At 45.9% G+C, this 51670-nt stretch overlaps 1 protein-coding gene across 1 annotated transcript; it reads left to right on the forward strand.

Annotated features, from left to right (window-relative positions):
* The first annotated feature begins 7210 nt into the window (after positions 1-7210).
* Positions 7211-38306, forward strand: Kpna7 (karyopherin subunit alpha 7). The gene is made up of 10 exons (XM_006982665.4): positions 7211-7294; positions 7933-8061; positions 9732-9814; positions 10693-10961; positions 15350-15432; positions 17848-18111; positions 21017-21250; positions 31225-31407; positions 34372-34518; positions 38104-38306. Exons 1-10 carry the CDS (start codon positions 7229-7231, stop codon positions 38146-38148), a joined length of 1503 nt encoding a protein of 500 aa, XP_006982727.1. The 5' UTR covers positions 7211-7228; the 3' UTR covers positions 38149-38306.
* Positions 38307-51670: the final 13364 nt, after the last annotated feature.

A 51670-nucleotide genomic window follows, 5' to 3' on the forward strand; every position in this document is an offset into this window, starting at 1 on the left:
AGCCAGGGGAGGCGGCTGCTGGAACCCTCCGTGCTGGCTTTGAAGTGAGGCCCAGGACATGTTGTTCTGAGCAGAGGGCTCCTAAATTATGGCAGAAACAAGCCTGGGATCCAGACAAGGACTTCCTCGCTGCCAGACAGTTTGAAAAGTCTCTGTTCCAAGCCCGCTAGAAGTTTCCCAGGGAGTGTGTGTTCTAGACGCCCCAAACATAGTTACCAAAGCTGCTGAAGACCAGTTTACCTAGGTGTACAGACCTTCCTACTCCACTCCTCTGCTCCTTCCTCCCTACCCCCTCTCTGCTTTTATTGACTCTGTTCCGTTTGGGACATAGCCTCAGGGACCCGAGGTTGGCCTCAGATTCAATATATAGCTGAAGATGACCTGCCTGCCCCACGGGAGGACTTATGAAAAAGAACTTGGGTAGAACTGAACGGAAGGATGTGACAAACTCCTATGCCCTAGACAGATGTGACCAGGAAAACAAGGACTCAATATAGTACAGGGCTTAGGACCAACACCCATCCTCAAGCCCTGGTCCTAGTGATGTTCTGAGGATCATTATTAAACCTCTGTGAGTTCAGTTATGTTGTGTGTGACACAAGCATAAGAGTTACTGTGTTGTGGAATTTTTGGTGGAGTGGATAGAACCTAGGATATTGTGCATGCTAGAAAAATGCTCTATTACTGAGCCACACCCCAGCCCCTCACTGGGGGATTCTAGGCAGGGGCTCTACCACTGAGCCGCACCCCAGCCCCTCACTGGGGGATTCTAGGCAGGGGCTCTACCACTGAGCCGCACCCCAGCCCCTCACTGGGGGATTCTAGGCAGGGGCTCTACCACTGAGCCACATCCCAGCCCCTCACTGGGGGATCCTAGGCAGGTGTTCTACCACTGAGCCACACCCCAGGCCCTCACTGGGGGATTCTAGGCAGGTGCTCTACCACTGAGCCACACCCCAGCCCCTCACTGGGGGATTCTAGCTCCTTTTTATTTTTTCTCATTATGTTGCCCAGGCTAGCCTTGAGCTCGCTCTTTAACCCAGAACTTGCCATTCTCCTGATTTCCTTGTGTCTGAGATGACAGGCACATGCCGCCAGGCCCCGCCCACCTACAACTCTTGACCTAGCCCAGAGCTGGAGCACTCTCTCTGCGTCTTTCTCAACTTTCCACCTCTCATCTCTTTTAAGGAATTTGCAGCAGCAGCCTGTGCAGATCTGGGCCCATCCAAGTTTCAGTTCAGTTTTAAAGACACCAGTGTATGTGTGCAGCTGCATGCATACAGGCATAAGCATGTGTGTGCTGTGTGAGCATATATGTTTGTGTGCACATGTGCAAATGCATATGGAAGCCAGAGGACAACTGTTCCTCAGGAGTTGTCCACCTTGTTTTTTGACACCAAATAGGCTAAGCTGCCTAGACAGTGAGCCCCAGGGATCCACCTGTCTCTGCATCCCCAGTGCTGGGGTTACACGTACATGCCACCGTGCCCAGCTTTGTTTGCAAGAGTTCTGAGAATCAAAGTCAGTCGCTCATGCTTGACTGAGTCATTTCCCCTGGCCATGTTCACTCATTGTCTGTCTGTCTGTCTGTCTGTCTCTCCATATCCTCTTCCTCCTCTCTCTTTTGTTCTGTTTTTTCTTTCTTTTTTAAAAGTTTATTTATTAGCTGGGCGATGGTGGCACACACCTTTAATCCCAGCACTCAGGAAGCAGAGGCAGACAGATCTTTGTGAGTTTGAGGCCAACCTGGTCTACAGAGCGAGATCCAGGAAAGGCACAAAGCTACACAGAGAAACCCTGTCTCGAAAAAAAAAAAATTATTATGTATACAGGGTTCTGTCTGCATGTATGCCTGCAGGCCAGAAGAGGGCGCCAGATCTCATTACAGATGAGCCATCATGTGGTTGCTGGGAATTGAACTCAGGAACTCTGGAAGAGCAGCCAGATGCTCTTAACCGCTGAGCCATCTCTGCAGTCCCCTTGCTCTGTTTTTTTCATCCTTAATAGTTTATCCAAGGGCCTTCAACTCTGAATGTCCACGTCACCTCCACAGCGCTCACCTGGACAAGAGAATCACGGAGACCCAGGCTTCCTGCCTTCATGCAACTCAAGCATTCTCTGGACCTGGATCACTCGGAGCCGAAAGCTCCCCATGTGTTCTCAATGTGTACCCAGAGGCCCAGAGACCATCACTTTGGTTGCAAACAGGTCTGTGGGGAAGGATGAGCAGCTTCAAAACACCTGCTCACTCCTGAGGGCATTTAAGGCTGACCCTGGGACTAACGGCAGCAGCTCTCTGTAGGTGAGTACGGAAGATGGGGGGCTTATACTTGTGCTTGTAGGTGTCGGGGAGCCCTCTGGCCTCTTCTGCCTGGGCACTGACTCTTCTTCCTATAGTAGGCCATGCAACTGTCTGGGCTCTTAGGACCCTCTTGCCAAGGCTCCACCGAAGGGTCTACCCTGAGAAGGTCTAAGTTGCTGCGTCTCCTGGTTGAAGTTAGCTGTGGCTTATGACATAGTGACTCTGACATTGTCTTTATGACAGTTAAGGAGGAAGCAGCAACATGGATAAATGTCTACTCTGCTAAGCCTAGATATAAGCTGTTGTGTACAGACAGGGTTATTTCTCTATTATAAAATAGGCTTTTGTGTGTGTGTTAGGCAAGTTTGCCCAGCTATGGGCTAATATGTTTAGGACATGCTGAAGGTGGGCAGGGCTTATGCTCAACAAGTTAGCTATGCTCTATGCATTTCCCCCTCCCCTTTTGAGGTAATGTCTCCTTAGGTAGCTCAGGCTAGCTTCATACTCCCAATCCTCCTGCCTCAGCTTCCCAAATGCTGAGATTTGAGGCCTGGGCTACCAGGCCTGACTTCCAGTGCATTTTTAGCTTTCGTTCTGATGTTTTAAATTTTCTGGTGGCTTTGAGTAGAATCTTCCAAATAGCAGCCTAGAGGTCTGGTAACCTGTGTCTTGGCTGTCCTCCTGGCTCTCAGCGAGATCACCTGTGGGTTTGTTGGCCTGACCAGTCCCTTCCAGAACAGTCTTCCACAGCCCCAGGAGGCTTAATCACCCAAGTGGAGGTCCTGCCTGTCTGCCCACTGTGAGTTCCCAGGCAGCCTGGACAGCTGTGCATGTTTCCCTGGTGTTGAACTTGGTGCCTGGAACTCTCGTGCCATTGTGTCTGGTTGGAAGAAACCTCACCAGGGAGCTAAGGGATGGTGGTGGAGCCCCATGGCAATTTCCCAGCGCCTACTGTCCTAAACTGCCTCTGTTCCAGTGTCCTCAGGAAGTGGGTGGAGATACCCCAGGGCAAAAGTCACTGGCACCCCTCACAGGGAATAAGCCTTTCTCACTCCGTCCAATCATGGTTTCAGTGTAAATCCTACTTGGAGGGAAGTGGATGTTAGTGATGTAGAGGTAACAGTTTCAGCATCACTGTTCCAGGTGCAGATGAAGTGGGAACCTGTGACAGATCAGTGTGTCTGCCCAAGATTTACGTGTGTGTGTGTGTGTGTGTGTGTGTGTGTGTGTGTGTGTGTGTGTGTGATAGACATGCAAAGGTAGATGACCTACAGGAGTTGGTTCTCATCTTCCACTACCTGGGTGCTGGGGATCAAACTCAGGTGGTCAGGTTTGACTTGGTAGCAACTGTTTACCCCCATCTTTTTCGTTTTCTACTTCCTTCCTTTGTTCCTTTCTTCCTTTCTTTTTCTTCTGAGACAGTTTCTCTGTGTAGCCCTGGCTGTCTGGGAGCTCACTTTGCAGACCAGGCTGGCCTCAAACTCAGAGATCTGCCTGCCTCTGCCCCTCCTGAGTGCTGGGATTAAAGGCATGCGCCACCGCTTCCCTGCCCAAGCTCTTCTTTTTAAAACATTGGTTCTCAACTAGTGGTTTGAAACCCCTTTGAGGTTACATCAGATATCCTGCATATCAGATGTTTACATTATGATTCATAACAATAGCAAAATTACAGTTATGAAGTAGCAACAAAAATAATTTTATGGTTGGGGGTCACCACAACATGAGGAACTGCATTAAAGGATCACAACATTAGGAAGGCTGGGAACCACTGCTTTAAAGTGATTTTCATTACATTTATTTATGTGTGTGCACAAGTGTTTGGAGGTCTGAGGACAACTTGTAGGCATCGGTTTCTGTCCTTCCATCACGCAGGTTCTGGAGAATCAAGCTTAGCCTTTACCCACTGAGCCACTAACGGGCCCAGGATCTGCCTGTGAACAGGGCTGGGAACCTGTAGAGCGAAGGTGAGCTTGGAGGGGGTGTGGGGATGGTGGAAGTCAATGTGCGTCCTTTTCTCTTGAATCTCGTGTGGATGGGTGTCTTGCCTGCATGAATGTCTGTGCCTGGTGCCTGTGGAGGCCAGAAGAAGGGGTCAGATTCCTTGGAAGTGATGTTACAGAGGATTCTGAGTGGCCATGTGGGTGCTGGGACTCAAACCTAGCTCGGCCAGTGCTCTTAACTGCTGAGCCACGTCCAGCATGTCTCAAAGTCTGCACTGGCAATTTCATGCCTTTTTTCTCCCCCAGTGGTGCAGGAGCATCACACATTCAGGAGAAACTGCTCTTCTAGTTTTGATGTTTAATTAGACTACCAGTATTTGATGCAATGTTCTTTTTATTTGTTTTTAATTTGGCTTTTCTAGACAGGGTTTCTCTGTGTAATAGCCATGGCTGTCCTGGAACTTGCTCTGTAGACCAGGCTGGCCTCAAACTCATAGACATCCTCCTGCTTCTGCCTCCCCAGTGCTGGGATTAAAGGCGTGCGCCACCACTGCTGGCTACAATGCTCTTTTTAAAAACTTAATTTTAGGGGGCTAGAGAGATGGCTCAGAGGTTAAGAGCAGTGGCTGTTCTTCCAGGGGTCCTGAGTTCAATTCCCAGCAACCACATGGTGGCTCACAACCATCTATAATGGGATCTAATGCCCTCTTCCGGTATGTGTATACATAATGAATCTTTTTTAAAAATTAATTTTAGTGCCTGTGTGTGCACGTGTGTGCTTGTGCTAGAGCACACACATGATGTGTGGAGTATGCAGAAAGTATGCATGCCACAATGTGTGGGCAGAGGACAATTTTATGGAGTTGGTTTTCTCCATTTGCCTTATGTAGGTTCTGGGATGGAAGTCAGGTCAGCATTTGGTTTACATGGTAAGCGCCCTTAACCTGCTGAGGTGTCTCACTGCTTGCTCCCAATATTTAATTCTTTATGTAAAAATAAGGGAGCACATCTATCTATCTAGTGGGCAAACTTGCTTCTATCGGTAATAAATAGTAAAATTTTATGTATACTCTTTTGGCGGGGGTGGGGGGGTGGGGGGTGGTGTTGGTTGAAACAAGGTCTCACTGCATGGCCGGCCTGGAGCTCTCTCTGTATATAGAGCAAGCTGAGCTCACATTTCACAGAAGCCTTCTGTTTCTGCTTTCCAAATGCTGGGATTCCTTTTGTTTTTGGTTTTTCGAGACAGGGTTTCTCTGTGTAGCTTTGCGCCTTTCCTGGGACTCACTATGTAGTCCAGGCTGGCCTCGAACTCACAGAGATCCTCCTGGCTCTGCCTCCCAAGCACTGGGATTAAAGGCGTGTGCCACCACCGCCCGACAAAATGCTGGGATTCCAAGTGTGCACCACTATGCCCGGCCTAGAGAATTAAAGTGAATTTCTTAGCCAGGTGTAGTCATGCCTACCTATAACCTGGGGCTCTGAAGGCTGAGGCAGGAGGATTGCTACTGGTTGGAGGCCAGCCTAGACTATAGAGTCTCAAAGGCCTTTAAATACATTGATTTGTTATCAATAAATATTTGTATGATTCCCTTTTAGATGGGAGAGGGAGGGAGAGATTGAGAATGGGCATCTGTTCCCACATGTGGAGGTCAGAGGACAACTTTCAGGTGTGAGCTCTCTGCTTCCACTGTGTGCTCTGGTGATGGTCCTCGGGGTATGAGGCTTGACCTTGCCCAACAAACACGTTACCTGCTGAGCAGCCTCGCTGGCCCTGACTTGGATACCTATTTCATAGAGGGTCACAGAAACCTGTCTTGGGTGAGCCGTGTGTGGTGGGAGTGAGTGGTTCACACCTGCAATCCCAGCACTTGGGAGGTGAATGATCAGCAGCTCAAGCCTACCTTAAGCTGTATCGTAAGTTTGAGACAAGCCTGAACAGCACAAGAGTCTATCTCAAAGCCAAACCAAACAAAACAAAAATCTTGGGTGAAAGGGGTCAAGGTGGAAAAAGTTTACGATGCTCTGTTCTCAACCAGGTAAAGAAAACTGACTAAGGCTTATTAGTTAGCGGTGGGCGGGGCTGAAGGTGGTTCTGACCCAGTGAGTGGTGGATTGGGTGCTGGAGGAAAGGCAGCTTCCTATTGGGTCTGGCTGGCCCCCTTCCTATCCCATATATCGCATACAAGTGTCCCAGCACATTGCCTATAAAGGACATCTGTGTTTTCTGTCCAGCTTACCTTTACCACCAGTGACTCAGTTCAAACCAAGATGTGTGTTGTATTTTATTTGAGACAGTCTCATGTAGCCCAGGCTGGCCTTAACTTCCCTATATAGGCAGATAGTCTAGAAAATTTTTTGAAAAATTTTTGGATTTATTTCCTTTTACGTGTATGAATGTTTTGCTTGTGTGTGTGTATATGTGTACCAGGCACGTGACTGGTGCCGAAGAACCCAGAAGGCAGCCCTGAATCCCCTGGAACTGGAGTTAATGGATGGTTGTGAACCACTATCTGGATGCTGGGAATCAAACTTACATCCTCTATAAGAACAACAGATGCTCTTAACCACTGAGCCATTTCTCCAGCCCCAAGGCCTGCATTCTTGATCCTCCTGCCTCTGCCCCTGAATACTGTGATTACAGGTGTGCACCACCACATTCAGTTTGTGCATCACTAGGGATGGAGCAGGGCTATGTGTGCTAGGCCAGCACTTCCCCAACTGAGCTACATCCCAGCCTATGAGGCATTGTAAAGATTTTCTGTACTAAGCTCAGGACTAGTTCCTGCCGAGTTCCATAGTAACCACAGCCTGTTGATAGAGTACATGCCCCACAATGATGGTGTGGTGATGTGGTGGCCAGCTCCTTGAGTCTGCTCTCTGGTCCCACAGTACCTGATGACTTTGCCATAGTGACATGCACACTGGGCAATGATGATCTCTTTGCTAATTTTCCTACCTTATAGGTGCTTTCTTTCCTTCAATCAACATGCCTGCCTTAGAAGCTCCTGAAGAGAGGCTGAAAAAATTTAAGTACCGCGGCAAAGATGTGTCTGTGAGTATAAACTGAGGACCGACAACTAGGACCACAGTTGAAATACCTCATAGATGAGGCCTAAGCTGGGTGTAATGGCACACACTTGTCTCAATATTGGTGAAGCTGAGGCAGGAGGATTTTAAAGTTTGAGACCAGCCTGGGCTACAGAGTAGAAGAGGAAGCCCCTCTGAAAGCAAGAACAAAACAAAATAACCATGGCCAGTGAGATGACTCTGCCTGTGTGCCATCCAGGACGGAGTGGAGGGAGAGAGCTCCTGTGAGACATCCTCTGACCTCCACACACATGCTGTATACACACAGAGAACAATGAATGAAATTAAACTGACAAAAGAGGAGGCTTGGAGAGATGGCAGAATGGTTAAGAGCACCGTTGCTCTTCAAGTGGACCCAGGTTCAATTCCCAGCATCCACATGGTGGCTCACAATGGTCTGGAACTCCAGTTTGAGGAGATCTGGCGCCATCTTCTGGCTGCTGTGGGAATCACACACAAGTATGGTACATGGACATGCATGCAAGCAAAACACCTGTAAATATTTAAAAAAATCATAATAATTAAAAGACCCCAAATGGGATAACATCCTGGTTCTCCAACAACCTGGCTATAACAAGCCCAATTATTTGTTTTCTTTATTAGGCGAGGCGACAAGAGAGGATTGCTACCAACCTGCAACTCCGAAAGGCCAAGAAAGATGAGCAGGCCTTAAAGAGAAGAAATATCAGCCAGTCCTCCAATGACTTGGTTTCTCTAGTATCAGCCAAAGAGGTGTGCTAGATCTCAGTGTTGAGGGCCATCCTGTGCAGGATATAGCCTTGGCTAGTATCTCTAGCATGAGAAAGCTTAATAGAATCAGAACTTGCTATTTAACTCAAAGAAAGGAGTAAGACTGGGGATGTGACTCAGTGGTAGAGCACCTGCCTAGAATCCCCCAGTGAGGGGCTGGGGTGTGGCTCAGTGGTAGAGCACCTGCCTAGAATCCCCCAGTGAGGGGCTGGGGTGTGACTCAGTGGTAGAGCACCTGCCTAGAATCCCCCAGTGAGGGGCTGGGGTGTGGCTCAGTGGTAGAGCACCTGCCTAGAATCCCCCAGTGAGGGGCTGGGGTGTGACTCAGTGGTAGAGCACCTGCCTAGAGTCCCCCAGTGAGGGGCTGGGGTGTGGCTCAGTGGTAGAGCACCTGCCTAGAATCCCCCAGTGAGGGACTGGGGTGTGATTCAGTGGTAGATCACCTGCCTAGAATCCCCCAGTGAGGGGCTGGGGTGTGGCTCAGTGGTGGAGCATCTGCCTAGAATCCCCAGTGAGGGGCTGGGGTGTGACTCAGGGGTAGAGCACCTGCCTAGAATCCCCAAGTGAGGGGCTGGGGTGTGGCTCAGTGGTAGAGCACCTGCCTAGAATCCCCCAGTGAGGGGCTGGACTGTGTGGCTCAGTGGTTAAGAGCACTGGCTGTTTACTCAGAGGACCCAGGCTTAATCCCATCACCCACGTGGAGGTTCATAAGCATCTGTAACTCCAGACCCTGGAGGATTCAACGCTCCCTTTGGCCTCTACAGCACTGTGCATGGTACACAGGGTACACAGACATACGTGCTGTCAGCCATCTCCTCCCCACAACATAACATCAAAATAACCTCTTCTGCACACATACAAATATGATTTTTAGAAAAAGTGCTCGGTGGGTGAAGAAATGCACAAAAGTTAAGAGTACTTGCTGACTTTACAGAAGACCCAAGTTTGGTTCCCAGTACCCATGTCAGGCAGCTTACAGGCATCAGTAATTTCACCTTTGGGGGCTCAGACACATCTAGCCTCTGTGGGCATCTGCTATTATGTGGGCACATGCATGCATGCCTGTACACACACACACACACACACACACACACACACACACACACACACACACACACACTTTTTTAGAAAGATATTGAGTGTACCAGGATCACTCTGTCCTAAGCATGGAGAGTGTCCTACTTTGACCTGTTACCTATAGACCAGCAAATATTCTTCCCTGCCTTAGTATAGATGCGGATGCACCATGAATGTCTGTTCAAGTCAGGTGAATGACTAAGCTAGGTGATGCTTATGCTTTCCTTTTTATTTTTATTATGATTGCAATTTGTTTGTTGCATTTATTTACTTTCTCCCCCTCCCTCCCTCCCTCCCTCCCTCTCTCTCTCTCTCTCTCTCTCTCTCTCTCTCTCTCTCTCTCTCTCTTTGTGTGTGTGTGTGTGTGTGTGTGTGTGTGTGTATAGCCATGTGCACACACAGATGTCAGGACAATCGGTGAGAGTCTGTTTTCTCCACCTAGTACATCCTGGGTACCGAACTCAGGTCATCATCAGACTTGGCAGCGAGTGCCTTACCCTCTGAGCTTTCTCACTGACCCTGTGCTTTCCTTTGATGGAGGCTGAATGACTGACCTGACTGTTTTTTCCTTGCAGGCCAGCTACACGCTGGAAGACATAATCAAAGGCGTGAATAGCTCGGATCCAGTCCTGTGTTTCTTGGCCACCCAGGCTGCCAGGTATCACCATGCAGACCTCTGGTAGTTGTGGTTTTATAGCCATAAATGAGCTCCAGTAGCCTGTTGGGTTTCCTGGCATTGGCAAAGTGCCCATATGATGCAGGAAAGGGCTACTTCATCCAAAAGCAGGAGGCGATTACTATGCTCCATTGTCCTTGAGGGCAATTTAAGAAATGCAGTGTGTTGTCAGAGATGAATTGCTTGATTTACATTGGTCTCTGCAGGGATTTTAGCTCATAGAGAATACCTGAAGGGCAAAATGTTGCCTTAAGGCTGCTACAAAGGGTTGCAGAATCCACAATAGCCCCAGTTAACTCTCTTATTTGGTAGTTAAGGACTGGGGCTTTATTTTAGAGGTAGAGCCCCTGCCTAGAGTCCCCCAGTGGGGGGCTGGGGTGTGGCTCAGTGGTAGAGTACCTGCCTAGGATCCCCCAGTGAGGGGCTGGGGTGTGGCTCAGTGGTGGAGCACCTGCCTAGAATCCCCCACTGAGGGGCTGGGGTGTGGCTCAGTGGTAGAGCACCTGCCTAGAATCCCCCAGTGAGGGGCTGGGGTGTGGCTCAGTGGTAGAGCACCTGCCTAGAATCCCCGAGTGAGGGGATAGGGGTGTAGCTTATGGAAGAGCACCTGCCTATCATGTATGTGGTCATGGGTTCAACTTGCAGTATTGAAAAAAAAAAAAAACAGTTAAGAACGCTAAGAGCCGAGGCCAGCCTGGGCTACCAAGTGAGTTCTGGGAAAGGCGCAAAGCTACACAGAGAAACCCTGTCTCGAAAAACCAAAAAAAAAAAAAAAAAAAGAATGCTATGAGCACCTCGAAAAGGAGTTTTTCCACACATCCCCCATGACTCTCCCCGCTCTCTCTTGTCTCACTGCACAGGAAATTACTATCTCAGGAGAGGAACCCTCCTCTAAAATCGATTATTGAGGCAGGGCTCATTCCCAAGCTGGTAGAGTTCCTGAAGATGTCACCTCTCCCCAACTTGCAGTTCGAGGCGGCGTGGGCGCTCACCAACATTGCCTCAGGAACCTCCGAGCAGACCCGAGCTGTTGTGATGGCGGGTGCCATCGAGCCCCTGATTGAACTCTTGTCTTCCCCGCACCTGACGGTGTGTGAGCAGGCAGTGTGGGCCCTTGGTAACATAGCCGGTAAGACACTTTCCTGAGTGGGCTAAGGCGCGAGGGGGGCGTGGACACGCTGGGGAGTGGACTTCTCTGTTACGCTTGACGTCTCGGCATCCATCCTCACCCCATTATGAATACCTTGTGCTGGGAAAGGAGCTGGTTCAAAAACCAGAACCAAGGTCAGAGGCTGAGAATGGAAGCGGATTAGACGACGCAGCACATATAACGTGGGAAGCTGCTCTGAAATGTCTTCTGAGTCCAGGTCCTACAGCCTCGGGCCTCAATGGCTTCGGGAACAAAGAGAAGTCTCAGAGCCACGTGCAGTGGTGCATGGCTGTAATCCTAACACTTGGGAGGTAGAGGCAGAAGGATCAGCAGTTCAAGGTTATCATCTGAGGTCAGCCTGGGGTCCGTGAGACCCTGTCTCACATAATAAAGGCTGGAGGACAAGTATGAGGACCAGGTTTGGTCCCTAGCTTGCTTTAATCCCAGCTCTAGAGCAGTAGAGGCAGATTGATCCCTGGGGTTTGCTTGCCAGCTATTCCAGATAAATCAGTGAGTAAAAGACCCCATTTCAGAAAAATAGGTGATGAAGGAAGATACTAAGATACTCACCATCGACCTCTGGCTTCCACCAGTGCATGCTCACACAGACGCACATACACACGCTCACACAGATGCACATACACATGTTCACACAGACGCAGCTAAACACAAATGTAACAAAGACAAAGCCAGACACGGTGATGCAAGCTTGTGATCTCAGCACTTAGGAGACAAGTGACCCTAGAAGCCTGTATCTCCTGTAAAAATCACTAAGGGTGTGTGTGTAGATATAGATGGTATACATGCAGAGAGATGGAGAGACAGGGTTTCCTTAGCTTGGAATGAGATATTTTCCCTGAAAAGCCCAGGGTGGTCTGGGAGGTGAATGCTTTATGCCCTATATGGTATGGGAAAACCTAAGGAAGGGAGATACTGTTGACAAGTTGGAGCCCCTGGATTCCTGGCTGAAATGAATAGAAATGTCACTGGGGTGGGAGGGGTGGGGGAGGACCAATTGGGTCCCTTGGGATTTTGACAAGTTAAAACCAACCAAGCATTAGTAGTTTTCTAGTTCAGAGAAGCTGCAACCCACTGCGTCAGCACATAGGTCTCCAGGGACTTCAGAGCCTGAATTAGCTAAGGTAGCTAAGAGAATACAAAACAATCACTCTGATTTTTTTTTTTTCAGTCCTGGCTGTCCTGGAACTTGCTCTGTAGACCAGGCTGGCCTTGAACTCAGAGATCCTCCTGCCTCTGCCTCCCAAGTGCTGGGATTAAAGGTGTGCGCCACCACCCAGTACAACAACCACTTTGAAATGCTTCAGGAAGGCATGTGTCTATGACAGTGGTTGGGTTTGTTTCAGTTGCGTCAACAGGAAACCAACAAGACCGAGCACTGGGTGTGACTTAGGCTTTGCCTGTTAATGGTACAAACCAAGACTTCTGAGGGGCATCAGAGCCACACACTAGGGCTGGGGATATGTAACTTGGTTGGTGTTCGCTTAGGATGCAGGAGGCTCTGGATTTCATTCCCAAGACTATATAAAACTGGGCATGGTGGTGCACATCTCTGATCCCAGCACTTGGAAGGTAGAGGCAGGAGAATCAGGAATTCAAGGACACCCTTGGCTACACACTGAATCTGAGGCCCGCCTGAGATATATAGCAAGTTCTAGGACAGCCAGAGCTACGTAGACCCTGTCTTGAAAAACACACAGGCTGGAGAATGTTCTGTAGTTTGAGAGCACTGGCTGCTCTTGCAGAGGACCCAGGCTCAGTTCCCAGCACCCATGTGGTAGCTCAGGGTCACCTGTAACTGTAGTTCCAGGGATCTGATGCCTTCTTCTAGCCTCCTCAGGTACCAGCAAAGACATGGTACATACACATACTTTCGGGTAAAACACACCCATACAATAAAAATTTGAGGCCGGGCGTGGTGGCGCACGCCTTTAATCCCAGCACTCGGGAGGCAGAGCCAGGCGGATCTTTGTGAGTTCGAGGCCAGCCTGGGCTACCAAGTGAGCTCCAGGAAAGGCGCAAAGCTACACAGAGAAACCCTGTCTCGAAAAAACCAAAAAAAAAAAAAAAAAAAAAAAAATTTGAAAATGAGAAGGGTGGTTTATTAAGGACCAGTGAGATGATTCAGTGGACAAAAGGCACTTGTCACCAAGCCTGATGACCTAAGTTCTAGCCTAGAACCTACATTATGAAAAGACAGAACTGACTCCTAAAAATTGTCCTTTCCCCCTCCACATGTACACTGGTATGTGCGTGCGTGTGTGCGTGCGTGTGTGTGTGTGTGTGTGTGTGTACACACACTCATACATATACACAATGCACACTCACACACATACATACACACTCAAACACACACAATGCACACTCACACACATACACACTCACACACATACACATATACTCATTTACACACGTATACCCATTTACACATACTCACACATGCATGCTCACACACTCACACATACACACATATACATGTGTTAAAAAAAATAGTTGGGGCCGGGCGTGGTGGCGCACGCCTTTAATCCCAGCACTCGGGAGGCAGAGCCAGGCAGATCTCTGTGAGTTCGAGGCCAGCCTGGGCTACCAAGTGAGCTCCAGGAAAGGTGCAAAGCTACACAGAGGAACCCTGTCTCGAAAAAACCAAAAAAAAAAAAAAAAAAAAAATAGTCGGTATATTAAAGACTAGGCAAGGTGATGCAGGACAGTAAGGGGACAAAGACCAATCTAGACTACATCGTGAGTTTGAGGCCAGTGCCAGATACATAACAAGACACTAGCTCATAAAAACAAAACAAAACAAAACAAACAAACAAAAAACACCACACACAACAAAAATCCCCCCAAACAAACAAGCAAAAAAAAAAAAAAACCACCCAAAACTGGCCAGACATGAAGGTGCAGATCTTTAATCCCAGCACTTGGGAGACAGGGACAAGTGAATCTCTGTGAGTTCGAGGCCAGCCAGCACTACATAGTGAGACCCTGTCTAAAAGTAAATAAGTGGGTAGACAAGGTAGCACTTGCCTTGCAGCCCAGCACTCAGGAGGCAGAGGCAGGTAAGTTTCTGCATTCAGGCCAGCCAGGACAACATATGAGACCCCATGTCAAAAAAAAAAAAAAAAATTAGCAGACAGGCCAAAACTGGTGATGGCTGATCTGCATCCTCTATGGACTCCAGAGTTTGTTCCGGATTGCATTTGGAAGTGAATGCCCCTTGCCAACCTTCTTTGGGAAAATAGTTTCCTCTACCAGTGTCGGTCTTTCTGAGAGCCGTGGTATGAAGCGCAGCTAGTGTTTACAATTAACCGACTTCCTAGGCAAAGCTCGCTGTCTTCATTTTGGTCCACGACCTCTGCTTAGACCAGCTGCAGCTGTGCGGTGCCTGCTTGTGGCATTGGGCACATACACCACCCCCACCCCTCCCCCGCCGCTGCCGCCCCGGCCACCTAGGAAGCTCAGGATCCAGTATACAGCCATTCCAACTACTTGCCAAATATCCCACACTGAGTTTAGTCTCCCATTCTTTGTATAGACTTTAAAAAAATTACTCATTTATTTGAGGTGGGGGTGGGGATTTTACACATGCCACAGCTCACACGTGGTGGTCTTAGAGGATCACTTTCAAGATCTGGTTCTCCCTTCCACCATACGGGTCCCAGGAATTGAACTCGGGTCATCAGGCTTAGCTGCAAGTGCCTTTTTCCGCAGAGCTGTCGAACTGGATTAGGCATACATTTTTTTTTTTTTTTTTTTTTTTTTTTTTGGTTTTTGGAGACAAGGTTTCTCTGTGTAGCTTTGCGCCTTTCCTGGAACTCACTTGGTAGCCCAGGCTGGCCTCGAACTCACAGAGATCCGCCTGCCTCTGCCTCCCGAGTGCTGGGATTAAAGGCGTGCGCCACCACCGCCCGGCTTAGGCATACATTTTTAAAAAGGTTTTCTTATATGTATATATGTGTCTGTGTATTGGTGTGTGCATGTGAATACAGGTGCCCACTGAGGCCCGAAGAGAGATCTCACTGGATATAGGCAGTTGTGAGCTGCTTGCCAGAGGTGTTGGGAACCGAACTCAGATACATGATGAGAACAATATGTGCCGTTCACCACTGAGCCATCTCTGCAGCCCCATTAAGTATAAACTTTAAAAGTTAGATACCCAATTTGGGTTTCTCCTTGTCCACTCTTTGGGGAGAGTAGATTGAAATGTAGCCCAGGCTGGCTTGTACTCAGCTTGTATGTAGACTGGGCTGGCCTTGAACTTACAGAGATCAACCTGTCTCAGCTTCTTGAGTGCTGGGCTCGAAGGTGTATGCCCAGATCTTTCATCTCATGCTCTCTTCCATTTGTAGGTGATGGCCCAGAATTCAGAGACGATATAATTTCCAACAATGCCGTCCCGAGACTGATCAATCTTACTTCGACAAACATACCAGTGAGTGTATTTATTTATTTATTCATTCATTCATTTACTTGCTTGCATTTCATTTATTTATTTGTTTGTTTATTTATTTGTGTGTGTGTGTGTGTGTGTGTGTGTGTGTGTGTGTGTGTGTGTGTGTGTGTGTGTACATACATGTGTGCACTTGTAGGGTACAATTTTTCTCCTTCCACTGTGGGGACCAAGGGATTGAACTCAGACTGCCCCACCTGGTAACAAGTGTCTTTACCTGCTGAGCTGTCTTGCAGCATCTTGATTTTTGTTTCTTTTGAGACAGAGTCTCACATATTCATGTCAGGCCTCAAACTCACTATGTAGTCAAGGACGACCTTGAACTTCTGATCTCCCTGTCCCTATCTCATCTTACTAGTGGTAGGGTTACAGGTGTACACCACCATACCTGGTTTATGTGGTACTGAGGATGGGATCCAGGGCTTCATGCGCGCTAGGTAAGCACTCTACCAACTAAGTCACATGTCCAGCCCAAGAGGACACATTTGAATACTCTCAAAAGAACCATGTGAGACAAGAGGCTAAAAACTGTCATTGTATGACTCTTCATGGAAAACATTGCCAACCCCTGGCCTGGAGTGGGAAGAAGGCCTGGGATCGGGCCCTTGGGCCTCAAATGTTGGACATCAGGTAGGAAGCTGACCATGCTACACAGGTGATCTCAGGCCCTCAAGAAGCTGCGGCAGAAGGATTGCAAGTTCAAGGTCAGCCTGGGCTGCAGAGGGAGGCCCTGCCTCATCCGCTCTGACAAAGGGGAGTGGGGGAGTGGCTGGAGTGGTCAAGGGAAGATTGGATGCTGAGGGATTGATGGTCTTGGGTTCTGTTTCCACACTGGTCATGGGGGTCTCGGGGTTAGAATATTCGGGAGAGAAAGTGATGAGACCCAGAGGCAGAGCTGAAGAATATTCTTAACAAGATCAAAAATGTGGCTGAGCATGGGGGCTCACTCAGGAGGCTAAGGACGGAGGGGCTGTCAGGAGTTTGAGGCCGGGGCTGACAAAATGCTGGGTGGGTGAAGGTGCTTGCCACCAAGGCCGAGGACCTGAATTCAACCCTCAGAACCCGCGTGGTGGAAGGGGAGAACGGACTCCCACAGGACAGCACGGCGCAAGCACGCTCACTCACAAACACAAATGTAATTTAAAGATGTTCGGAAGCTGCCTGAGCTCTGTGGTGAAACCTTGTCTCAAAAGAAACAAAGAAAAAAAAAAAAAAGGGAAGGGAGATGGGTGTGGCTGGAGGTAACAGAGCAGGTCTGTCATCCCTGTTGTTTGGGAGGCTGAGGCAGGAAAATCTCAAGATCAAGGGCTGCTTGGGCAATTTAGCAGCACCATGTCTGAAAATAAAAAGTTAAAAGGACTAGAAACGGAGCTGGAGAGATGGCTCGGCAGTGCAAGTGTAAGGACCTGAGTTCAAATCCTGAGCCCCCACATAACACCAGGTTCACTTGCACATGCCTGTAATCCCAGTACTCAGACAGTGAAGTGGGAGGTGGAAACGGGAGAAGCCCTGGAAGTTGGTGGGCTAGCAAGCCTGGTGTACACAAACCCAAAGAGTGAACCACAGAGACCCTGTCTCAAACAAGGGGAAATGGAAGGTGAGGTTTTCCTCCTCCTCCTCCTCCTCCTCCTCCTCCTCCTCCTCCTCCTCCTTCTCCTCCTCCTCCTCCTCTTCTTCTTCTTTTGTTTTGTTTTTTGAGACAGGGTTTCTCTGTGTAGTTTTGCGCCTTTCCTGGATCTTGCTCTATAGACCAGGCTGGCCTCGAACTAACAGAGATCCGCCTGCCTCTGCCTCCCCAGTGCTGGGATTAAAGGCGTGCGCCACCACCGGCCCAGCAGAGAGGTTCCCTTCTTGACCACCACGGGTGTGTCGTGACGTAGGCTTACATGCACTTAAATCCATTGTAACACTGTCAAACCATTAGGCTAGGGGACCAGTGAGATGGCTCAGCAGTCAAGGGCACCTGCTGCTCTTACATAGGACCTGAGTTCAGTTCCCAGCACCCCTGTGAGGTAGATGGCAACTGCCTGTAACTCCAGCTCAAGGGGACAGGGGACCCATTCCATTTTCTGGCCTCCATGAGCATGTGTACACACATGCACACACCCAAACGCAGACCCTCAGCTATACACATAAATACAAATAAAATCTTAAAATAATTGAGTCATCCATTGAGTAGAGTAGGAAAGGCATTGTGAGGAATACAAAGGAACCTTCATGTGACATTTAAATATTTAAATATAAAACTCATTGTATTTGCTCCTGACACAGATCACTGCCTGAAATGAGTTCATTTTGATGCTCAAAAACTTTGGTCCGTGCTAATCAATAGTATCGATCAGGGATGGGAAGGGCACGCCACCATTTACATTTTGTCTCCTTTGTACCCCGTCACAGATCTCGTTTCTTCGGAACATCACATGGACTTTGTCTAATCTGTGCCGAAACAAGGACCCGTACCCCTGTGAGCAGGCTGTGATGCAGATGCTGCCCACTCTCTCTCAGCTCCTGCAGCATCATGATAACGAGATCCTCTCAGACACCTGCTGGGCCCTGTCCTACCTCACCGAGGGCCACAATGAGCGCATCCATCGTGTGGTGACCATGGGGGTCCTGCCCAGGCTCGTAGAGCTCATGACCAGCTCGGAACTCATTATCTTGGTAAATGTCACTGCGGGTCTCGCCCGTCTTTGCAAGAGGCTTCAGATTAGAGTGTGTGGGTGTCACAGCTTCAGAGTGCCTGCTCAGCCTGCACAAACCCCTGGTTCCATCCCCAGAACCATAGGCTTGGTAGAACATACCTATGATCTTGGCACTGGGGAGATGGAGGCAGGAAGATGAGAAATTCAAGGTCATGCTTGGCTGCATAGTGAGTTCAAGGCTAGCCTGAACTATGTGACACCATGTCTCAAAAAACAAAAAACAGAGTAGATCCTATGAGTCTGATTCACCGTGTTAGGTGCTCATCTCCATCTCCCACCCCAGGTCTTCTGTATCAGGTTCTCATCTCCCACCCCAGGTCTTCTGTATCAGGTTCTCATCTCCCACCCCAGGTCTTCTGTATCAGGTTCTCATCTCCCACCCCAGGTCTTCTGTATTAGGTGCCCCCTCTCTCTATCTCCTCCCTCCCCCTCTCTATCTCCCCTCTGCCCCCCTCAGATAGAGAGACAGAGATATAGAGACAGACGAGACGAAGACACACAGACACACACGCAGAGGGAGAGACACACACACAGACACACATATACAGGGAGAGAGACATACAGAGAGAGGCACAGAGAGAGACAAACAGAGAGAGACACAGACAGACAGAGAAATCCACAGAGATAGATAGATGAGTGAGAGATAGATGATGACAGAGAGACACAGACACACATATACACACACAGCAATAGAGACAGAGAGAGACCAGAGAGAGGGAGACCAGAGACAGACACACAGACAGACATACACATGCAAAGACAGAAAGACACAGACACAGAGAGAGAGAGAAACAGATAAACACACATGCAGCGAAGCAGACAAACATACATGCAGAGAGACGGACAGACACAATGGACAGAGACACACAAACACAGAAACAGACAAATAGACACACAGAGATGGACAGACAGTGTCTCACTGGGTAGCCCCGGTTGGCCTGGACTTTATTATGTAGACCTGACATCAAACTTACAGATCTCCCTGCCTGTGTTTGTGTTTTGTTTTGTTTTTTTTTTTCATTTTTTTTTTACATCATACAGAGTCCTATGTATCCCAAGCTGGCCTGGGCCTCAGTCTCTAGCTGAGAACCCCAGACTCTGGATCCTCTCCACCTCTACCTGCCCAGTGCTGGGACTCCAGACTCTGGATCCTCTCTGCCTCTACCTCCCCAGTGCTGGGACTCCAGCTCATGCCACTGTGTCTGGCTCCATTCTACCTTGACCTCTCTCAGTCACTATATTTTAATTGTATCACATACATCTTTAGTAGCCATCTTTGCTGAGATTACCATAGTATTTTCTAGATGATGCAAAGTGGGTTTGGTGATAATACTTGGGGGCAGGGAGGCTGCAGAACATCAGGGCAGAAGTGGCCAGGTCCAGTGTTGAATGCATGTAACTGCACTTGGGAGAAAGATCGCAGCTATAAGGCTAGCCTGGGATCCATAAGAGACCCAGTCTCAAAAAAAAAAAAAAAAAAAAAAAAAAAAAAACTTTAAGCACTTATGTATTTATTATGTGTGGAGTGATATAGCATATACCATGATGCATGTGGGGGGCAGTGGGCAGAGGACAATTGCCATTCTCTCCTTCATGTGGGCCTGGGGAAGCCAGCTTGGATCATCAGACCTGAGACTACAGACACCTCTACCCATGAGCCATCTCACCTTCCCAAGAAATGAACTTTTAATAGAAGTGCTGAGGCCCAGCTGGTCGTACCTGGACAATGCTGCAGTAACTAGTCCACCCCTCATGGGATGGCGGGTTAGCCTGACAGCGTAGGAAAACCTAGCCCTCTTGGTAGCCTTCAGTGGGGGCTGCCACCACAGCACAAAGAAAGCCAAATACATCTGCATTCCGCTCTCCTGAGATGCTCTATCACAGACCCATGCTGGGGACCCTCCGAGCTACTTAAAGGGGCTGGTGAACACGTCACCATGCGATACTGGGTGCTCATTGGCTCCAGTTAAATGTACAGCAGAAGCCTGGAGCCAGCATGAATACGAAGGCACCATAGACTCGACAATCGGAGCGGAATTTTCCCCAGTTGAGAGTTTAGGAAGGTAGACATGCAGTGCACACCTGCAATCCTAGCAGAGGCTGAGAAAGGATTGTGAGTTCAAGGCCAGGGCTAGGGACGATGCTCAGTTGATAAGTGAGCACCCAGCACTCAGGAAGCCCTGGGTTCCATCCCCAGTACTGTGGATGTGGTGGAGCACACCTATAATCCCAGCACTCGGGGTAGAGGCAGGAGGATCAGGGAGTTCAAGGTCATCCTCAGCTCCATACTGAGTTCGAGACCAGTGTGGGGTGAGACCTTGTCTCCAAAAAAAAAAAAAAAAAAAAAAAAGACAGGATCACAAGCTCAGTGTCCTTGGCTACAGAATGAATTCGAGACAACTTGAACTTACATGAGAGACCCTGTCACAAAACCCCTAAACAAAAACAGGACAGCAGAGTGTTTTCTTTTTCCTTTTAAACAGAGTCTCCTGCAGTCCAGGCTAGCCTTATTAAATTCATTATACAGCCAAGAAAGACCTTGAGCTCTGGGACCTCCTGACTCCAGCCCCCATGTGCAGGGATTACAGGTGTGTGGCGCCATACTACACAGAGCTACACAGCACATGCCAGCATGTACTCTGCCCTAGTATGGCATCGTCATCTGATGTGTCCGTCCCTTACCTACCCACCTTGCCTCAGAGCTTTGGGGGAGCTAGCAAGTACTTGAAACTATGTAAAGGCAGCTGTGGCTATGCTGACCGACAAAAACACCACAAACTTCCAGCCATTTCTGGGCCCAGCACTCAGCATGTGACTCACCCGTAAAGTGACCAAGTCTCAGACACCTTTCCTGGTCCTTCCAGACCCCTTCTCTCCGCACTGTGGGCAACATTGTCACGGGGACAGAAGAGCAGACCCAGATGGCCATTGACGCTGGCATGCTGAAGGTACTGGGCCAGCTTCTGAGACATCCCAAGTCCTCTATCCAGAAGGAAGCTGCCTGGGCCATGAGCAACGTGGCCGCTGGACCAAAACACCACATCCAGCAGCTGATCGTGTATAACCTGCTGCCTCCGTTGGTAACTCTACTAAAGAACGTAAGTGGCGGCGCTGGGGAGGGTCTGTCAAGTGTCGGCTTTGCAGCATGAGGACTTGAGTTCAATCCCCAGCATCCACACGAGAGAGATAATCAGAAGTTCAGGGTCACTGGTGGCTACACTGTGCTTGTAAAGCCAGTCTGAGCCATGGGAGTCAGTCTGCTTACTTGGTGGCTCTGTTCAGGTGCTGTATTCTGATGAATTGAAGGCAGGATGTCAGGGCAGGGGATGCAGATTTCATTTGTAAGTTCAGCTCCTACCGTCTGACCTAGGGAGTGAGCCAGGTCAAGACCAGGTCTGGTGGCACACACCTGTAATCCCAACGTTCAGGAGACTGCAGCAGGAGGCTTGCAAATTAAAGGCCAGCCTAAGCTACATAGTGAATTCCAGGGTAGCCTGAGCTATATAGTGAAACCTATTTTTTTGTTGTTGTTTTTTTTCGAGACGGGGTTTCTTTGTGTAGTGAAACCTCTTGTATAATATTAAAGGAACCAGCCTTAATATTATACATCCCAGGGGCTCAGGAGAGAGAACTACTAACGGCGAGAACTATTATCAGGAAATATAATCTCAGCACACCGAGTTCCATAGTCCACTTGCTTTAATTCCTCTGGCATAACATCCTTTATACACAGCTTCAGTTCTGTTCTCATGTCTAGCTCCTTTCTTGCCTGATTTCTCTCTATATTTATCTACTGTCCCCTCTATGTTCTATCTTAATTCCTTTGTCTAGTTCTGCCCCTTCTAGGTTCTCATCCATCTTGTTCCTTCCCATATCATCTCCTCTCCCGTCTCCTTCTCTCTCATCTGGCTCTTCCTCATCTTCCATCTCGTTCCTCTAGTACTCTCCTGTAGCCCTTCAATCTACTTCTTCCCCATCTCAGTTTGTTCCTCTCAAGTTCTTACCCATCTCGTTCTTCCATTCTCTTCTCTCCTCCCCCTGTCCTCTGCTATACAGTTATATATCTCCCAAAAATCACAATCCTCCCCTCCACCCAGGACACTCAGCCTGAACTTCCTCAGGCAGTGATTGTCTGCTATCAGGATCAAATGGAGGGTTGATAAGAATTACAAAGAGGGGCACTAGTTGTTAATTACCATTTGTGACCCAAAGGGGAAGTGACTAATGAATTAACTAAACGCTAAATATGGGTAATATCTAAGAAGAGGGATCTTATGTGCACAACTATAATCTTAAATGTGTTTGGTAAAGGATGTTAAAAATCTATAAGTTGCTAGGTCAATGGGAGAAAATAAAACTGTCTTCTTTTTTCCTGTGGCTCCTATCTGTTCAAGCTGTCTGCCGTTTTTCTGCAGGGTGGGGCAAAGTGTGCTCAGTCTCTAGGCAACCTGTGCACAGCTAGATGCCTCTGGTGATAGTTAAAGGGAGATCTGGAACTGGAGGTAAGGTTTGGGAAAGGAGGAAGTTAAGCTTAATTAGCACATCCACCAGGCCTTTTCAAACAGGTGGCCTGGATGCTTAAGTCTGTTCTTAGAAAGTACAGAGGTATCTCTGATAAGGTACTTTCCTCCATCCGGTGATGGACCTGGCTGGATGCTATCAATAATGATAATTACAGGGAAGCTTGAACTGGGAGTTCTGGCTGAGCATAGCTGTTAGCACAGAAGGTTATCTAAATATTCCTAGAAGTGGTTAGGTAAGTAGTTAGAGATCTAAAAAGTTAGTAAGGCTGTAAGAAAGGAGGGGTCTGAGCTAAATTGTGTAAAGCTATTACTTAATGTCTACCTGACTTGGGCGGTGTCTCCTTGTGGAATTTACCTTAAGTCAGGAGACTCGCCTGTGGGCTGTTATCACTGTTAATCCTCGGAAATTGGGTGACCACCTGGGTGATGTCTCCTTTAGTCCTTGAAAGTGGCTAGGGGAGATATCTGATTCCAGAGAAGGCCTTTCCTGAGGCTGTTCTCAAAATGCCTGGAATGTGTATGTCCAGAGAGTGATCAGTCCACACTGTTAGCTCTTCTTAGGGAAAAGTCAATTGGGAAAACTATGAAGGCACACATGATTTTCATAACAGAATACAGCTGATATATAACAAGCCAAGTAACACCAAAAACTCCTTGGGATTTGGCTTCCTCTGGAGGAATTCCCTGATCCCTCCAGGTAGTGACTTTGCCATAACCAGCTGAGTTCTTATGATATATTTCTGCGGCCCGCAAGAGTTCCCCTTTTTTCATTTAGTTAAAAAAAAATTTTTGTAGGACATTGAATATGTAGATAAACTTAAGTTTGGAGATTTCTGAAAAATTATAAGTAATGATTAACATTGATATTTAATCAATATTGTACCTATGATATATATATTTATAATCAATACTCTATATAGATGGCAGGCTGAGGATTAGTTTAACCATCTAATTGGCATAGCTGTATATAGTTAGAATATCTCTGTCTCAAAAAGGGAGCAGAGGAATAACATAAAAATCTATCCTTAGCAAGTATTGCATGATATGGTCAAAAGTGTCTGAATACTATGATTGTGACTTATCAAAAAGAAATGGTTAGTTTGGAACATTAACTCTATCTATTATTCTTTGGTTAGTGGTATTAATTTGGCTAACCTGTATTTTAAGGAGGCATAGTTAACAAGTTACCTGAGTCATGGGCACCTGTGGGACTAAGGCTGCAGCTGAAGCTTACCTAGTTTAAATTTGTAATCAATGCAATGTTAAACCACTAGCTATGAGAAAACAGTAATAACCTGTGTCAGGGTATACATAGCAAGACTTACATACATATGATAAGTACATGAGGAGAATTATCTGATAGTACATACATTTCAGGATCATGGGCAGGACTTATACAATTGATAATAGAGCATTTCTAAGGGCAGTCCAGCCCCTGGGCTAGAGAGTTCAGTTCACAAAGAGGGGTACGTGATAAAGGGGGCTGTAGAAATCTCTCATGGTTGCTTCCTGCGGATATGGGGGCGAAGTTGGGGGTCTTGAGTCCTGGAATGCAGTGGAAACCCAGGAAGTGCAGGCTGTTTCAGGCTCTGTGAGACAGGCAGTGTAGCAGAATTTTCTGTCTTGTGGGCTGGAGGGCGTGACGCAGGGTTGGGCTGGACAGCACATCGGTGTGGCCTGGAGGGTGGGATGCAGACCTGCAGCTAGACAGCATGTCCATGGGCCAGAGGATGACAACCTGTAACTCTTTAAATGGTTAGAATTTCTGCTGGAAACAAATATGTGTATTAATGGTAGAACATGCAGCCGAAGAGTTTTAAAGATGAGGAGTTTTAAAGAGGAAACTTTTTCTCTTAGGCATACCTATGGGACATTAAATGCATGGTTAGCAGATAAGAGAAGGGGATACCAGGCCAGGGAGAGGCAAGGCTCCTCCCCACCCTGAGAAGAAAAAGAAATTTTGTAAGTGGGAGATAAGAACTGTAGTTAGGTTGTATTCCTCCCAGTCCTTTTTGGCTTGTGAGTGTTGGCAAATTTTGATCTCCTGAAGCTTGTGAGAGCCTTCTTCATGGATAAAATCTTAAGACATGTTAGCAATATAACAGTGGTAAATTTTGTAGAAGAGAATTATTATTTCTAATCATATTTCTATGAGTTTTATATCATTGATGAACAATTCATCAAAAGGATCTGGAATTGTATCAATTTATTTATATTTAACACTCAATATTTAAGAATCTAGAGGTAAATAGCAGTCTGTATTCAGTCTGGCAGCTTTAGAGTGCCTTTGTCCTGCAGTGGCCTAGTATATGGTGTGACCAGGCGGTCCAGGATTCATAAAGGCAGGTCAATGTCCTGTGAAGACATGTAGGCATATCCTCCTCCTGACAGTATGAAAACATCAGGACTTTTTTAAATACCAGTGAGAAGATCACAGAGGCTTAGGTGTGACTTTGTGGCTTGGCCTGGGAGTAGTAAGGAACGCCTGTAGTGGGACATATGAAAAATCTAAGCGCCAATTCTTAAGAGTTCTTGAAGTATAAGTAAGTCTATTGTCTATATATGAGTTCTAGGCATTCCTAAAATTGAAAAGCAGTAAAATAAATGGTGTATTACTTCTTATATCATAACCATAAATCATAAGTAAGCCTCATGGTGAGCTTCCATAGGAAAAGAATTTGTAATTGTTGGACAGACATAAGAAAAGGTGCCAGTATATCCTGTAGAGTTATTTGCCAATCTATAGACTCTTAAGTTTCATAGTTTGGCATCATCTGTGCAATAAAATTATTGTAAGATACACACACACACACATACACACACACACACACACACACACACACACATATACATATAATTATTAGGTTGGGGGACCGTGAGGAAGCTATAACTGACCGTTAGTTCTGAAAGTTAATCTGTATGGATAAAATGAGGAACTCTGTTCAAAGAATGAGTCCTGGATAAACAGAACTCGCATTTCCTGTTCTATATGTCGGCTTTGGCCTCCATCATGGCAGGGTGAGTAGCAAGCTAAAAGTATTTGAAATGCTCACAATCTTTAGGGTGAGGAGGCATGGTAAAGAAGCAATCTTGTACATCTATGACAATTATTTTTTGGTTTCTGGGGATGGCTGTGTTAGATGGGAAGCCAGGCTGTGAGGTTCCCCTTGGCTTTAATAAATTATATTTAATTTCTTAAGGTCTTGTAACAGTCTATAAGCCTGATATTTCTAAATAAAAAGATATTGGGGTGATTTAAAGGCTGGTGGGGGGCTTTATATGCCCAATATTTAAGTTTTTCCTCCACCAGACAGGTAGCAATTACAATTCTCTCAGCATTTAAAGGTCATTGCTTAACCCAGATAGGAGCATCAGATTTAGAAGTATTGGGATCAACAGTGGACAGTGGCCCCTTGGATAAATTTTGATACCTTAGGCCATGTCTGTCATTTATAATTTCTGGAATAAAGGGCCCAATTATGCCTTGAGCTTGTTTACTCAAGTTCCTTTAAGTTTAAAACCCATATAATGCATTTGAGATGATATTAGTTCATAGCAGAAATTAATGGTACTTCCATTTGTTACAGTATGTCTCTTTCCCATAGTGTGTTAGGTATGGTGGATGACATATGGTCAGAATATGTCATAATTTTATCTATCTGACCATCTTAATATTTTTGAGTTGCTAACAATAATATTAGGTTGACCTAGGCCTATAAGAGACCAAAGAGTAGTAGTCATCTTAAGTACTTGGCAAATCTTTTCCTGAAATATAAGAAACAACCATGCTTATGTCTAGCAAGCCGATTATTTTTCCCCGTATTTTAAGTGTTTAGTTGGTTTGGAATATTTAATTTCCTGAATCCAGAAGGCCATATCACTGGAATTCACACCAGTAGCTCCCTTAGGCTCTGCCCTGCATGAATCTGAATTGTTTTTGTAGAGGGTTGTACAATAATCTTAATTTCTTTAGTAAAGTCAGGATCAACCTTTACTGGGACAATTTTTATACCTTGTACAGCAGAGGAGCTACAGCCTATATTTAGCCCCAGTGTCCCTTCTGGGGAGGTCCAGACTCTTATATTAAAACATAAAAGTCCATTCCTAAAGCTTATATATCTCAGACCTCAATAAAAACTTTACCCATAGATCCAATTTAGGCATACATCCTCAGTATCTCTAGGTTATTACTGAGATTCATGTATCATTAATAACATCTAGGTGTTTATGTGTTACATTGATCTATCCTAATAACTGGCAATTCATATATCATAAATTATTTTTTAACTTTCCTAAACATTCTCTAAATCTAAACCTTTATATCCCTTTATAAAAACTTTACATCCAAAAGCATCTATGTCATTTTGAAATCTGTTAGGTGAGCTATCTTTCACTTGAAATTGGATAGTAAGGCAAATGATCTTTAAACCTGATAAATGGAAATATAATCTAAATTATCTCAAGGCATAGTTTGGAAAAAACCCTGGCAATAAAGGGTATGACAGTTTTGTCCAAAGCTTAAACATTTTAAATGCTAGGGGGCTAAGTAATGAATTGATTATATGAAATTTAGCATACATAGCATGTACATAAATATGATTTTGTATACGTTAGGGAATTTGATCATTTATGATGATCAAGTTTTAATTTGTATCCTGAAAATTATTTCTAATAGCTTATAGCTTAAATACAACTTATCCTTAACAGTTTACAGTTTAGGTCGGCCAAACAATCAACAAGTTTTATTTCTTAATTATCTTTAATTAAAGTAAACATATTCTTAACAATTTATAAGTTAGTTGTCCTTATAAGCTTAGAACTTTGGTTTTATACCTGTCAGTTTAGCCTTAAAAATATTAAGTTTGTACTGAAGTTATTGTAATGTAGAAACAGGAACTCTTATTCAAAAATATAGTGTATGAGGAGAGTAGCAATTTAATAAATCCTTTAAGGTGTATTATGAAATGAGATAAGCACAATAAAACAGTAAAACAAAGGAGGATTTTTTCCTTTTCTTTTTTCCTTTCTTTCTTTCTTTCTTTCTTTTTTTTTTTTTTTTTTTTTTTTTTTTTTTTGTGGCAGCTGCAGCCTGTTTGTCCAGTCTGTATCAAGCCAGATAGCCACCGGGAATGGCAGGGTGAGGAGAAGGGTGGAGATGACTCAAAAGCCCAAGTGAGCTGAGATGCAGATAGCAGATAGTTAAGTTCAGAGGGAAGACAGATGTTCAGGATTCCGACCCCCAAACGTCTTCAGGGGTCTGATGAATCCATACAGGTCATAGTAGGGCGTCCCCTAACCAGGACCTGTTTTTTTGAAATGGGTTAACTGAAGTTCTTGTACTTGGCCAAGATTTTTGTAAATTACCAAGAACTTAATAGTCAACCCAGAAAAAGGAAAGAGAGAGAAAGAGACACTTTTTTAGGAGAGCTGGGAGTTGCCATTAGTTTTTAAATCGGCATTGGCTGTGAGGCTTGCATTGATTTAAATGAAGGCTGCTGGAGTGGAGCTCCTAGTTAGCTGCAGGGCAAGTTTAGGGCTCAAGTTAACCCTTAGATTCCAGTAGTTTTAGCAAAAAAGGCTGTTTGTAGCAGGACACTGCTGCTACTATGGAGAACGTAGTGAACTTCATTAGCTCTGGTTTACGCTCTCAGGAGGTCTGGTAGTGTGGTAATACTGTGTTACCTCCTTGTAAGACCCTGAATGAAGTAACGGCAGGTTTCTCCCTAAAAGGGAGGGGTTAGAATCTCTGCCGCTTATCATATTCTGATGGTAAATCAATTTCATAAGGTTGGTGGCTTTTAGGGGTCTCCTAAATCTTTCCTTACATTTTTTAGGGGGGGCTTTATGGAATTAAGATAGTCTTTGCTTCCTTATCTAAGCCTGTAAACAGATTAGAGCTGACTGAAATGCCTTTCGTCGTAAGCCTGTGTCCTGTAATTTCTATCAAAAACTGATTCTCTTTTGACTCGTTCTGACTCACGGTGTAAGAAGGATTTTTTTTTTTTTTTTTTTTTTTTTTTTTTTTTTGAGACAGGGTTTCTTTGTGTAGCTTTGTGCCTTTCCTGGATCACACTCTGTAGACCAGGCTAGCCTCGAACTCACAGAGATCCTCACAGATCCTGTGGCTCTGCCTCCAGAGTGCTGGGATTAAAGGCATGCGCCACCACCGCCCGTCTGCAAGAAGGATTCTTAATAGGGAAGGGAGATATTCAACTACTCACCACAAAGAGGCCTGGGGTTCCTCCCGGTCTGCAGCACCTTTGGTGAGGTCCGTCGGTAGCCGGCACTTCAGGGGTCACCTTTACGACTCCCCGGAGAGACTGCCTCGTCTCTGGACAGCCTCCGCCAAGCACACCACTGCTTTTTGAGTGTGCTTGGTAGATTACTCTTCCTGAGACTGGGTACCCAAGGGCGCCAGGTCTTGTATAATATTAAAGGAACCAGCCTTAATATTATACATCCCAGGGGCTCAGGAGAGAGAACTACTAACGGCGAGAACTATTATCAGGAAATATAATCTCAGCACACCGAGTTCCATAGTCCACTTGCTTTAATTCCTCTGGCATAACATCCTTTATACACAGCTTCAGTTCTGTTCTCATGTCTAGCTCCTTTCTTGCCTGATTTCTCTCTATATTTATCTACTGTCCCCTCTATGTTCTATCTTAATTCCTTTGTCTAGTTCTGCCCCTTCTAGGTTCTCATCCATCTTGTTCCTTCCCATATCATCTCCTCTCCCGTCTCCTTCTCTCTCATCTGGCTCTTCCTCATCTTCCATCTCGTTCCTCTAGTACTCTCCTGTAGCCCTTCAATCTACTTCTTCCCCATCTCAGTTTGTTCCTCTCAAGTTCTTACCCATCTCGTTCTTCCATTCTCTTCTCTCCTCCCCCTGTCCTCTGCTATACAGTTATATATCTCCCAAAAATCACAATCCTCCCCTCCACCCAGGACACTCAGCCTGAACTTCCTCAGGCAGTGATTGTCTGCTATCAGGATCAAATGGAGGGTTGATAAGAATTACAAAGAGGGGCACTAGTTGTTAATTACCATTTGTGACCCAAAGGGGAAGTGACTAATGAATTAACTAAACGCTAAATATGGGTAATATCTAAGAAGAGGGATCTTATGTGCACAACTATAATCTTAAATGTGTTTGGTAAAGGATGTTAAAAATCTATAAGTTGCTAGGTCAATGGGAGAAAATAAAACTGTCTTCTTTTTTCCTGTGGCTCCTATCTGTTCAAGCTGTCTGCCGTTTTTCTGCAGGGTGGGGCAAAGTGTGCTCAGTCTCTAGGCAACCTGTGCACAGCTAGATGCCTCTGGTGATAGTTAAAGGGAGATCTGGAACTGGAGGTAAGGTTTGGGAAAGGAGGAAGTTAAGCTTAATTAGCACATCCACCAGGCCTTTTCAAACAGGTGGCCTGGATGCTTAAGTCTGTTCTTAGAAAGTACAGAGGTATCTCTGATAAGGTACTTTCCTCCATCCGGTGATGGACCTGGCTGGATGCTATCAATAATGATAATTACAGGGAAGCTTGAACTGGGAGTTCTGGCTGAGCATAGCTGTTAGCACAGAAGGTTATCTAAATATTCCTAGAAGTGGTTAGGTAAGTAGTTAGAGATCTAAAAAGTTAGTAAGGCTGTAAGAAAGGAGGGGTCTGAGCTAAATTGTGTAAAGCTATTACTTAATGTCTACCTGACTTGGGCGGTGTCTCCTTGTGGAATTTACCTTAAGTCAGGAGACTCGCCTGTGGGCTGTTATCACTGTTAATCCTCGGAAATTGGGTGACCACCTGGGTGATGTCTCCTTTAGTCCTTGAAAGTGGCTAGGGGAGATATCTGATTCCAGAGAAGGCCTTTCCTGAGGCTGTTCTCAAAATGCCTGGAATGTGTATGTCCAGAGAGTGATCAGTCCACACTGTTAGCTCTTCTTAGGGAAAAGTCAATTGGGAAAACTATGAAGGCACACATGATTTTCATAACAGAATACAGCTGATATATAACAAGCCAAGTAACACCAAAAACTCCTTGGGATTTGGCTTCCTCTGGAGGAATTCCCTGATCCCTCCAGGTAGTGACTTTGCCATAACCAGCTGAGTTCTTATGATATATTTCTGCGGCCCGCAAGAGAAACCCTATTTTTAAAAGCTTAAATAAAGGGGTTGGGGGTTTAGCTCAGTGGTAGAGCGCTTGCCTAGCAAGTGCAAAGCCCTGGGTTCGGTCCTCAGCTCTGAAAAAAAAAAAGCTTAAATAAAATAAGACTGAAGGTGTGGCTCATTTGGCAGAGTGCTTGCCTACCACACACAAAGCCTTGGGACTGATTGCCAGGCATGGTGATGCTCATCATAAGGATAGCATTCGGTAAGTAAAGGTAGGGTCAGATGTCCAAGGTCCTCCTCATCTCTATAGTAAGTTGGGGGCCAGTCTGGGCTACACAAGAACCTGTCCCCAAAATGTGTAAAACACAACAACAACAAAGTGAATCAAGTCAGCATCACTTTATGATGGCCTTTGGGTGCCGTAGAGAATGTTAGCCTCTGTCTTCGCAGGCAGAATTCAGAGTGCAGAAAGAAGCCGTGTGGACCGTGGCTAACTTCGCAACAGGGGCCTCCCAGAGCCAGTTGACCATGCTTTTCCACTCAGGAGTCTTGGGGCCGCTGCTGAACCTGCTCACCGCTCCAGACATGAAGATCGTCGCCATCATCCTGGACATTATTTCTTTCTTTTTCCAGGTGAGCTGTTCTGAACAGGCAGCCTCCAACTGAAGGCCGTGAGCATGCTTCTTAGAAATAAGGTGGTGGGGTTGCTTGGGGTGGGGGTAAGGGGGGGGGTAAGTGTGCTGACCACCTGAATTCAATCCCCAGGACCCATGTGCCAGTGGGAGAGAACTGACTTCTCCAAGTTGTGGTCTGACCTCCACTCACGTGCAGTGGTGCATGTGTTGACGCATGCACAAGGGGTGGGGGGTGGGGTGAGAGAGAGAGTGTGAATGTAAAAAAAGTTTAAGAAAAGTAGCGTCAGGGGGTGGGGCTGGAATGTAACTTGTTTGGTAGCATGCCTCCCTAGCATGTGTGAAGGCCTGGGTCCCATCACCAGCACCACATAGCCCCAGGCATGCTGCTACAGGCCTATAATCCTAGCACTCAGGAGGCAGAGATAGGAGGGTCAGGAGTTCAAGGTCATCCTCAGCTATACAGTTAGTGCCAGCCTGGGTTACATGAGACCCTGACTATGAATGAATGAATGAGTGAATGAATGAATGAATGAATCCATCCCGAGTAGGATTCTCTTCTCATTCTTCCCACTTTTCCTACATTCTGTGGATAACACAAAGAAAACACACACACACACACACACACACACACACACACACACACACACACACAGAAGAAAAGGACTCCAAGCCAAGCTTCACAGTGTACACCTGTTCTCCTAGCACTCTGGAGACAGAGGAAGGAGGTCATGAGTTTGAGGGCAGCCTAGGCTAAGTAGAATGTTTGAGGCTAGCCTGCTGGGCTACCCAGTCTGTGAAGAAAGTGTTTATGTGGGTGCCTCCAATGAGCACTTTGTGATAAGTGTTCAGAACAGAGCTGTTGGAATCCTTGTTCTGTGGAGCTTGTGTATGAGTGACAGAGAGGACCCTGCAGAGGTTTCCCGTAAAGGAGTCAGCTGGGGAGTCACTGCTCATTCGGGGTGGGGGTGGCTGCTGTCACACGCGAAATGCTCGGCGGAAGGAAACATTCTCCGAGGAACGGCCCAGCCAGAGAACGGAGTATAGATGAGTCTTGTGGAATATTGAGGGGGAGACGTAGTAAGAGCAAAGGGTTGGAAAAGGGAGGGAGAGCGAACCCAAGGCATGGGTTGGGGGCAGACGAGACTGGCTGGTGAAGATACGGATTTATCCCGCCTGAGGCTGGGAAACCTACAGAGGGTTCGAACCACAACAAGTCAAGCCAGGCATTGGGGCACACGCCTTTAATCCCAGAACTCTGAAGGCAGAGGCAGGCTGATTGATCAGTGTGAATTTGAGGCCAGCCAGGGCTACACAGAGAAGCGCTGTCTTGAAGAAAGAAAAAAAAAATGTTACTGGACTTTTTTTTTAAAGATCTATTTTTATTTCGAATTGTGTGGATATGTGTCTGTTTGTCTGTTTGTGGACATGTGCCCATGAGTACAGGTGTAAACAGAGGCATCAGATTCCATGAAGCTGGAGTTCTGGCTCACAACAGGTGCTTGTGAGTCTCCAGATGTAGATGCCGGGAACCGGACTCAGGTCCTCTTAATCACTGAACTATCTCTCTAGCCCTGAGCTAGTTTTTGTTTATTATTTATTTATTTATTTTTGCTTTTGAGAAGGGAGTCTCCCTATGTAGCCCAAGCAGGCTTACATAGAACTCACGGTAATCAATCCTTCTGCACCCACAAGGCCTCTGAAACGCCGAGAATACAGGAATGCATGTATCAGATTTTTTTTTTAAAGATTGATTTATTTTTATTTTATGTGAATGGATATTTTACCTGCATGTATATCTGTGCACCACGTGCCTACAGAGCCTACAGAGGCCGGAAGAGGGCATGGGACCCTCTGGAACCGGAGTTACAGGTAGTTGTGAGGCGTTCTGGGGGCACTGGCACTGAACCCATGTCCTTTGGAAAAACAGTCAATACTCTTAGCCACCGAGCTGTTTCTCTGGCCTCCCTATATGGAACTTTTAAAACAGATCCCAGTGAGCCATCAGGGGATTGGGTCATAGAAGGAGCACAGGGCAGGTTTGGGAAGAACCATAAATCTTTAGTGGGTACTACTGTCCCCAGACAGGATAACATCATTTCCCCAGGACAGTAAGGACAAAGGGGAAGGTGTAAACATCATGCACTGATACTGTGAATTCCGTTCATGACGGAGCTGGGTGTGCTTGTCATACCAACACTTAGGAGGTGGAGGTAGGAGGATCAGGAGTTGAGGTTACTATGTCCAGCCAAGTTCAAGGCTAGCCTGGGCTACATGAAACCCCGTCTTAGTAATTTCTAGAGTCCTATAATGCTTACCTAGACTTTTTTTTTTTCGTTATTTATTTTGGTTTTGGTTTTTGAGACAGGGTTTCTCTATGAAACAGCTCTATCTGTCCTGGAACTTTCTCTGTAGAGCAGGCTAGCCTTGGCTTTCACAGAGATCCACCTGCCTTCTAATTAAAGGCATGTACCACCACTGCCTGGTTTACATTTGGTTTTTATTAAATATTTTTCATAGTTTTTCACTTTGAATTCTTTAGTGCTTTGGACAAAAGCAATTTTATATTTATTACATTTGTATTCTCTAATGTTGAATATATTTTGAGTAGAAAAGTGAATGAGTGAATGAATGAATGAATGAGTGAACAAGTGAATTCATGAATGTATTTGTGAGTGAATGGATTCATGGATGATTTTGTGAATGAATGACTTCATGGGTAACTTTGTGAACAAATGAATTTATGAGTCATTTTGTGAATAAATGCATGCATGAATGATTGAGTAAATGAATCAATGAAACGGGAGGGAAATCTTGGCATTTCCAGTGGGTCTGTGACTACCCCTGCTGGAACAGGTATGTCTCCACATAGGAAAGCTCCCTTAGGGCCGGCCAGCTGTGAAGCCCCCCCCCCCAGCACACTCTGGGTCTAAGGGTCTCTTTGCTGGTCCCCATCTATCCTCAGAGGGCTGATAGGCTGCATGAGAAGGAAAAGATGTATCTCCTGATGGAAGAGGTTGGTGGCATTGAAAAAATTGAGTCCTTACAGCTCCACCAGAATTGCCACATTAGCCAGAGTGCTCTGAACATCATTGAGAAACACTTTGGTGAGGTGAGTAACACGGCCATGCTTCCAATTCTATCGCTATGAACCCGGCAATCACTCAGGCTGACTTCTCTCCCTGCGCTCTTGTGAATTTAGCTGGTTGCCTTCCTGGTTCCTGCTCTGCAGGTGGCCTTTGAGCGTCAAGAAGCTTGTCTGTGAGCCAGGAGGTGGTTCAGCTGGCCGGGGGCTTGCTGTGCAAGGATGAGGGCTTGAGGTTGAACCCATGTAAAAAAAAATCCAGGCATGTTGAACCATGTTTATAATCCCAGTCTAGCCAATGGAGTTCCAATCCAGCAAGAGATCCTGTCTCACAAAACAAAACAAAAAAACCATGTGGCAAGATGGATCAGTGTTGGGTTAGGGTTTCTATTGCTACAATGAAACATCATGACCAAAAACAAGCTGGAGGAGAAAGGGTTATTTGGCTTACACTTCCGCTTTACTGTTCAGCAGGCAAGAAAACCAGGACAGGAACTCACACAGGGCAGGAACCCAGAGGCAGGGGCTGCTGCAGAGGCCATAGAGAGGTGCTGCTTACTGGCTTGTTCTTCATGGCTTGCTCAGCCTGCTTTCTTATAGAACCCAGGGATGGCACCACTCACAACGGGCAGGCCCTTCCCCATTAATCACCAATTAAGAAAATGCCCTATAGGTTTGCCTACAGGCTGATTTTATGGAAGCGTTTTCTTTTCTTTTCTTTTCTTTTCTTTTCTTTTCTTTTCTTTTCTTTTCTTTTCTTTTCTTTTCTTTTCTTTTCTTTTCTTTTCTTTTCTTCTTCTTCTTCTTCTTCTTCTTCTTCTTCTTCTTCTTCTTCTTCTTCTTCTTCTTCTTCTTCTCTCTCTCTCTCCTTCCTTCCTTCCTTCCTTCCTTTTTTTTTTTTTAAAAGACAGGATTTCTCTGTGTAGCCTTGGTTTTCTTGGAACTTGTTCTGTAGACCAGGATGGCCTCAAATACAGAGATCCACCTGGCTCTGCCTCCTGAGTGCTGGGATTAAAGGTGTGCACCACCACAGACTGTCTATATCAGATTATTTAATATGAGCCCTGGGGTGCTGGGATTAAAGGCATGCACCACCACCGCCTAGTTGGAGGCATTTTCTTAATTGAGGTTCTCTCCTCTCAAATGATTCTAGTCTTTGACAAACTGACATAAAACTGTCCAGCACAGCTAGGTAAAGGCACTTGCTGTCCAGCTTGACAACTCAAGTTCAATCCCTGGGACTCACACAGTAGAAGGAGAGAAATGGTTCCTGAAAGTTGTTCTTGTATGTTGTGGGACACATGCTCCTCATCCTCTTACACACACACACACACACACACACACACACACACACACACACACGTGCACACAACCTGGACAGCTCTCAAGGAATGACAACTAGGCTGACCTTTGGCCTCCCTAGTGCACACAAAGCCAGTCTACACCCACGGGAGTTTATCTTTGTTTCTGGTTTAAAACTGTCTTTTTCTTGCCACTTTTGTTGGAACAGGGATGGGGGGATGGGGGAGGATGGAGATGGGAAGGGAAGAGACAGGGAGCTGAAGATGATTTTCTAGCTAAGAATGCAAACAATGCAGTCTGGCCCAGCTTTTGGAAAATCATTTTGCCACCGACTGCATTTTGTCTTTTTCTGGAATACATAGTTTGGGGATGAGTTATTCCACAAAATATCTGAGTTGTCCACCACTTCGGGAAATGGGGATCAGATAACAGTTTTCATAAAGATCAGTTGAGTGGTAAAATATACATAACATAAAGTGATCTGGGGGCAATGACCCTGGACTGTAACCCCAGTACTCAGGAAGTAAAGACAAGAAGAGGGTCAGGAGTTCAAGGCTATCCTTGGCTGCATAGTGAGTTCAAGGCCGTGGGGACTTTGGAGATAGAGTTGGTTGGTAAAGTGTTTGCCAGACAAGCATGAGGACCTGAGCTACAGCCCAGCCTCCGTGTGAAAAGCTGGGCATGGCATGTCCACCTGTAAAGCCGTCATTTGGAAAGCAGAGATGGATTGAAGGCCATCCAGTCTATCAGGATTAGATAGTTCCAGATTCAATGAGAGACACTGTCTCAAAAAGCTAAGGTGGAGAGTGACTGAGGAAGACACGTGAAGTCACCTTTCAGTCTCTGTAAACATAAGCGCACGTGAACATTTGCACACATGTAGACACACATATTGCGTATACACACAAAGCCAGTTTAGTTACAGAAGGACAAATCTTGTTTGATTCCACTCCTGTGACGGCCTGAGAGTGAGCAAACTCGTAGCAACAGAAAATAGAGAATGGCGGGTCCCAGGGGGCTGGGTGGGGTAGAAGATGTGTCAGTGTTAAATGAGGTCAGAGAGTTTCATTTCAGTTTGGGAAGATGGAGATGGGTGGAGGTGATGGGCCCACTTCCCACATATTCTCAATGGCAGCAAATTCTGCTTGACAATCTTTAAGATGGAACCGGTCAAGTGGCTGGGTGTGTGAAGTTGCTTGCTGCCAAACCTATGATCTGAGTTCAATCCCCAAGATCGACTTAGTGAAAGAGCCGACCCCACAAGCTGTCCTCCAACTTCCACCCATGCTGTGGAATGTGTACATGCGCATTCTCTCTCTCTCTCTCTCTCTCTCTCTCTCTCTCTCTCTCTCTCTCTCTCTCACACACACACACACACACACACACACACACACACTCACACTCACACACACATAAATATAAAATTTTTCATTGTTAAAATGACGCTGAACCCAGTGATGGGGTCCACATCTGTAATCCTAGCACTCGGGATTTTAGGCCAGCCTAGGTTACATGAGACTCTCTCTGAAAAAAAGCAAATTCAGACATGGTGTATGTCTGTAATCCTAGGATGAGGAGGGCTGAAAGTTCGAGGCCAGTCTGGGCTACATAACAAGACCTCCAATAAAAAAAAAAGTTGGACTTTTGCTGTCTGTATTCTACCACCACACAGCTGTGTTTAGTGCCTATCCTAAGCCCTCTCAAATGCTGGGATTCCAGGTCCGTGTGTCCTGCCATCTTTTATGTCTGTGAAATAGTTCCGTCATAAAGTGCCTTGGGACATGACGGCCTGAGTTCAGTCTCCAGCACCCACATAAAAGCCAGGCGTGACGGCAAGCACTTGTCACCCCAGCTCTGGGGAAGCGAGGACAAGGGGGTGTCTGGGGCTTGGTGGCCAGCCAGCCTCGTCTAATGAGTGAGCCCCAGGCCACTGAGATCTTATCTCAAACAAGGCGAGGGCTGCCGAGGTGACTCAGTGGTTAGGAGCACATACCGCTCTTGCAGAGGACCTGGGTTCAGTTCCCAGCGCCCTCATTAGGTGACTCACAGGGGTCTGGAACTGCCCTTCCCCACAGCCCTTCCCCACAGCCCTTCCCCACAGCCCTTCCCTACAACTGCTCCCCACCCTCCCCAAGCCCATCCTAAGAAGTATTTGGGACGATTTGTGTCTGTGAGGGGCCTCGAGGTGACTCGAGATAAGTTCTAGAATTCACTGGAACCAATTCTATTCCAGCTGGGACATTAGAGTCAAAGGTGCTGTGACATCATGCTGGTGACCTGAGGCGTAACAGCGTCTGTTCTTCCTTGAAGGAGGAAAATGGTGACATTTTTCCCAATCCTGGACTGAGAGTGTGAATACGTGAAGCATTTAAAAGAGAGAGAGAGATCTCTCACAGCTTCGCCATGACTGAGCAACGCAGGGCTGACGTCGTCTTTGAGAAGCACCATGTAAACTTCGTTCATCACATGTAAAGCTTTTAAAACTTAATAAAATGTTCAACACTTTTCACTTATGTATGGTTTCATGTCACTTTTCTTGTTAGGATCAAGTACCCAACAAAAGCAACTTCAGGAGAGATTTGGTCATGGCTTGAGGGTACCGTCTGGCATGGTGGCAGGAGCCTGAGGTGGCCACTCACATCGCCCCCATCCTCCTGAAGCAGAGAGACATGGACACTGGCGCTCAGCTCACTGTCTCCTTTTTATTCCAACTGGGAACCCAGCCCATGGGCTAGTGCTACCTGAGTTCAGAAGGAGTCCTCCCACCTCAGTTGACCTGATCTAAAAAAAACCTCTTTCACGGGGGCTGAGGAGATGGTTCAGTGGTTAGTGTTTGCTGTGCAGTCAGGAGAACTGGAGTTCGGATCCCCAGACATTCATGGAAATGCCAGCTGGATGTGGCAGGCTGCTTGTAATTCCAGACTTGGAAGGTGGACCTGGGATCCCCAGAGTGAGTGAGCTAGCTAGCCACGAAATTGACTAAAAAACCTTGCTTCAGTGAATAGGTTGGAAGAGTCGTGGGGGCTGACTCCTTACATTTACTTCAGGCCTCCACATGTTTGCACAGACACATACATGCACAGCCCACGTACAAAATGTAAAGAAAAAAATAATGTCCCATAGACACACCTAGAGGTTTATCCTAGGTGACCCTAGGTCCCATTAAGGTAACAATATGAACCATCAGAGATTAAGATTAAAGTTATTTTAAATTTTTCATTGTGTATATTCAGTATGCACAGTATCGTTTCTCATGAGGGTATTTTACAATTGCCTTCACTTATTGTATGTAAATATATGCCACAACTTATTGTATGTAAATATATCTCACAACTTGTGAGAGTCAGTTCTCTTACTACTATGTGGGATCCAGGGATCACACTTCTGTCATCAGGCTTGGGAACAGAGGTCTTTACCACTGAACCATAGCACTGGTACTAGGATATTTTTGTATACTATACTGTACTATACTATTTTTTTTTAAAATATTTACTATGTATGCAGAGTTCTGCCTGCATGTATGCCTATAGGCCAGAAGAGGGCACCAGATCTCATTAGAGATGGTTGTGAGCCACCATGTGGTTGCTGGGAACTGAACTCGGGACCCATGTAGCAGCCAATGCTCTTAACCTCTGAGCCATCTCTCCAGCCCTATATATTGTTTTTTTTCTATTAATTAACTGTATTCATTTATTTTACATCCTGGCTATAGTTCCCCTCACTTCTCTCCTCCCATCCCCTTCCCTACCTCCCCCTGCACTCCCCCCCCATCCACTCCTCCTCTGTTTCTGTTCAGAAAGGGGCAAGTCTCCCATGGGTGTCAACAAGGCATGGCATGTCAAGTTGAGGTAGGACTAAGATCCTTCCCTTGTACTAAGGCTGGGCGAGGCAACCCAGTATGAAGAATAGGTTCCTGGGAACCAGTCCAAGCGTTAGGGACAGGCCCTGCTCCCACCACTAGGAGTCCCACAAGTAGATCAAGCTACACAACTGTCACACATATGTAGAGGGTCTAGGTCAGTCCCAGGAAGGCTCCTAGCTGTTGGTCCAGAGTCTGTGAGCTCCTATGAACCCAGGTTAGTTGTTTCTGTGGGTTCCCTTGTGATGACCTTGACACACACACACACACACACACACACACACACACACACACCAGCTCATGCAATCCTTCCTCCCTCCCTTCAACAGGATTCCTAGAGCTTGGCTCAGTGCTTGGCTATGGATCTCTGCATCTGCTTCCGTCAGTTACTAGATGAAGGCTCTCTGATGACAATTAGGGTTACAGGAGATGGCCAGTTCAGGATACCTACCCACTATTGCTAGAAATCTTAGCTGGGATCATCCTTGTAGATTCATGGGAGTTTCCCTTGTACCTCGTTTCTGCCTGATCCCAAACTACTCCCCCATCAAGACATCTTTTTCATTACTATTCCCCTCCACCTAACCCTCAACCCAATCCCTCATGTTCCCATCCCCTGCAGCCCCCAGTCTACCCAGGAGACCTTTTTTCCCCAGGGAAAACTATGTGTCCCAGTCCCCCTTTAGGCCCTCCTTGTTACATATTCTCTCATGTGCATGGTTATCCTTTACAACTAGTATCCACTTATGAGTGAGTATATACCATGTTTGTCTTTCTGAGTCTGCGTTACCTCACTAAGGATTTTTTTCTAGTTCCATCCATTTGCTTTCAATTTCCCTGATGTCATTGTTTATAACAGCAGAGTACTACATTTTCTTTATCCATTCTTCAGTTGAGGGGCATCTAGGTTGTTTCCAGGTTCTGGCTATTATGACTAAAGCTGCTATGGACATAGTTGAACAAGTGTCCTTGTGATAGGATAGAGCATCCTTTGGATATAGCTGGGTGATATAGCTGGTTCTTGCAGTAGATTGATTCTCAGTTTTCTGAAATACCTCCATATTGGTTTCCAAAGTGGCTGTACAAGTCTTCACTCCCACCAGCATAAGCTGTCATTAGTGTTTTTTATCTTAGCCATTCTGACATGTGTAAGATGGAATCTCAGTGTAAATAGTTTTCTCTCCTGCCTGCCAATTCCCAAATAACCACTCAGTGGCTTATATTACTTATAAATGATTGACTGATAGCTCAGTCTTTTTACTAACTTTTACATTTAAATTAACCCATAATTCTTATCTACGTTTAGCCATGTGGCTTGGTACCTTTTCTCAGTACAACATTCTCCTCTTGCTTCTCTGAATTTGTGGGCAACTCTTTGATTCTGCCCTTCTCCTTCGTATCCTTAGTTTGGTCACCCCGCCTATACTTCCTGCCTGGCTACTAGCCAATCAGTGTTTTATTAAACCAATTTGAGTGACAGATCTTTACAGTGTGCTAGAGGATTATTCCACAGAATTTCTCCCTTTTTGTCTAATTAAAAAGGAAAGTTTTAACTTTAGCATAGTAGGATTATAAACAACAAAAACAATTATCAAGCAAGAATTACAGTTACAATATCTAGTCTATTTGTATTTGGCAAAATTAGAGAAAATACTCTATCTTATCTTTGTGAGTCTAAAGTTTTGTATCTAATTTATCTTTTATCATAACTAAAGAAAACTATAACTATCTAGTCTTTAACTCCATCAAAGAGCCCAGAAGGGTGAAATATTACCTAATGACAGGGACCTCAAGCTGCCTGGACAGTCACCCAAAATTCCTCTGGAATGTTGGGGCATCCATCTTTGCTTTACAGGCCTAGAATATCTGACAGACTTTCCTGTGAAGCTGGGAATTTTGAAGGACTGTCCTACCTTGTCTTGGCAAAGTTCAGCAGTCACCTTTTTTGTGTCCTGTTGTTGAGTCTTTGTGTGGTTTTGGTATAGGGTGACTATGATCTCATAAAATGAATTTTTCAATGTTCCTTCTGTTTCTATTTTGTGGAGTAATTTAGGTGTATTGGTATTAGCTCTTCTTTGAAAGTCTGGTAGTATTCTGTGCTGAAACCATCTGGCCCTGGTTTTTGGGTTTTTTTTGGTTTTTTTTTTTTTTGGTTCAGAGACTTTTACTGATTGCTTCTATTTCCTTAGGGGTTATAGGTCTATTTAAATTGTTTATCTGATCTTGATTTAACTTTGATAAATGTTATCTATCAAAAAAATTTGTCCATTTTTTTTAGATTTTCTAATTTTGTCGAGTACAGGTTTTTGAAGAATGACCTAATGATTCTCTGGATTTCCTCAGTGTCTGTTGTTATGTCCCCCTTTTGTTTCTGATTTCGTTAATTTGGATATTCTCTCTCCCTGCTTTTTAGTTAGTTTGGATAAGGGTTTGTCCACCTTTTTAAAGAACCAACTATTTGTTTCATTGATTCTTTGTATTGTTCTTTGTTTTTATTTTGTTGATTTCAGCCAGGAGTTTGATTATTTCCTGCCCTCTACTCTTCTTGGGTGTGTTTGCTTCTTTTTGTTCTAGAGCTTTCAGGTTGCTGTTAAGTTGCTAGTACAGGATATCTCTAGTTTCTTTATGAAGGTACTTAGTGCTATGAACTTTCCTCCTAGTACCGAATTCATTGTGTCTCATAAGTGTGGGTATGTTATGCATTCAATATTTCATTGAATTCTAGGAAGTCTTTAATTTCTTTATTTCTGCCTTGACCCAGTGGTCATTCAGTAAAGAGATGTTTAGTTTTCATGACTTTGTAGGCTTTCTGTTGTTTCTGCTGTTGTTGAAATCCAGCTTTAATCCATGGTGGTCTGATAAAATACAGGGAGTTATTTCAATTTTCTTATATCTGTTGAGACTTGCTTTGTGACTGAGTATGTGGTCAGTTTTGGAGAATGTCCTGTGAAGTGCTGAGAAGTTTTATTCTTTGGTGTTTAGGTGAGATGTTCTGTAGCTATCCATTTGAGTCATGACGTCCGCTCGTTCCATTATTTCTCTGTTTAGTTTCTGTCTGGTTGGCCTGTCCATATGTGAGAGTGGGGTGTTGAAGTCTCCCACTATTTATGTATGGGTTTTGGTATGTGGTTTAAGCTTTAGTAATGTTTCTTTTACAAATGTGAGTGCCCTTGTATTTGGGGCATAGATGTTCAGAATTGAGACGTTATCTTGGTGGATTTTTCCTTAGAGTATAAAGTGTCCTTCCCCATCTCTTTTGATTAACTTTGGTTGGAAGTCTATTTTGTTAGATACTAAAATGGCCACACCAGCGTGCTACTTGGATCCATTACGCGGAAAATCTTTTTCCAACCCTTTACTCTGAAGTAATGTCTATCTTTGATGTTGAAATGTGTTTTTTGGATGCAACAGAGGGATGGAGCCTGTTTTCACATCCATTCTGTTAGTCTGCATCTTTTTGTTGGGGAATTGAGTCCATTGATATTGAGAGATATAAATGACCAATGTTTTTTAAATGATTTGTTTTTATTTTATGTGCATTGGTATTTTCCCTGTATGTATGTGTGTGTGAGGGTGTCAGATCCCCTGGAACTGGAGTTACAGTTGTGAGCTACCATGTGGGTGCTGGGAGTTGTTGTTTTTTTTTTTTTTTGTTTGTTTGTTTGTTTGTTTTTTTTTGGTCTTATGTTTGTTTTGGTTTTGTTTATTTTTCGAGACAGGGTCTCTCTGTGTAGCCCTGGCTGTCCTGGAACTAGCTCTGTAGACCAGGCTGACCTTGAACTCAGAGATCCATCTGCCTCTGGAATTCTGGGATTAAAGGTGTGCGCCACACTGCCCAGCTGGGTGCTTGGAACTGAACCCAGGTCCTCTGGAAAAGCAGCCAGTCCTCTCCACCACTGAGCTGTTTCTCCAGCCGCATGACCAGTGATTGTTAATTCCTGTTATTTTGTTGTTGTAGTTGGTGGTGGTGGCTGTGTGTGGTGTTGTGGTTCCCTTCTTCTGGTTTTGCTGGTATGAAATTATTTGTTTCCTATGTTTTCTTGGGTGTAGATAACCTCCTTGAGTTGGAGTTTTCTTTCTAGTACCTTCTGTAGGGCTGGATTTGTGGATAGATACTGTTTAAATTTGATGTTGTCATGGAATATCTTTTTTCTCCATCTATAGTAATTGAAAGTTTTGCTGGATATAGTAGTCTGGCTTGGTATCTGTGATTTTTTATAGTCTGCAAGATATCTGTCTTCTGACTTTTAGAGTCTTGAGTCAGGTGTAATTCTGATATGATAGGTTTGCTTTTATAAGTTATTTGGCCTTTTTCCTTTGCAGCTTTTAATATTCTTTGTTCTGTGTGTTTAGTGTTTTGATTATTATGTGGCAAGGAAAGTTTCTTTTCTGGTCCAACCTATTTGGTTTTCTGTAAGTTTCTCATACATTTATAGGCATGTCCTTATTTTAGGCTAGGAAAATTTTCTTCTATGACTTTGTTGAAATATTTCCTGGGCCTTTGAGCTTGGAATCTTCCTCTTTTATTAAGAGATTTTCTATTCATTTTATGTATCAACCACAGATTCCCCTGTCCTCCCTTCTCCAACCCCCCAGCCTTCCCTGACCACAAGAGCTAACTGGGGGTGGGGGTGGGGTAATGAAGGGCAAGGGTGGGGGGGGGGAAAGAGAGCTTAGGGGAGCGGGAGGTTCTAGCTGAATCAGGAACAGAGTGGGAAAACAAGGAAAGAGATACCATGATAAATGAAGACACCATGAGAATAGGAAGACGCAGAGTGCTAGGGAGGTCCCCAGGAATCCACAAAGATGACTCCACCATAGACTACTGGCAATGGTCCAGAGGGTACCTGAGCTGACCTACTCTGGTCAATGGATGGCTGAACACCTTAACTGTCATGATAGAACCCTCATCCAGTGACTGATGGAAGCAAATGCAGAGATCCACGGCCGGGTCCCAGGTGGAGCTCCAGGAGTCCAATCAATGAGAGAGAGTAGGGATTCTATGAGCAAGAGACATCGAGAGACCATGATGGGAAAAAGTACAGAGACAACTAGCCAAACTAGTGGAAACACATGAACTGTGGACCAATAGCTGAGGAGCCCCCATGGTACTGGAATTCCTATTCCTATTATTCTTAGGTTTGATCTTTTCATAGTGTCCCAGATTTCCTGGATATTTTGTGTCAGGGATTTTTTAGATTTAACATTTTCTTTGGCTGCTGTATATATTTCTTCTGTTGTATTTTCTATGCCTGAGATTCTTTCTTCCATCTCTTGTGTTCTGTTGATGATGCCTGCATCTGTAGTTCCTGTTAGCTTACGTAGATTTTCCATTTCCAGGATTCTCTCAATTTATGTTTTCTTTATTGCTTCTATTCCCATGTCTTGAACAGTTTTATTCATTTCCTTTACTAGTTTGTGTTTTCCTGGATTTCTTCACTTCCTCTGTAAGGGCCTCTATCTTAAGATTGGATTTAAGGTCACTTCCTTGAGCTTCAGCTGTGTTAGAATATCCAGGGTTTGCTATAGTATGGCAGCTGGGCTCTGGTGGTGCCACATCCCTCTGGGTGTTGTGGGTTGTGCTCTTACCCTGGCCTCTAGTCACCTGGGTTGGGATTATTATAGGTTTAGGTGCCGCTTTCTGAGTTTTTCTTTGTTGGATGGATGCTTTTCCCCTTACTTTCCATTTCCTCTCTGCTGTGGCCTGAGTGGCCGGTAGCTCTGGTGACCAGTGAGTCTTCAGGTCCAGTAGTGTGTCTCCGCTGGGGTTTTGGTGACCTGCATGACCTCCGGGGTTTTGGGTGCTCACATTGCCTCTGGGGTTCTGGGAATTGGTGTGTCCTCTGAGATTCTGGATACTGTCTAGACTCTGGAGTTCCAGGTACCTGGGGTTCCTATTACCAGTGTGATCTCCCATAGAGCAAGAATCTTCTGGGTTTCCTAGTACTGGCCTGGTCTCAGATAGAGGTGGAGTCTTCTGCCTCAGTTGTAGGCCTGGATATGGAGCCCAGAGAAGGGGGTACTGTTGGGGACTGCTAGGGTTCCTAGTACCAGTGTGGCCTCAAGTAGAGTGGGAGTCTTCTGTAGGAGCTGTGGACTGGGATCTTTATTACATTTATTTATTTATTTATTTATTTATTTATTTATTTATTTATTTATTTATTTATTTATTTATGTGTGTGCGCGCGCGTGCGTGCGTGCGTGCGTGCAGGCATATAGTATACAATTTCTATATGGTGTGTGGTATGTGCACATGAATGTCCAGGTGTGTGCACCCCTGTGTGTGTATGCATGAGGAGCTCAGAGCAGGGCATCGGGTGTTAGCCTTGCTATCCTGAGACAAGAGTTTACAGCGAGTCAGAACTTGACATTCAGCTGGGCTGGCTGGCCAGTGAACTCTTGGTGCTGTCTTTCTTTGCTCCACAATGCTGGGATTACAGGCACGAACAGCTAAGTGGCCTTTGCATGTGGATTTCGGGGATTTGAACTTACATCTTCATGCTTGCAAAGCAAGCACTCTTACCCACTTAAGCCATCTCCCAGCCTCTTCTCTGCACTGTTTTTATTTATTTTTTTAAAGGATTCATTTACTTATTATGTATACAATGTTCTGTCTGCACACCAGAAGAGGGCACTAGATTTCATTATAGGTGGTTGTGAGCCACCATATGAGTGCTGGGAATTGAACTCAGGACCTCTGGAAGAGCAACCAGTGCTCTTAACCTCTGAGCCATCTGAGAAACCTTGTCTTAAAAAAAGAGGGGAGAGTCCAGAAGAGGGCAGCAAGATAGTTCAGTAGGTAAAGGTACTTCCCATCAGCCTGAAGACCCACACAATGGAAGAAGAAAACTGATTCCCCAAAGTTGTCCTCTGACCTACACACACACACACACACACACACACACACACACACACACACACACACACACACTTCTCCTCTGGAACTTCCAGTGTGGGCATTCCAGAAGTTGCCTTTCTAATTTACCATTTGCTTTTATTGTCTTTTCTGTATAGCTGTTTCTTCCACTTTCCCTTATCACTTGTCCCAGAAGGCTTTTCTTTTCGGCAGCCACTTAATTTGAGGAATTTGTTTATATGGATTTCCCCTTTAAAGCTTCCTCTCTCATTAATGCAAGATCCTATCTGTACAGCTGCGGTAGCAGCCACCTCCTCTGAAGGGGAGGTTTGTGTTCATTTTGGTTTGATGTGTTCAAGTTGAAAGGTTCCATGAAAGATCTGCGGGCCTTGCCTTCTCTGCTCATGTTAGAAAGGTCCTCAGAGTGTTGGGGTGTGGCTCAGTAGTGGAGCACTTGACTAGAATCCTTACCTCCATGAGGGGTTCAGGTTGTGGCTCAGAGGCTAGACTCCTCCAGTCGGGGGCTGGGGTCGTGGTTCAACAGTAGCACACCTGCATAGAGTCCCCCATCTGGCATGATTCTAGTATGGCTCAAAGTATGGAGACAGATGCATCAGAAGTCCAGGTTTGGACTGGCGATGTACTTGGTTGGTAGAGTACTTCGCTTAGCGTGCACGAAGCCCTGGGTTCCATTGCCTGCACCCTAAAAACCAGGAGTTGTGGTACCATACAATCCCAGCACTCAAAAGGTGGGGGCAGAAGCACCAGAAGTCCAAAGCCGTCCTTGGGTACATAATTTGAGGCCAGCCTGGGCTATGTGAGAACCTACCTGAAAACAAATGATAGCGATCTTGCTGAGATTGTTCCCTCTGCCCAGATGGTCTAGCACAAGGTTGACCTCCCTTCCTTCTCTCATTCAGTCATTCTGTGCTTAGATTACAAGACAGAGAAGCATTTGTGGTTGAGAGTTACAAAAGCGAACTGGTCTAGCAGGGTTCTTAAAAAAAAAAAAAAAAAAAAAAAACGGGGCTGCTTGCCTTTCCTACGTGGTCCGGGTACACGGGGGTGGAGGTGTTAGTCACCATCTGGCCAAGCGCCCATGCACTTGGACTCAACCCACTGGGGTGACTGGCAGGCTAACAAAGACAGGAAGGAAGGGGAGACTGGCATGGCTTGGCTCACAGTGTGAAAACTGAACCGAGACAACTCTGACCTTGCGTTTGCCCCCAAATCTGTCATAGCACATGGAAGAAATGTCATTCTCATGGTTAGCCACGCACAATTCAAAACTTTACTATCATTTGTTTTTTTCTGGAACACAGCATGGCTGGGTGGTGTGATAACAGCTGGCTGCGTGTGGTAGTACGTGATATTCCAGGCATCGTAGGGGAAGCAACCTGACTTGAAGCCCCGAGTCTCCATTCTGGCTCTTCTGTCCAAGTAGCTTAAACCCAGTGAAAATCTTAGGATTCCTGTGTCCGTTAATTACCTCGCTGGTCACCTCTTTCTGTCCTTCCATTTGGGTTTCTGATTTTCATTTGTAGAGTAAGAGGCTCAAATGTTAAACTCAAAATATTTGTTCTTGAGCCAGGTATGCCTAACTCTAAGGAACCTGAGGCAGGAGGATATTCCATTTGGAACCGAGATGAAGTACATTGTGCAAGTCATCTCAAATCAACTAAAACTTAAAAACAAAGTAATTCAAGACACGGGAATTCTGAACAGCAAGGTTCGTGGCATACAGTTGTGATCTCAGCCCTCAGAAGGTGGAGGTAGGAGGGATCAGGACAAGTTCAACCTTAGTTTTGGAGACAATGTGAGTTTGAGGTACTGTCTCACATAAGAAAAGTTTATCCTTAGTGTTGTTACTATAACAAACTTCTCAAAGCTGGAAAACTTTATAAAGAAAAGAGATTTATTTAGCCTATAAGTCTAAAGGTGCATAGATCCACACCTAATGAAAGCCTTCCTGCGAGTGAAGTCCCAAAGTGACAGAGTGTCAAATGGCAAGAGACATATGCATTAGTCCAGGCTTCTTATAGAGTCACCAGGATTCAACCACGGGTGCTCCACCTGAATGAGCTAATCTTACTTAGTCACTCTTTCAAAGTCCTGCCTCTAACCATTTGGTTGGTTTAGCTTTCCATCCTCTGAATACTTTTAATGGGTAGTAAATTTCAACACAAGAACCCTTGACAGACACACCCAGACCATGACTACCACTAACTACCTTTCCTACATCTTGTAATGACCTGGGGTTGGAGATGTAGCCCAGATGGTAGAGCGCTTGCTTTGCATGCATGAAGCCCTGGATTTGATCCCCAGCACCCATAAACTTGGTGCTCCTCCTCCTGAGGAGGAGATGGAATTTTGAGGATCAGGAGTTCAAAGTCATCCTCACCTACACAGGGAGTTTCAGGCTGCCTAAAATAGAGACTCTGGCTCCAAAACCCAAAACCAGAGGCCGGGGAGAAGAATGGATGGTTAAAGTGCTTACCAGGCAAGTCTAAGAACCAAGATCAGATCCTTAGAAACTCACATATGCCTGGTGGGTGTGGAGGCTCACCTCTAGCTCCAAGTTTGGAAGGATGAGAAGGAGAGCCTAGTGAGGCTAGCCAAATTGACAAGCTCTGGGTTTGATTGAGAGAACCTGCCTCAATGGATAAAGTAGGAAAGTTATTGAGAATGAGTCCAGACATCAACATTGGGCCGTCATGTGAATGTGCACATGCATCTGCACGCACACACACACACACACACACACACACACACACACACACACACACACACACACACACGGAGGCACCCACATGTGTGCCCACATACATGCAAACATGTGTGCACATACTACATGAAAAAAGGAAAAACCGCTGGGCGGTGGTGGTGGCGGCGGCGGCGGCGGCGGCGGCGGCGGCGGCGGCGGCGGCGGCGGCGGCGGCGGCGGCGGCGGCGGCGGCGGCGGCGGCGCACGCCTTTAATCCCAGCACTCGGGAGGCAGAGCCAGGCAGATCTCTGTGAGTTCGAGGCCAGCCTGGTCTACAGAGTGAGATCCAGGACAGGCTCCAAAACTACACGTAGAAACCCTGTCTCGAAAAACAAACAAAAAACCGTACAGACAGGAGCAAATGTCTCTGTTCCTGGAGTTGTGAGAGCTCAGCCGACAGAGATGAGGCTGGGACCCCAGGGAAGAGGAGCAGAGGGTGAGAGCCAGCCTCAGTCTACAGGAAGGAACCACGATTGGCAAACTGGAAGCAGAGGGGATGGTTTCAAACCAGCTCTCAACCAAGAAGTGAAAACCTGTAAATGTGGACTCAGAGGGAAGGATGTCTTCGTTGCCTGATGTCCAGTTTTGCCATGGTAAGGAGACAACAGAGAGTCTTAAATTGGTGAATTAAGACATAGAGAGGAGAGGCTGGAGAGACGGCCCAGGGGTAAGGTGCCTGCTGAACAACCAAGAGAACCCGAGTTTGAATCCCTGGTACCCATGTGAAAGTGGGGTATAACAGTCCTGGGGAGCCCAAACAGGCAGGCGTGTGTCTGTAACATATCCACGTCAGTGGGTTACTGGGGTCAGCAAGTCCTTGGACATCCTTTAAGGGAAGTCCTGTAAACATCCAGATTTTACCATTCCTCTGGTTCTCTTGTGGTGTGTTCTTCCCCACCCACTGGCGCTGGGCCTGAACCCGGCAGGGCTTGTGCTTGCTAAACAATCTCACTTTCCAACCCCTATTCCTCTGTTGGATTCTGAATTGTCAGTCACCCGAACACGACTTTCTCTATTTTCCCCTCAAACCTGGAGTTGTAACGCAAACTCTTCTGGGAGAGGCCAGCAAATTCCAGAATTTCTTTCCTGCAAAATACAGAGAGGGGCTGGAGAGATGGCTCAGTGGTTAAGAGCACTGGCTGTTCTTACAGAGGACCTGGGTTCAATTCCCAGCACCTACATGGCAGCTCACAACTGTCTGTAACTCCAGTTCCAGGGAATCTGACATCTTCACACAGACATACACGTAGGTAAAATACCAATGCAAACAAAATAAAAATCAATTGATAAAAAAAAATACACAGAGAACTGGAGTTGGAGAGAAGGCTCAGCTGTTAAGAGTGCTCAATGCTCTTCCAAGGGGACAATCCCCCACCCCCCCACCCCAGACCCAGGTTGGGCAGTTTACAACTCCCTGTAACTCTAGCTCCAGGGCATCCAGTGCCCACTTCTGGCCTCTGCAGGGGCTGTACACATGTGGCATACATTCCTACAGACACACAAATAACGTTTTTTTTAAAAATACACAACTTAAAGTACAATGTGGAGCCAGGAGAGACCCTCAGAGTAATCTCCATTTTAGGAGTCTCCAGTGGCTAATGTCGACAATTTGATAGGCTCTAGAATCGCCGAAGGGGGGGTTCTCGATTGAGTTATTTGAGATAGGCAGATCTACTGTGACTGTCCATGGCAGCATCCCACTGGCTGGGCTCTGGACTGCATGGAGAGCAGCTGAGGTCATGCGGCTCTGAGGTCATGCAGCTCTGCTTCCTGACTGTGGCTGCAATGTGACCGGTTGCTTTAGGCTCTTGCCGCCACACTGCCTCCAACAGTGGTGGACTGTACCTTCCAACGGTGAGCCACCACCATAAGACTGTCCTTCCTTCTGTGGCGTAGGTAAGGTGTTTTTGTCACAGTTGTGAGAAAAATAAGTAACGGAGGGTGTTCTCTGAGATAGAAGTGGTACCCATAAGTCAGAGTGTGTGTTCTGCTTGCTGCTCCTGCAATGGTTCCCTCAGAGTCTTAACATCCAAACTCCAGAGGCAGAGACAGGACAAGCTAAAGCTCCAGTCTAGCCTGGGCTACCTGGTGAGTTCAAGGCCAGCCTAAGTTACATAACTAGTACTTTGTAGCTCAACGGTAGAGCACAATCTATTGTGCATGAAACCCAGAGTTTACTCCATAGCACTGCAAGGTCCCAAGTAGCCCAAGCTAGCCTCAACAATCGTTATAAAACTGAGGGTGGCCTTGAGTTCCTGATTCTTCTGCCTGCAGTGTTTCCAAATGCTGGAATTCTAGATATGAGTCTCCATGTCTGGCTCACAGTTTCTCTGTGTGCATCTGTATGTAATATATGCATGTGTGTGCTTGCATGTATGCGGGTGCTGTGTCGTGTGTG

This window comes from Peromyscus maniculatus, chromosome 23, assembly GCF_049852395.1.
Source record: "Peromyscus maniculatus bairdii isolate BWxNUB_F1_BW_parent chromosome 23, HU_Pman_BW_mat_3.1, whole genome shotgun sequence".
Classification (NCBI taxonomy): domain Eukaryota; kingdom Metazoa; phylum Chordata; class Mammalia; order Rodentia; family Cricetidae; genus Peromyscus; species Peromyscus maniculatus.

Coding starts and splice junctions, on each gene's coding strand:
- Kpna7 (XM_006982665.4), top strand. CDS start 7,229: ATGCCTGCCTTAGAAGCTCCTGAAGAGAGGCTGAAAAAATTTAAGTAC. Junction 8,062..9,731: donor CTCTAGTATCAGCCAAAGAG/GTGTGCTAGATC, acceptor TTTTCCTTGCAG/GCCAGCTACACGCTGGAAGA. Junction 9,815..10,692: donor TTGGCCACCCAGGCTGCCAG/GTATCACCATGC, acceptor CTCACTGCACAG/GAAATTACTATCTCAGGAGA.